This window comes from Macaca mulatta, chromosome 12, assembly GCF_049350105.2.
Source record: "Macaca mulatta isolate MMU2019108-1 chromosome 12, T2T-MMU8v2.0, whole genome shotgun sequence".
Taxonomy (NCBI): domain Eukaryota; kingdom Metazoa; phylum Chordata; class Mammalia; order Primates; family Cercopithecidae; genus Macaca; species Macaca mulatta.
In genome coordinates this window covers 107,448,328-107,519,721 of record NC_133417.1, presented here as the reverse complement: position 1 = coordinate 107,519,721, position 71,394 = coordinate 107,448,328, and the positions used below count along the sequence as shown (strand labels likewise).

General features: G+C 43.1%; 1 protein-coding gene, 4 non-coding genes and 1 pseudogene across 14 annotated transcripts; 1 reads left to right on the top strand and 5 right to left on the bottom strand.

Moving 5' to 3' along the window:
- The first annotated feature begins 2,236 nt into the window (after positions 1-2,236).
- Positions 2,237-3,179, top strand: LOC100430874 (protein PIMREG pseudogene; annotated as a pseudogene).
- Positions 3,180-34,945: 31,766 nt separating this feature from the next.
- Positions 34,946-70,965, bottom strand: NOP58 (NOP58 ribonucleoprotein). Of its 10 annotated transcripts, XM_077956423.1 has the most exons (18): positions 70,739-70,965; positions 70,005-70,205; positions 63,470-63,546; positions 61,290-61,342; positions 60,964-61,081; positions 56,502-56,623; positions 54,031-54,167; positions 50,207-50,271; positions 47,214-47,348; positions 46,383-46,528; positions 44,592-44,718; positions 41,940-42,103; positions 40,279-40,413; positions 39,893-39,954; positions 37,407-37,540; positions 36,312-36,404; positions 35,611-35,750; positions 34,946-35,221 (listed from the first exon to the last, which is right to left on the bottom strand). In XM_077956423.1, exons 6-18 carry the CDS (start codon positions 56,607-56,609, stop codon positions 35,171-35,173), a joined length of 1,497 nt encoding a protein of 498 aa, XP_077812549.1. In that variant the 5' UTR covers positions 56,610-56,623; positions 60,964-61,081; positions 61,290-61,342; positions 63,470-63,546; positions 70,005-70,205; positions 70,739-70,965; the 3' UTR covers positions 34,946-35,170. The 10 variants fall into 10 exon arrangements, with proteins under 10 accessions (XP_077812549.1, XP_077812552.1, XP_077812545.1 ...); XM_077956426.1 differs by lacking the exon at positions 36,312-36,404; XM_077956419.1 differs by lacking the exon at positions 60,964-61,081.
- LOC114671627 (small nucleolar RNA SNORD11) lies at positions 44,361-44,444 on the bottom strand. Its single transcript, XR_003721661.1, has one exon. It is a non-coding gene; the product is annotated as a small nucleolar RNA SNORD11 (small nucleolar RNA).
- On the bottom strand, positions 46,234-46,321 carry LOC114671628 (small nucleolar RNA SNORD11B). Its single transcript, XR_003721662.1, has one exon. It is a non-coding gene; the product is annotated as a small nucleolar RNA SNORD11B (small nucleolar RNA).
- On the bottom strand, positions 61,101-61,185 carry LOC114671623 (small nucleolar RNA SNORD70). Its single transcript, XR_003721658.1, has one exon. It is a non-coding gene; the product is annotated as a small nucleolar RNA SNORD70 (small nucleolar RNA).
- On the bottom strand, positions 62,123-62,210 carry LOC114671622 (small nucleolar RNA SNORD70). The gene has a single exon (XR_003721657.1). It is a non-coding gene; the product is annotated as a small nucleolar RNA SNORD70 (small nucleolar RNA).
- Positions 70,966-71,394: the final 429 nt, after the last annotated feature.

Sequence of the window (71,394 nt, the reverse complement as noted above, 5' to 3'; positions counted from 1 at the left end):
TTTTTTGAGACAGAGTCTCGCTCTGTTGCCCAGGCTGGAGTGCAGTGGCGTGATTTCGGCTCACTGCAAGCTCTGCCTCCCGGGTTCACGCCATTCTCCTGCCTCAGCCTCCCAAGTAGCTGGGACTACAGGCACCGGCCACTATGCCCAGCTAATTTTTTTTTGTTTTTGTATTTTTAGTAGAGATGGGGTTTCACTGTGTTAGCCAGGATAGTCTCAATCTCCTGACCTCGTGATCCGCCCGCCTCAGCCTCCCAAAGTGCTGGGATTACAGGCGTGAGCCACCACGCCCGGCCTATTGATTTGTCTTGAGTTGAGTGTTTACCCATTATCTAGTCCAATTAGCCACAGCCAAGGCAGACAGTTCACATAGTGTAAATTTAACTATAGGGCTGTACTCAGGGTTAGCCAAACTGTGAGGTTGGAGGGAACAGTCCCCACAAGATTACCCCTACTTCTGACACCAGCTGCAAGTTCAGGGGTTTCCTCAAAACACCCCAGGTTTGACAATTCTCTAGAAAGACTCACAGAAGTCACTGAAAACGGTTATACTCCCAGTTACTGTTTATTATAGAGAAAGGATGGAAATTAAAATCAGCCAAAGGAAGAGACACATAGCACAGAGTCCAGGAGAGGTTCACGTGTAGTACTTTGGTCATCTTCTGCCTGTGGAGTCATGGACAGTGTTATCTCCTCCTGGTCACGATGTGTGACAATACACACATGCATTACCAACCAAGGAAGTTCACTGGAGCCTGAGTCTGAGGTCTGCAGAGTTTTTACTGGGGCTCGATCACACACTGCTTTTGTGGCTGCCCTTGAGTATACTCCTCTCCCAGAGTCATGTTAGTACCTTTAGCCTCCAGTTCCTCCAGAGGTTAGAACTGAAACAGCATGACCCAGAGCCTAAATCCCATTGTTAGACTGCCCACTAGCCAGAACGCCAAGCAAACAGACACTCCTATCACAAAGGACATTTCTGGGGCCTGGAGGTCACCTCCCCTCTAGCTGAGGGCAAAGGCCAGGCCTCTCTTTGGGTGGTTTTGTGCTAGAGTCTTGCTCTGTCGCCCAGGCTGGAGTGCAGTGGTGTGATCTTGGGTCGCTGCAACCTCTGCCTCCTTGGTTCAAATGATTCTCCTGCCTCAGCCTCCCAAGTAGCTGGGATTACAGGGGTGCACCACCACACCCAGCAAATTTGTTTGTATTTTTAGTAAAGACGGGGTTCTCCATGTTTGCCAAGCTGGTCTCGAACTCCTGACCTCAAGTGATCCACCTGCCTTGGTCTCCCAGAGTGCTGGGATTATAGGCATGAGCCATATTGCACCTGGCCAGGGTTAAGTTAATTCTTCATTATACAGACCCACTTCCATTTTTGAAGAAGGGGAAATGTTCTCAAGAAGAAGGGCATTTCAGGTAAATAAACCCCCCATAGGTCTATTCCATTGTATGTTAGATAGGTTAAATAATTCCAGCTTCTGTAATAAATAAACCCTGCGATTCCAGTAGTTTAACATAATAAAAGTGTATTTCTCTTGTTCACAGTCCAATGTGGGTTGCTGGAAGGGTATGGGGAGTGGAAGGAAGAGAGAGGGAAAGAAGTAAGAAGGGAGAGAGAGGGGATGGTGGGAGAAGGAGGTAGCATAAGGGAAGGGGTCTTGCTCCATATGATTACTCAAGGACAAAGGCTTTTTCCATCTTGTGGTTCCACCCTTTTCTTTGTCCCTTTCTTTGTCATCTCCATTCAGCAAGAGAAGGGATGGCCAAAGAGTGAGGATTGTGCTTGAGAGGTTTTTATGGACCTAGAAGTGGTGCCCACCACTCTTGCTCACATTCCACGGGCCAGCACAGTCACATGGTCCCACCTAACTGCACTGGAGGCTGGAAGAGGGACTCTGGTTGTAGGCCAGGAAGAAGAAAAGAATACAATCACTGGTGAGCACCAACAGTCTTTGCCACATATAAACTGATTATGTGACACCAACATTAGCTAAGTCAGAATTTATTTTTCTTTCTTTGGAATTCCTTCAGCAATTACATACCCTCTATATCATAATTTTGTCATATTAAATTATATATTGCCTTAGATTTATGTCTTCTGCCTCCATTTTTACATCATAAGCAGGAATCATTCTTCAGCTGCTTTGGTTTTTACCATGATGCAGGCTATAAGGTCGGCACTGTAAGTGCATTTAAAAATCATGCTGAATTATTTCAGTAAAGACTTAGGAAGCTGGAATTTGCAGTCTGGAAACAAGCTTGGTTTAGTTGCTATGGCACAAAGTAATGATTTAAATATATACAAGGATGTTTATAATCACAAAAAAACAGTAGAAAGGGAGTTAAATATCCATTAAATGTATATAGTGGGCAGTGGTTGAGGAGCAGCTGTGCTTGGGTTGTGACTGGCATTGGTCGTGTTGGGGTCTAGTGGGCAGAGAACACTCTTGGCCAGGCAGATGGCTTCTCGGTGGCAGAGAATGGGGACCTCTATGCACTGGAGATCTCTCCAGCACCAGGAGCAGCTGGAGGACAGCAAGGAGCTGCAGCCTGTGGCCAGCCAGCCATCAGGATAACTCCACGTGGGCCCTGGGGTCTCTGTGCAGACAGTTCCAAAGGAGGCTGACCCTGAGAGCCATCAACCTCAACTTCTGCGCAGGCCTTTCCTGGAAATGCCTGGAAACCCCAGAGCCAGGGTAGCAGGGCTTCCAGGCTATAGCTCACTCAGCTAAGAGTGCCTTGGGTGCCATGTCCCAGAGAATCCAGGAGTCCTGCCAAAGTGGCACCAAGTGGCTGGTGGCGATCCAAGTGAAGCCCAGGAGGAGGAAGAGAGGGGCACAGAAGGGCAGTGGATCCCCAACTCACAGCCTGAGCCAGAAGAGCACCCGGCTGTCTGGAGACGCCCCTGCCCACGAGCCACAGACCTCTGGGAAAAGGAGCATCATGACCTCTCTGCCCAGATAGGCTCCCATGCCTACCCATTATGGCGGTCGACGTGGGAGGCTGCCTTCTGGAGCCCCTACTCCTCAGCATAGCCCCTTTGCTCTCCCAGCCAGTCTGACAGTGACCTAGAGCCTATGGGGGCAGGAATTCAGCATTTCTAGAAGCTGTCCCAAAAGCTAGATGAAGCCATTATGGCGGAAGAGAGTGGTGCTGACATCCTCTCTCTCATTCATAGCTGAGGAAGTGGCCTGCAGGAAACAAGCCCTGTCTGATCGCCAAGGCTTCATACCCAAGGTGTCTGTGCTTCCCCATGAGCTTCCTGGAGGAAGCCCCCAGGAGTCGTCAGTACCCCTGGGCCACTGCTAACAAGGACCTGACTAACAAGGGGTCCAGAGCCTCCCCTGCTCCGGCCACATCTGGATACATCAGTGACTGCCTGCCACAGCCTTAAGAGTGTCTTGGGAAGACCTTGCAGAGGTGGGGAGAATTTCTCAGGGGACTCTTGAGCTTAGAAACTCATCATACACTTGACCTTGAGCCTTGTATTTGACTCATCTATAACGTGAAGTGCTAGCATCAGATGTTACAGAGCTCTTAGCTGTGTACCCAGGTGCCTGGTTTTGGGGGAGTCATCTGCAGAGTCACTCACCCGCTGTGTTTCCAGTGCCAAGGCTCTTGGGGGTCCCACTCTCATCCCTGCTTTCCCTACCAGGGACTCGGAGGAAGGCATAGGAGATATTTCCAGGCTTAAGACCCTGGACTCACTGGTACCTCTGTATATGTTCAATGCAGAGCACTGTGGGTGTGCCGGGAGGGGTAGCCCTATTCAAGAGCAATTTCTGCTCTCTATAAATTATTTAAGAAACCTGCTTTGTCATTGTATTAGAAAGAAACTGGTGTGTGACTTTTCTAGATAACACTGCTTTCTCATAATAAAGACTGTTTGCATTTGAAAAAAAAATGTATATAGTGACATGGGAAAGATCTAACAATATATTGGTAAGTGGGCCGGGCGCAGTGGCTCACGCCTGCAATCCCAGCACTTTGGGAGGCCAAGTCGGGTGGATCATGAGGTCAGGAGTTCGAGATCAGCCTGGCCAACATGGTGAAACCCCATCTCTACTAAAAATACAAAAATTAGCGAGGCGTGGTGGCGGGTGCCTGTAATCCCAACTACTTGGGAGGCTGAGGCAGAGAATTGCTGGAATCTGGGAGGCGGAGGTTGCAGTGAGTGGAGATCGAGCCACTGCACTCCAGCCTGGGTGACAGAGCAAGAATCCATCCAAAAAATATATATATATATCTATATATACATATATGTGTGTGTGTATATGCATATATATGTATGTGTGCATGTGTGTGTGTATATATGTGTATATGTGTGTGTGTGTGTGTATATATATATATGGCCGGGCGCGGTGGCTCATGCCTATAATCCCAGCAGTTTGGGAGGTCAAGGTGGATAGGTCACCTGAGGTCGGGAGTTCGAGACCAGGCTGATCAACATGGAGAAATCCCGTCTCTACTAAAAATACAAAATTAACCGGGTGCTGGGATTACCCAAAGTGCTGGGATTACAAGCATGAGACACTGAGTGCATCCCCATGTATGTAACATTAAAAATAAAGTGCCTCCAAAGATAAGTGATTATCTTTCATTTCTATATTTTTAATATTTTATAATAAGGTGTGCATGTCAAAGAGATGTGCACGTCAAAGGACCAACTTGGAAGAGCTCCTGATGGTTAAAATTGGAACAATATGAATAACAAAATAAACAACATAGTATTGGATTATAAACCAAAGTATAAAATAAGTATAGTTGTCCCTTGGTATTCATTGGGGATTGGTTCTGGGACCCCCAGGAATACCAAATCTAAGGATGCTAAAGTCCCTGAAATGAAATAGTGTAGTATTTGCATATAACCTATGCACATGCTCCTTTATACCTTAAATCATCTATATATTAATTACAATACCGAATACAATGTGAATGCTATGTAAATAGTATTTATACTGTGTTGTTTTTAAAATGCATATTCGTTTTTATTTATTTATTTATTTATTTTTGAGATGGAGTTTCACTCTTGTTGCCCAGGCTGGAGTGCAATGGCACGATCTTGGTGCACTGCACCCTCCGCCTCCCGGGTTCAAGCAATTATCCTGCCTCAGCCTCACATAGCTTGGATTAGAGGCATGCGCCACCACGCCCAGCTAATTTTGTATTTTTAGTAGAGATGGGGTTTCTCCATGTTGGTCAGGCTTGTCTTGAACTCCCAACCTCAGGTGATCCGCCTGCCTTGACCTTCCAAAGTACTGGGATTACCGGCGTGAGCTACCGCGCCCGGCAAAAATGCATATTAGTTTTAAATGTCACATTGTTATTTTTCATTTTCTGTTTTTTTTTTTTAATGTTTTTTTGATTCATGGTTGGTTGAATCTATGGTACAGAACCCATCCATGGATACCACAGGCCTACTGTAAATATGAGTTCAGGCTGATATAAATACATTAATGAATAAAAATTATTATTCTATTTTATTTTATTTTTTGAGACAGGGTCTTACTCTGTCACCCAGGTGGCACACTCTCAGCTCACTGCAACCTCAGCCTCCTGGGCTCAAGGGATTCTCCAGCCTCCTGTGTAGCTGGGACTACAGGTGCAAGCCACCAATGCCTGGCTAATTTTTGTACTTTTTAAAATAGAGGCAGGGGTCTCACCATGTTGCCCAGGCTGGTCTCAAACTCCTGAGTTAAAAGCCATCCACCTGCCTTGGCCTCCCAAAGTGCTGGCATTACAGGTGTGAGCCACTGCACCCGGCCATTAATGAATAAAAATTAGTCGAGAAGAATAAACTAATTTTTCAGACAGAATAATCCCATTTAATATATGTAGGTCTGGCTGGGTACAGTGGTTCATGCCTGTAATCCCAGCACTTTGGGAGGCCGAGGTGGGCAGATCACCTGAGGTCAGGAGTTCGAGACCAGTCTGGTCAACATGGGGAAACCCCATCTCTACTAAAAATACAAAAATTAGCCAGGCCTGGTGGTGCATGCCTGTAGTTCCAGCTACTCGGGAGGCTGAGACAGAAGAATCACTTGAACCCGGGAGGTGGAGGTTGCAGTGAGCCACGATCGCACCATTGCATTCCAGCCTAGGTAACAGAGCGAGACTCCGTTTAAAAAAAAAAAAAAAGTAGATACTCCCGCTGAGCACGGTGGCTCATGCCTGTAATCCTGGCACTTTGGAAGGCTGAGGTAGGAGGATCGCTTGAGCTCAGGAGTTGGAGATCAGCCTGGACAACATGGTGAAACCCCTTCTCTACTTAAAACAAAAAAATAGCCAGGGTGATGCATGCCTGCAGTCCCAGCTACTTGGGAGGCTGAGGCAGGAGGACTGTTTGAGCCTGGGAGGTGGAGGTTGCAGTTGGTGCCACTGCACTCCAGCCTGGGTGACAGAATGAGACCTTGTCTGAATTTTAAAATAATAACAGTAATAACATCTGTAAATACTCCCTTTTCCAGGAAATGAGCTTAATTCCCTCCCAATTCCCTTTCTACCTTTTTGAAGGTAGGCTAGACTTAGTGGGAGTTGCTTCCAAAGAATAGATTACAGAAAGGGAGAAACAGGAACTTCACAATGCAGAAAGCTGGCAAACTCTGCCTTAACTAAGCAGTGAAGGTTAACTTTACCATTGATGCCATGTGTATGTCATCTGCCCTGACACGATGAAAAGGGTGCTTCAGCTCTCAGGTATTCTTTCTGAAAACCCATAATCCCAATCTACATGTGAGGAAAACACCAGACAAACCAAATTTGAGGGACATTTTACACAGTATCTGACCAGACATGATGAATAAATGTAATGTGGTATCCTGGATGGAATCTGGAACAGAAAAAGGGTCATTAGGGAAAAACTATCTGAGCAAAGTGCCAAGTTTAGTTAATAGTAACAAACAATGTCAGTTCTTAAATGGAATCAAATGTACCATAGTAATGTGTTAACAAGAGAAAATGAACAAGGGGTATATGGAACTTTCTGTACTATCTTTGCATCGTTTCTGTAAATCTAGTATTCCAAAATAAAAAGGTTATTTAAATAATTCTTATAGAAAATGGGAGAAAAGGTAATTATTTGGAGGGAACCACAGGATAAAATGCTTTTTTTTTTTTTTTTTTTTGAGATCGTCTCACTCTGTCGCCCAGGCTGGTGTGCAGTGGCATGATCTCAGCTCAGTGCAACCTCTGCCTCCTGGGTTCAAGTGATTGTCCTGCCTCAGCCTCCTGAGTAGCTGGGACTGCTGGCATCCACCACCACATCCAGCTAATTTTTTTAAATTTTATTTTTATTTTTTATTTTTTTATTTTTTTGAGATGGAGTCTCACTCTGTCGCCCAGGCTGGAGTGCAGTGGCGCGATCTCAGCTCACTGCAAGCTCCGCCTCCTGGGTTCACGCCATTCTCCTGCCTCAGCCTCCCAAGTAGCTGGACTACAGGCGCCCGCCACCACACCCGGCTAATTTTTGTATTTTTAGTAGAGACGGGGTTTCACCGTGTTAGCCAGGATGGTCTCGATCTCCTGACGTTGTGATCTGCCTGCCTCATCCTCCCAAAGTGCTGGTATTACAGGCATGAGCAACCGTGCCCGGCCTGGTTTTCTTTTTTTTTAAATAGAGATGGGGTTTTTCCGTGTTGGTCAGGCTAGTCTCGAACTCCTGACCTCAGGTGATCTGCCTGCCTCAGCCTCCCAAAGTACTGGGATTACAGGCATGAGCCATCATGCCCAGCCTAAAATGCACTTTTGAGTAAATTATTCCTCCTTGAAAGTGGTCCTAGGCCGGGCGCGGTGGCTCAAGCCTGTAATCCCAACACTTTGGGAGGCCAAGATGGGTGGATCACGAGGTCAGGAGATCGAGACCATCCTGGGTAACACGGTGAAACCCCGTCTCTACTAAAAAATACAGAAAACTAGCTGGGCGAGGTGGCGGGCGCCTGTAGTCCCAGCTACTCAGGAGGCTGAGGCAGGAGAATGGCATAAACCCGGGAGGCGGAGCTTGCAGTGAGCTGAGATCCGGCCACTGCACTCCAGCCTGGGCGACAGAGCGAGACTCTGTCTCAAAAAAAAAAGAAAGTGGTCCTAACAAGAGATACAGAGGCCATGAGGCTGAGGTCCCCTGGAAAAGGATCTCTTAATTTTATAAACTGTGTTTTAGGGCAAAACATATTAGCATTTGGTCTACCAAATCTAGGCTAAGCATTGATAAAGAGATTTTTAGAATGCTCGCATAAGCAACCTAAGGGCCTGCCTGTCCTTGCCTACGGCTTTATTTATCTGTCCTTTTCTGAGAGAAGGTGGATTTGACATCTGAAGGAACATTTTCCCACTGATTTCTCAAGCTAGCCTAGGGCTCCCAGAGCCAGGAGGGTGAGCCTTCATGTGGCTCTGGATTTGGGGAGGGCCAGCAAGCACATGATTATGCAGACAGAGCTTTCTGCACTTTCCCTTCCTCCGCTTGGCAGCACAAGCACAAAGTGCTGAAGATAAAAGGCTTCCATTAACACCAAACCACTGGAAGTCAAAGAGATTTTTTTGGCTATGGTTAGGTCATAGCTACAATTTCTCTTTTCCTTCCTTCCTTCCTTTCTCTTTTCTTTCAAGCATGCTTGTGAATCAAAGTCAGGATTTTGACACCTCTGGGCTATTTTCCAGTCCATACTCTAGGAGTGCAGCAAAGATTCAGATGCAGTTTTAATGGTTTCCAAGGATGAGGAGAAGCAAAGGCGTTCATCCCTGGCAGCTTCTTTTCCAGCTTCCAAAGAAGGGAGGGACATAAGGGGGCAGGAGAAACTATTTTTCTCCAATGCACCATCATTGTTCCATACTTCATAGACGTTTACTTTCTTCATTCACCATTTTATTTTTATTTTTTTGGGGGGATGGAGTTTCACTCTTGTTGCCCAGGCTGGAGTGCAATAGCGCAATCTCAGCTCACTGCAACCTCCACCTCCTGTGTTCCAGAAATTCTCCTGCCTCAGCCTCCCGAGTAGCTAGGATTACAGGCACCCGCCACCATGCCAGGCTAATTTTTGTATTTTCAGTAGAGACAGGGTTTTACCATGTTGACCAGGCCAGTCTCGAACTCCTGGCCTGGTGATCCACCCACTTCGGCCTCCCAAAGTGCTGCGATTACAGGCGTGAGCCACCGTGCCCCGCCCATTCATCATTTAAGGAGCTGCCTCCACTGCGCATCAGGGACTTTCCCACTCTTTTTTTTTTTGAGACGGAGTCTGACTCTGTTGCCTAGGCTGGAGTTCAGTGGCTTTGATCTCTGCTCACTGCAACCTCTGCCTCCCAAGTTCAAGCAATTCTCCCACCTCAGCCTCCTGAGTAGCTGGGATTACAGGCACACACCACCATGCCCAGTTAAGTTTTGTATTTTTAGTAGAGATGGGGTTTCAACATGTTGGCCAGGCCAGTCTCGAACTCCTGACCTCAGGTGATCCGCCTGCCTCCACCTCCCAAAGTGTTGGGATTACAGGCACGAGCCACCGCGCCCGACCCTCGAATCACCCACTCTTAACACATGGAGCTCATTAGCACTGGTCCACTTCCTTCACTAATATACTCTGTTCACAGTCTCCTTCCTTGTTTGTTTATGACTTCAGAAATGATTTATTGAGCATGTCTTTTTTTTTTTTTTTTTTGAGATAGTTTTACTTGTTGCCCAGGCTGGAGTGCGGTGGTGCAATCTCAGCTCACTGCTGCAACCTCTGCCCCCTGGGTTCAAGCGATTCTCATGCCTCAGCCTCCAGAGTAGCTGGGACTATAGGTGCCTGCCATCACGCCAGGCTAGTTTTATATTTTTTAGTAGAAACGGGGTTTTACCATGTTGGCCAGACTGGTCTTCAACTCCTGACCTTGGGGAAATCCTACTGCGTTGGCCTCCCAAAGTGCTGGGATTACAGGCATGAGCCACTGTGCTCAGCCCTGAGCATGTCCTGTTATACTGAATGAGGTGCAGGAGATAGGGTGATACAGAAGAGGAAATAGGTCCTGCTCTTGATTGAGGGTGATGCATAAGACCACACAGATCCTGCTTTTGGACGTTTACAGTCTACTGGAGGAGGCAGACATAGGTAAATAATTGGTATGCTGAAAACTTTTGGGGAGAGAGATGGGGCAACGTTAGAACGGTAGCTGGGGAGGGCTCCTTTGAGGAAGTAATACAAGTACTCCAACCTGAATGATAAGGAATGAACCCTGTGAATTGGAGGAAGAGTATTTCAGACAGAGGGAGACAGAAGTCCTAAGGCCTGGAGGCAAGAATGAGCTTAAGTGCTCCAGAATCAGAAACAAAATCTGTGTGGCTGGAAGGCTGTGATCAAAGAACAGAATGAAAGGAGATGAGGCCAAAGAGATAAACAAGCAGGCTGCATATTTCAGGGATGGTGTAGGCCCTAATGAGGAGTTTTCATTTTACTGTCACGGGAAGACATTGATGGGTTGCAACCAGGGAACTAACATGACTGATTACTTTTTTTTGGAGGGTTAACTTTTCCCATATACCCTTTACTCAAATTCACCAACTGTTTACGTTTTACCTTCATTCCTTTCATAATTCTCTCTTTCTCACATGCACACACACCACACACATTTTATGTACACACAGTTTTTTCTCAATCATTTAAGAGTAAATTGCAGATGATCATGTCCTTTCACTCCTAAATACACTTCACGTATGTCCTAAAAACAAGGAAATTCTCTTAGGTCACTTTAATTGTCAAAATTGGAAAATTTAACATGGGAACAGCAGTACTATTAATCTTATCTGCAGGTCATGTTCACATTTTAATTATCCTAGTAATGTTCCTTAGAGCTACTTGTGTCCTAGTCCAGATCCACTTCAGGACAAAGCACTGTATTCTTTCTTTTTTTTTTCTTTTGAGACGGAGTCTCGCTCTGTCGCCCAGGCTGGAGTGCAGTGTCACAATCTTGGCTCACTGCAACCTCTGCCTCCCAGGTTCAAGCGATTCTTTTGCCTCAGGCTCCCGAGTAGCTGGGACTACAGGTGCATGCCAGGCTAATTTTTGTATTTTTACAAAATCGGGGTTTCATCATGTTGGCCAGGATGGTCTCGATCTCCTGACCTCATGATCCGCCCTCCTTGGCCTCCCAAAGTGCTGGGATTATAGGCGTGAGCCACCGTGCCAGGCCACTGTATTTCATTATTATCTCTTTAGTCACCTTTAATCTAGACCAGTTCCTCTGTCTTTCTTTGTCTTCCCAACTTTGACATTTCCCCCCACCCCTTTTTGAGACAGGGTCTCTCTCTGTTGCCCAGGCTAGAGTGCAGTGGGATGATCATGGCTCACTGCAACCTCAACCTCTTGGGCTCAATTGATCCTCCTGCCTCAGCCTCCTGAGTAGCTGGAATCACAGGCATGTGCTACCACACCTTGCTGATGTTTAAATTTTTCTGTAGAGATTAGGTCTCACTGTCTTGCTCAGGCTGCTCTCAAACTCCTGGCCTCAAGTGATCTTCCCACCTGAGCCTCCTAAAGTGCTTGAATTCCAGAGGTGAGCCACCACCCCCTGCCAACCTTGACTTTTTTTTTTTTTTTTTTTTGAGATGGAATTTCGCTCTTGTTGCCCAGGCTGGAGTGCAATGGCACAATCTCTGCTCACCGCAACCTCCACCTCCCGGGTTTAAGCAATTTTCCTGTCTCAGCCTCCCGAGTAGCTGGGATTACAGGCATACGCCACCACGCCCAGCTAATTTTGTATTTTTAATGGAGATGGGGTTTCTCCTTGTTGGTCAGGCTGGTCTTGAACTCCCAACCTCAGGTGATCCACCCACCTCGGCCTCCTAAAGTGCTGGGATTACAGGCATGAGTCACCGCATCCGGCAACCTTGACATTTTTAAAGAGTGCAGTCATTCTGTAGAATGGTCTTCCATTTTGGTTTGTCTGATGTTTCCTCGTGATTCTAATCAGATATGCATTTTTGTCAGGAAAACCACAAAACTGATGTTGTGTTTTCTTCAGTGCATCATGAGGAGGCACATGATGTTGGCTGGCACCAGAGACTTATACATAAAAAGATAATTTGAGGCTGGGCAGTGGCTTACGCCTGTAATCCCAGTACTTTGGGAGGCTGAGGCAGGTGGATCACCTGAGGTCAGAAGTTTGAGATCAGCCTGGCCAACATGGTGAACCCACCCCCCCATCTCTACTAAAAATACAAAAATTAGCCAGGTGTGGTAGTGAGCGCCTGTAGCCCCAGCTACTTGGGAGACTGAGGCAGGAGAATCTCTTGACCCTGGGAGGCAGAGGTTGCAGTGAGCCGAGATTGCACCACTGCACTTCAGCCTGGGCGACAGAGCAAGACTCCATCTCAAAAGAAAAAACAAAAAACAATTTTAATGTAAATGAGAAATGGATTGCAGGGTAATAAGAATTGAAGCAGAGGGATCAAGAAGGAAGAAGCCATTTCAGTGGTCAGGAGACAGATGATCATAGTTTATAACAGGTTGGTAGCAGCGGAGATGGTAGAAGGTGATCAGATTCAGTGTATGTTTAGAGTAGAGCTGCTCAGTTATTCCCACTTCCCTAGTTCTCTGCTCTCTAGTCCATGGACCCATCTGTGTTCTCTCTCTTTGGCCCTCTCTTGTCTTTTCCCCCTCTGCACAAACTTATATTCCATAGCCCCTGACTTCACCCACTTTCTTGCCGATGTCCTATACTCCTTTGCCCCTTTGTCTTCATTGCATCTGCCTGGCAAGCCCTGGGCCTGGATGACTCCAACTTTTAGCTTTCTAGCTACCCACGCTTGGGCTGTTGAATGCTGCTGGATAAAAACCCACACCGCCGGGCGCGGTGGCTCACGCCTGTAATCCCAGCACTTTGGGAGGCCGAGGCGGGCGGATCACAAGGTCAGGAGATCGAGACCACGGTGAAACCCCGTCTCTACTAAAAATACAAAAAATTAGCCGGGCGCGGTTGTGGGCGCCTGTAGTCCCAGCTACTCGGGAGGCTGAGGCAGGAGAATGGCGTGAACCCGGGAGGCGGAGCTTGCAGTGAGCCGAGATCGCGCCACTGCACTCCAGCCTGGGCGACAGAGCGAGACTCCGTCTCAAAAAAAAAAAAAAAAAAAAAACAAAACCCACACCTGGGCAGACCAGTGCCCCTCTAAATTCACAGACACAACCCTTCACAGTGACTATTTCCAAGCCTCCTCAAGTCCCCAGTGCCTTACGTACCCCCTTACTTTCAGCAGATGATCTCACTCCTTTCCGGAAAAGACAGAATCCAACTCCCACTACCAAATGGCAAAACCGTCCAAATCCGTAACCCTCATTTTCTTCAGGTGTGTTATAAAAGAGTTTCCTTCTCCTTCCTAAATCTAAATGCTGCTCCTGAGCCCTAGATTGGCTTCTCTCATATCTTCTTAGGGACCTCACACTATGCATAAGATTCTACTATGGATAAGACTGTCTCAGTCTCACCTTCTCAACTGGCTCCTTCCCATTAGACACGAGCATGCTCAAACCTCTCCCATTTTGTAAAACAAAATCATCGACAAAAACCTTTGTCTAGGGGGCACCTATGGTCCCAGCTACATGGGAGGCTGAGGCAGGAGGATCCCTTGAGCCAGGAGTTCGAGGCTGTAGTGAGCTATGATAGCACCACTGTTCTCCTGTCTGGGTGACAGAGCAAGACCCCAACTCAAAGCAAAACAAACAAACAAACAAAACAAAAAAACCTCTGCCTGAATCCCATTTTCCTTTCCAACTGCTGATCTCACTCCTCTCCTCTGGCAGTTTCTCTACCTCCAAGGCTACTTTCCTTCCATCTAGATTGCTCACCCTTTTTCTTTTCTTTCTTTCTTTTTTTTTTTTTGGTCGAGACAGGATCTCATTCTGTCACCCAGGGGGGAGTGCAGTGGCATGATCTTGGCTTACTGTAGCCTTGACCTCCTGGGTTTAAGGGATCCTCCCACTTCAGTCTCCTGAGTAGCTGAGACCACAGGTACACACCACCCTGCCCAGCTAATTTCTTAAAAACTCTTTTGTAGCAATGGGTGTTTCACCGTGTTGCCCAGGCTGGTCTCAGACTCCTGAGCCCACACCATCTGTGCGCCCTGGCCTCCCAAAGTGCTGAGATTACAGGCATGAGCCACCGTGCCCAGCTGATTCTTCACCTTCGATTAATATTACCTACCCTATCAATAGGCAAAGGCCTATTTTCTTCAAGTCTAAACTTAAAAGTAATTTCCTCAAGGAGACATTCCCTGACCTCTGAGTTGGAAAGTCTCTTTGCTATGTATTTGTGTAGACTCATGTACTTTCCCACCATGTCATTCCTTACACTTTGTAAATTACTCAAATACCATCTGCTTTCTCCCCTTTATGCCATGAAAACAAGGACTCTGGTTTTCCCATTCACCACTACATCTCCAGCATCTGACACAGTGTCTGGGAGACAGAATCAGTAAATAACTGCTGAGTGAGTGTATAACTAATCTTCAGTCATTTGAAAACTTGCAAGGGTAATAGGTTGTTGAAGTGAATACTATATAATAACAGTGTCTTTTTGGAATCCAAAGGTTCTGTTAACTGTGCATATGGATGGCTAAATTAGGAGATGAGCAGCAGGTGAAGAACTTGCCCTGACTGTAGTGGACACTCGGAAATTGGGTAATTGGCAAATTTCTGGCCTTATTCTTCAGGGTAGCTAACTCCCTACTCAGAGCCTCTTCAACAGTCTAAACTGGCTCATTCTATTGTAGATGTCTGTTTCAGGCCTTCGTTCAAATGCAGAAGCTTTGGGGGCACAGTTTGGACTAGGAGTTTTCCTCCCTTTGGAGTGGGTTTATTCCCAGGCCCCTACCTTCCACAAGACTATGATGGATCATCCTCTTGGGTCACCTCCTCTTCTCTCTGACCCTGGTTCTTACTGTGGAATCATGGTTATAGGCAGCAAAGGCTGAATGCCTTAAGAACTAGGACTCTGAAGTTGCATGGTCATGGTTCCAATCCCAGCTCTTGCACTTTCTAGCTATGTGACCTTAGACAAAGTAGCTAACCTCGCTAAGCCTCTCTGTCCTCTTGTTTTGCACGTGCCTCAATTTACAGTGGTGGTGTGAAGAAAAGAAAGAAAGAGCGCTGTTAGCACTATGCCTAGTACACACCCAGTGCTCAATAAATGTTACCTATTATCATTTGTATAGCAGAGTGAAAGTGGATCTGTCATCTGGGTACCTTCTCCCTCCACAGTTTCCTCAGGCTATAAGGAGAAGTGGCACCAATGTTAGTTGAGACTAATTACCCACTTCCAAATAACCCTTCCTTAGATTCTAAATTACAAGGTATATTCACCATTATTATATTTGGACACCTCTGCAACCAACTCATTTCGGAGCTAGTCTGTACCCCTTTTATTTCTGGAGGCCTCTAGAATTCAACTCTCGAACATAGACATCTGACTTCAAAATGACTAAACATGACTTCACACCCGTTTTTATTGGTTTCCCTGAAAATGGCAACTTTCATTTTCCAGCGGGTAGTACAATATTAGCTGACAGAGACACTGGGCACCCTGCATTGGGGAGCCCAGTTTTTAGTTATGCAAATGTAGACTCTTGAAATAAACATGTTTCATATTTTCTTTTTTTTTTTTTTGAGACGGAGTCTCGCTCTGTCGCCCAGGCTGGAGTGCAGTGGCGCGATCTCGGCTCACTGCAAGCTCCGCCTCCCGGGTTCACGCCATTCTCCTGCCTCAGCCTCCTGAGTAGCTGGGACTACAGGTGCCCACCACCGTGCCCGGCTAATTTTTTGTATTTTTAGTAGAGATGGGGTTTCACTGTGGTCTCGATCTCCTGACCTTGTGATCCGCCCACCTCGGCCTCCCAAAGTGCTGGGATTACAGGCGTGAGCCACCGCGCCTGGCTTTCGTTTTTTTTTTTTTTTTTGAGACAGGGTCTCAATCTATTGCCCAGGTTGGAGTGCAGTGGCACAATCATGGCTCTCTGCAGCCTCAGTCCCCTGGGCTCAATTGATCCTCCTGCCTCAGCCTCCTAGGTAGCTGGGTACACAGGCACACACCACCATGCCCTGCTGATTTTTTAATTTTTTGTAGACATGGAGTCTTGCTATGTTGTTCAGGCTAGTCTTTAATTCCTGGGCTCAAGCAATCCTCCCACCTTGGCCTCCCAAAGTACTGGGATTATAGGCATGAGCCACTGCACACAGCCTATTTTATATTTTCTTAAGTGCTAGACTTCAGTCTTAGAAAGAATGGGTCAGAGTGTTACTAGGATGACTTCTGGAAGAGAAGAGCTAACAAGGAGAGTTGGTGATCCGTGGGATGGTGAGGGAGATGGAGGGTCATGAACTCCTAGGTTTGGAAGTGAACAGTAGGTGACAGTGAAACAGGTTTAGGGAAGATGGAGAATTTTATTTTTTGGGGGGCACATAGTGTGTTTGAGTTGTCCATGGGACATAAAAGTGACAATATTGTGTATACAAATGTTTTATATATGAGCCGGGCATGGTAGCTCATTCCTGTAATCTCAGCACTTTGGGGGGCCAAGGTGGGTGGATCACCTGAGGTCAGGAGTTCCAGACCAGCCTGGCCAACATGGTGAAACCCGGTCTCTACTAAAAATACAAAAATTAGCTGGCTGTGGTGGTGCATGCCTGTAATCCCAGCTACTCGGGAGGCTGAGGCAGGAGAATCCCTGGAACCTGGGAGGCGGAGCCTGCAGTGAGCCAAGATCGCACCATTGCACTCCAGCCTGGGCGACAGAGTGATACTCCATCTCAAATAATAATAATAATAACAAAATTTTAAAATTACCAAATTTTGTAATAGTGATTGTCTCTGAGTGGTAGAATTTTGGGTGATTTTAATTATCTTTTAATATAAATATTTGCTATGACTCACTAAAATGTATTGGCTGGGCATGGTGGTTCAAGCCCGTACTCTCAGTGCTTTAGGAGACTGAGGCAGGAGGATTGCTTGAGGCCAGGAGTTTGAGACCAACCTGAGTAACACAGCACTGTATCTTGGGCAATACAACAAGACCCCTGCCTCAAAAACAAAAAACAAACATACAGGCTGGGTGTGGTGGCTCACACCTGTAAATCACAGCACTTTGGGAGGTCAAGGTGGGTGGATTGCTTGGGCCCAGGAGTTCAAGACCAGCCTTGGCAACATGGTGAAAACCCGTCTCTATTAAAAATACAAAAAATTAGCTGGGCATGGTGGCAAGTGCCTGTAGTCCCAGCTACTCGGGAGGCTGAGGCGGGAGGATCAATTGAGCCTGGGAAGTCACGGTTGCAGTAAGCCATGATCATACCACTGCACTCCAGCCTGGGTGACAAAGTAAAATCCTGTCTCAAAAACAAACAGACAAAAAAAAACACCAAAAAGCCTGTGTGAGGTGGCTCACGTCTGCAAATCCCAGCACTTTGGGAGGCTGAGGCAGGTGGATCACTTGAGGTCAGGAGTTCGAGACCAGACTGGCCAACACAGTGAAATCTCGTTTCTACTAAAAATACAAAAAAATTATCCAGGTGTGGTGCTGTGCACCTGTAATCCCAGGTACTTTGGAGGCTGAGGCAGGAGAATCGCTTGAACCCAGAAGGTGGAGGTTGCAGTGAGCCAAGATCGCACCACTGAACTCCAGCCTGGGCAACAGAGCGAGATTTTCCTGGATTCTGACCTCAGGACTTTTTTATTTTCCCACTTAGTGACTCTCTTAGTCCTCTCATCAAACTTGGCCTTGCCTCTTGCCTCTCTTCTAGCACTATCTGGACACTCCCTCTGGCCATGGTGCTGCTGGTGACCCCGAATAATAAGGGAAAGATGCTGGGATACATAGAAAGGTACTCTTCCATCTGGAGTATTATTTCACTGTGTGCAAATTTGTATGATTTTGGAGAGAAGGGTCATAAATACAAATTAAAGGATTGGAAAAATATGACAGACTTATGAAGTATATGAAAGGATAAGGCTTAAGATTGAGCTTTCAATTATTTAATGACTTCCTTGAGAGGCCTATAAAATGAGTTAAATAGCCAGGGCGCAGGGGTTCACACCTGTAATCCCAGCACTTTGGGAGGCTGAGGCAGGCTGATCATGAAGTCAGGAGTTCGAGACCAGCCTGACCAACATGGTGAAACCCCATCTCTACTAGAAATACAAAAAGTTAGCCGGGTGTGGTGGCAGGTGCCTGTAATCCCAGCTACTCAGAAGGTTGAGGCAGAAGAACTGCTTGAACCCAGGAGGTGGAGATTGCAGTGAGCCGAGATCATGCCACTGCACTCCAGCCTGGGCAACAGAGTATGACTCCATCTCAAAAAAAAAAAAAAAAAAAAAGTCAAATAACCAGCTCTTCTCCACCTGCACTGAGAAGACCAAAAGTAAATGGGCTAAAGTTGCAAAAGAAGGGATTCTGCTTAGGTTAGTGATTTTTAAAGTTTTGGTTATAGAACCCTTGAAATAAAATTTGAAAGGACAATATATAAAACAGAAAAAAAGGGTACTGGAAGACGGATTCCCTAGCCCAGCGAGCTCTCTCCTCAGAGGGCTTGCCAAAACACAGTTTGAAAACCAGTTGTTGGCTAGGCATGGTGGCTCATGCCTGTAATCCCAGCATTTTGGGAGGCTGAGGTGGGCGGATCACCTGAGTTCAGGATTTCTCGATGAGCCTGGCCAACATGGCGAAACCCAATCTCTACTAAAAATACAAAAAAATTTGGTCAGGTGTGATGGTGCACGCCTGTAGTCCCAGCTACTCGGGAAGATGAGGCAGGATAATTACTTGAACCTGGGAAGCCGTGGTTGCAGTGAGCTGAGATCGTGCCACTGCACTCCAGCCTTGGTGACAGAGCAAGACTCCGTTTCAAAAAAACAAAAAAGGAAAACCAGTTGTTAAGATCAGAGGCAGGTCAAGTGCGATGGCTCATTCCTGTAATCCCAGCACTTTGGTTGGCTGAGGCGGGCGGATCATGAGGTTAGGAGATTGAGACCATCCTGGCTAACACAGTGAAACCTCGTCTCTACTAGAAATACAAAAAAAAAAAAAAAAAAAAAAAAAAAAAAAAGGCCGGGCACGGTGGCTCAAGCCTGTAATCCCAGCACTTTGGGAGGCCGAGACGGGCGGATCACGAGGTCAGAAGATCGAGACCATCCTGGCTAACACAGTGAAACCCCGTCTCTACTAAAAATACAAAAACTTAGCCGGGCGAGGTGGCGGGCGCCTGTAGTCCCAGCTACTCGGGAGGCTGAGGCAGGAGAATGGCGTGAACCCGGGAGGCGGAGCTTGCAGTGAGCTGAGATCCGGCCACTGCACTCCAGCCTGGGCGGCAGAGCGAGACTCCATCTCAAAAAAAAAAAAAAAAAAAAAAAAAATTAGCCGGGCATGGTGGCGGGCGCCTGTAGTCCCAGCTACTCTGGAGGCTGAGGCAGGAGAATGGCGTGAACCTGGGAGGTGGAGTTTGCAGTGAGCCGAGACCGCGTCACTGCACTCCAGCCTGGGAGACAGCAAGACTCCGTCTCAAAATAAAATAAAATAAAATAAAATAAAATAAAATAAAATAAAAAGATCAGGGGCCAACAAACTATATACAGCCTGCTACCTGTTTTTATACTGCCTATGAACTAAGAATGGTTCTCCCATTTATATAGGGATGGGGAAAAAATAATAATATTGCATGACATGGGAAAATAAAATCAAATTCAATTTTCAGTGTCCATGAAGACAGTTTTATTGGAAGACAGCACACGCGTTTGTTTTGGTATTCTCTGTGGCTGCTTTTGCACCACAATGGAAGAGTTAAGCAGTCACGACAGAGATCATATAGTCAGTGAAAACTAAAATATTAACTGGTCTTTTGGGAAAACGTTTGCCAACCTCTGGTGTAGATGAAAGAAAAAATTTTATGATAGTGGTTTTTAACACTGAGATTCGTGATCAACAAAGTTTAGATGAGTTCTCCTTTTGGAAGGCACTAACAAAGGCTAGGTTGTCGTTTAAATGAGGTCCTGTCTGTATGGAGGATAAGTGATTGGCCTTAACCTTCAGGATCCCTGAAAGTTGCTCCCTCCCAATCCTGGAGGCTGTGGTTTTACCCCTGGGCTCCAGCTAGTCGCCTGCAGACAACTAAAGGGAAAAGGAAGAAGGCAATTACCTGGCAGTGCACCAAATTTTTTTCCCCAGTTTGGAGCCAGAAATTCCTGGCAGATAAAGAAAGGATTTCCTCCAGAAGAACACAATTGCGGTAACACTCCGGCCAGCCAGTCCCTGGATTTTACAGGGTGGGAAAACATCTGTGATTTGGGAAGAAGTAAGAAAACCTAATTCCAAGAACTGACAAGCGATTGAGGAAAGTTCTAAGGAAGACTATAAAAAAGAGAAAAACAATCTAGAACAAGGAGAGAAGGAATAGCAACATCTTAAGATTTGTACTTTCTTTCAAATCATTACAGTTCATTTAAGATCAAACCAGATCACTGGCATTAACTTAAGCTTATTATAATACAACACTGTGGTCCCCAGTCTACCATTTCACAACATTACCTTTCTCTACTAGAGAATAAACAGGTGGAAGCTGGAATTCTAATTCTGTCCCTATAACTCTCCTGTGATTCTAGTTCTTCTGCTATAAAATGATACCTTAATACTTTCAAAACCATGGGGTGATTTCTTAGCCTGAAGTAGAAAGAATAGTAATTGGGGCTAAGGGAGAGCTATGTGCAGGGAACTGATGAATCTCAAATAATCTGTTCATTTATACTTTACACTTTCTACTTTGTTCCTTACTGGAAAAGCCTTGGGGATTACAGTGGTGAAGCCACAAAACTGTATATATACCTCATGATTTCTTTTTTTTTTTTTTTTTTTGAGACGGAGTCCAAAAAAAGGCTGGAGTGCACTGGCCGGATCTCAGCTCACTGCAAGCTCCGCCTCCCGGGTTTACGCAATTCTCCTGCCTCAGCCTCCCGAGTAGCTGGGACTACAGGCGCCCGCCACCTCGCCTGGCTAGTTTTTTGTATTTTTTTAGTAGAGACGGGGTTTCACCGTGTTAGCCAGGATGGTCTCGATCTCCTGACCTCGTGATCCGCCCGTCTCGGCCTCCCAAAGTGCTGGGATTACAGGCTTGAGCCACCGCACCCGGCCTATACCTCATGATTTCTTAGAGGAAAAAAACAAACAACAAAATAACCGGTATCCTAGCTTTAGATAAAATATATTATGGTAGTTTTTCCCTATAGCTTCACTTATTTTACATTTTTACATTTGTAAAGCACGAAAATAATACATGTGAAAATAACACAGGCGCTTTTTTTTTTTTTTTTTGAGACGGAGTTTGGCTCTTGTGCTCACGCTGGAGCACAGTGGCGCAATCTTGGCTCACCGCAACTTCCACCTCCCCGCTTCAAGCGATTCTCCTGCTTCAGCCTCCCAAGTAGCTGGAACTACAGGTATGCGCCACCATGCCCAGCACTTTGGGAGGCCAAGACAGGTGTATTGCTTGAGCTCAGGAGTTCTAGACCAGCCTAGGCAACATGGTGAAACCACCTCTACGAAAAATAGAAAAATTAGTCATGCGTGGTGGTGCCTGCATGTAGTCCCAGCTACCAAGGAGTCTGAGGTAGGAGACTCACTTGAGCTCACTTGAGCCTGGGAAGGAGAGGTGAGCTCGTGCCACTGCACTCCAGCCTGGGTAACAGAGCCAGACCCTGTCTCAAAAAGAAAAAAGTAAATAAAAATGAAACAATACAGAAAGAAATGAAAAACAAACATTTTCATATCTTCCTCCCCATTCTCTGATCCCCAAATCTCTAATCCCTTTACCCAAAGGTGGGAACTGTTAATAGCTTTTGTTTGTTTTGTTTTGTTTGAGACAGGGTCTCACTCCTGTTGCCCAGGCTGGAGTGCAGTGGTACGATCATGGCTCACTGCAGCCTCGACTTCTGAAGCTCAAGTGATCCCACCCCAACCTCCCGAGTAGCTGGGACTACAGGAGTAAGCCATCATACCCAGCTATTTTTTTTTTTTTTTTTTTTTTGAGACAGAGTTTTGCTCTTATTGCACAGGCTGGAGTGCAATGGTGCGATCTCGGTTCACCGCAACCTCCATCTCCTGGGTTCAAGTGATTCTCCTGCCTCAGCCTCCTGAGTAGCTGGGATTACAGGCATGCACCACCGTGCCCCGCTAATTTTTTGTATTTTTAGTAGAGACGGAGTTTGTCCACGTTGGTCAGGCTCGTCTTGAACTCCCGACCTCAGGTGATCCACCCGCCTTGGCTTCCCAAAGTGCTGGGATTACAGGCGTGAGCCACCGCATCCGGCCAATTTTTTTGTATTTTTAGTAGGGACAGTGTTTCACCATTCTGGCCAGGCTGGTCTTGAACTCCTGGGCTAAAGCACTCTGCCCGCCTCGGCCTCCCAAAGTCCTGAGAGTATAGGTGTGAGCCAGCCTGATAGCTTCTTGTATATGGAACAAGAAGGGGAAGGAAAAAAGAAAAACATACATATCCTTTCAAAAATTCTACACAGATGGTTTCACACTGTCCTGCACTTTGCTTTTCCCACTAAATAGTCTATCCAGGAAATACTTTTGCATTTTAATTGCTGAATTTTTTGGAAATAGGATTATTTACTAGCCCCATTTATGAGATTTATATATACATACATATATATAAATAATGTTATAAAGAACATTCTTGTACCTATATCTTAGTGACTTTTATGACTACATTCATATATTAAATTAGCAGTATAATTGCCTGGTTAGCATTTTTACTCTAGCTATTAGCAAAATATCCTTCCAAAAGCTTCCACAAATTTATACTCTCCCCTACAATGGATGTCTGTTTCCCTACACTCTGGCCAACACTGGTATTATTATTACTTACTTTTGGTAATTTGATAAAGTTGTTCTTATGTTTATTGATGATCTGTATACCTTTTTTCCTTTCTATTTCAGAGAAGAGTTGCTCTGTCATCCAAACTGGAGTACAGTGGCGCTATCATAGCTCACTGTAGCCTCAAAATCCTAGGCTCAAGTGGTCCTCCTGCCTTAGCCTCCCAAGTAGCTGGGACTACAGGCATGTGACACCATACCTGGCCTGTATACCTTTTCTTCTTATTTTGTTTTGTTTTTGTTTTTGTTTGAGATGGAGTTTTGCTCTTGTTGCCCAGACTAGAGTTCAGTGGCTCAATCTCGGCTTACTGTAACCTCCACTTCCTGGGTTCAAGCAATTCTCCTGCCTCAGCCTCCCACGTAGCTGGGATTACAGGCATCTGCCACTACACCCAGCTAATTTTTTGTGTTTTTTGTAGAGACAGGGGTTTCACCATGGTGGCCAGGCTGGTCTTGAACTCCTGACTCAGGTGATCCGCCCACCTCAGCCTCCCAAAGTGCTGGGATTACAGGCATGAGCCACTGCGCCCGGCCTTACCTTTTCTTCTTGACCTGCCTGCTATTCGTAATTTTCATTTTTTCTTATTACCTTGTTTAATCTCTTTACATATTAAAGAAAGTATCTGTTATATTTTGACTATTTTACAGTATTTTTGCCATACAAGAGTAATGTGGTCAATTTTATGAATTTATTTTTGTTTTCTGAATTTCATGTTATATTTTAGAAAGAACTTACTCATCCCACAATTATACATTGATCTCTCTCTTTTAAGGCCTAAACAGTTTAATTCTTTGTTTATTAAAGGAGCTTTGTTCTTTTTGCTTTGTTTAGTTTGGTTTTAGGTTTTTATTTTGCTATGTTAATTCCAAAGGTCAAAAAAACAATGAAAAAGAAAAATATTTTTGACTGTATCACAGGAAGATATATTTGATTCAGCAATGAATTCAATTGTTTAAAACTATGTGGGCCAACATTTTGTGGAGCAAATAAAATATTTTTACACCCAAATGTGGACCAAAGGCAGACAGTTTACAATCTCTGATCTATGAGCTCAAGAATACTAATTTCCCTTCTCACTTTTGAAAATATGGCTGTTAAAAAGATTTCCTCAGGCCGGGCACAGTGGCTCACGCCTGTAATCCCCACCCTTTGGGAGGGTTGCTTGAACACAGGAGTTTGAGACTAGCTTGGGCCACATAGGGAGATCCCATCTCTACAGAAAAATATAAAAATTAGCCAGGCATGGTGCCGCATACCTGTGGTCCCAGCTGCTGGGGAGGCTGAGGTGGGAGGATCACTTGAGACTAGGAAGTTGAGACTAAAGTGAGTTGAGATCATGCCACTGCACTCCAGCCTGGGCAACAGAAGGAGACCCTGTCTAAAAAAAAAAAAAAAAAGGCCAGGCACAGTGGCTCACACATACTTGTAATCCCAGCACTTTGGAGGCCAAGGTGGATGAATTGCTTGAGCTCAGAAGTTTGAGACCAGCCTGGGCAACAGGGCAAAACCCCATCTCAACAAAATATAAGAAAATTAGCTGGGCATGGTGGCATGCACATGTAGTCCCAGCAATTAGGGAGTCTGACGTCGGAGGATCACTTAAGCCAGGGGAAATTGAGGCTGCAGTGAGCCATGATTGTGCCACTGCATTCCAGCAAAACAAACAAACAAAACAAAACAAAGAAAAAAAAATTTTTTTTTTTTCTCTAAGATTTTCATTTTGGAGGAAACAAAGCAAAATGTCTATTAGGTTGTACCACATGGAATGATTTTTATAGGTCAAAACCAGTCAAATATTGGCAGTTTCATGTGGTTCAACCTAATATAATTGCCTAAACATTACAAAAGTGTATTATTTGTCTATGAAGTCCAAAACAGATGTCCTTCATCAGTCGGTAGCTGTCCTTGACACCACTGGTGATTCAGTGTCCCAGGTTTCTTCTATCTTGTAACTTTTCTGTCTTTAACAAATGACGTCCAAGGTCATCATATCTGCCACATTGAGACAGAATGGGGGGATAAGGCACTGAGGAGTGTACTGGGGGATGTTTATGGAACAGGCCTCAGAGTGATGTAATCACTGCCACCCACTACCATTTCATTGGATAGAGCTCATCCCATGGCCATACCTAACTGCAAGAAAGGCTGAGGAATATTCTAGCTAGCTGTGCCCAAAAATAAGAGAAAATAAGGCTGGTACATTCTTGCATCTTATTTTTTTATGTAAATAAATTTCCAGTAATAATAATACAATAGGCGGGGCTGGTGGTTCATGCCTGTAATCCTAGCACTTTGGGAGGCTGAGGCAGGTGGATCATTTGAGGTCAGGAGTTCAAAACCAGCTTGGCCATCATGGTAAAACCCCATCTCTACTAAAAATACAAAAAATTAGCTGGGTGTGGTGGTGTGCACCTGTAATCCCTGCTACTCGGGAGGCTGAGGCAGGAGAATTGCTTGAACCTGGGAGCCGAGTTTGCTGTGAGCCGAGATCGTGCCACCGCACTCCAGCCTGGGTGACAAAGCGAGACTCCAGCTCAAAAAAAAACAAAAAACAATATATTTGTTCAGTTTACAAGGAATTTGTGCTTTTTTTTGGAGTCAAGAGTCTCACTCTGTTGCCCAGGCTGGAGTGCAGTGACGCCATCTTGGTTCACTGCAACCTCTGCCTCACTGCAACCTCTGCCTCACAGGTTCAAGTGATTCTCCTGCCTCAGCCTTCTGAGTAGCTGGGATTATAGGGCTGTGCCACCACACCTGGCTAATTTTTGTATTTTTAGTAGAGACAAGAGTTTTGCCATGTTGGCCAGGCTGGTTTCAAACTCCTAACCTCAAATGATATACTCACCTCAGCCTCCTAGAGTGCTGGGATTATAGATATGAGCCACCGTGTTTGGCCTGTGCATTTTTTAAATCTGAGGTTTTATTTTTTGGAGACAGAGTCTCGCTGTCTCCCAGGCTGGAGTGCAGTGGCGCAATCTCGGCACACTACAAGCTCTGCCTCCTGGGTTCATGCCATTCTCCTGCCTCAGCCTCCCAAGTAGCTGGACTACAGGCACCCACCACTATGCCTGGCTAATTTTTTGTATTTTTAGTAGAGACGGGATTTCACCATGTTAGCCAGGATGATCTCGATCTCCTGACCTCGTGATCCGCCCGTCTCGGCCTCCCAAAGTGCTGGGATTACAGGCGTGAGCCACCGTGCCCGGCCTAATCTGAGTTTCTAAGAGCTCTACAAGATAAACAAAAAATTATTACCATTTTATAGCTGAAGAAACTGAGCCTGAAAGGGCAAGGTTGACTTGTCTAAGGACATGAACTAGTAAGCAGTGAAATCAGATTATAACAGCAAGGATATTTTAAATAGTGCCATGTGGCTTATGCAGCACTTTCATGTATATTTTCTCTGACCAGTAGTGCAGGGCTCTTCCCATCCTGACAGTTAGCTTGTGGCCTCTCCATCATGCCCAGCTGGTTATTAGCATGTTGCTGGCCCAGCAGATTTTAGGCTATAAATAGATGTATTTGTTGTCTGACTGATTCTTTTCCTGGAGTCAGGCACATTTACCCTTGCTAGAAACCAAGCCCTCCCTGCTTCTTGGCTCAGGTTAAGAGGCAGTTTTATGAGGCCCTGAGAAGGCACATGACTGCCTCCTTATACTTCTGTGGCACAGAAGAGCTCTCCAGGTGAGTACTAAATTGCCAAAGCTTAAAGGATGTGGAAGGCCAGTTTTGGGGTGGGGAGATCCCAACTCTATTATCTGCCAAGGGGTGGGCTTTGCTGCTTTTTTTTGTTTTCCAGAGACAGGGTTTTGCTATGTTGCCCAGGCTAGACGCGAACTCCTGGGCACAAATGACCCTCCGGCCTCACCCTCCTGAGTAGCTGAAACTATAGGCAAGTGTCACCCCATTCAGCTCTTTCTGCTGTTTTCTACTTTCTTCAGATGTGTAGTATTTGGTGGTTAGTAGAGAAAGGGAGAGGAATGATTTCTGTTTCATAAACTCAAATTCGACTTCACAGCTTCTGTCTTCCTAATTTCCATAATTCTAATCTTCTATGGCGATCTCTAACTGCTGCTTCCCCACATTCCCCCTTCCTCAGTTATTTATTTCAGTGAGAACATGCCTTCCTCATCAGGAGTGTTTGAGGTCTGAGGTTCACTTTGTGAATTCTCTGAGGTCAGCAACTCCTGCATCTTTCTCCTTGAGTTCTCCCTGCTCGCAAGTGCCTGGCCCATAGTGGGTGTCCCAAATACTTGCTGGCAAGAACTTTGCAAGGATCTTGGAAGTTTTCAGAGAGAAAGAACTCAGAATTAAAGCAAAATAAATAGCATGTTTCTGCTTTAAAAAATAAGACTTTATGATCATTTCAAGCATTCAGGAATAAAAAGGGAGAAAATAGTATGATGATCATTCATATACCCACACCACATATTTCAACAACTGTGAACATTTTGCTGTATTTGCTTCATCTATTTATATTCATAATCTCTGCTGAAGCACTGCAAAACAAATTATAGACATCAGGATACTTCTTCCCAACAGCTTGCATCTTTAAAAACTAAGGACAGGCCGGGCGCAGTGGCTCATGCCTGTAATCCCAGCACTCTGGGAGGCCACGGTGGGTGGATTACCTGAGGCCGGGAGTTCGAGACCAGCCTGACCAACATGGAGAAACCCTGTGTCTACTAAAAAAATACAAAATTAGCTGGGTGTTGTGGGGGGCACCTGTAGTCCCAGCTACTCGGGAGGCTGAGGCAGGAGAATTGCTTGAACCCGGGAAACGAAGGTTGCGGAGAGCTGAGATGGCGTCATTGCACTCCAGCCTGGGCAACAAAAGTGAAACTGCATCTCAAAAAAAAAAAAAAAAAAAAAAAAAACCTAAGGACGGCCAGCACAGTGGCTCACGGATGTAATCCCAGCACTTTCGGAGGCTGAGGAGGGCGGATCACGAGGTCAGGAGTTTGAGACCAGCCTGACCAACATGGTGAAACCCTGTCACTAGTAAAAATACAAAAATTAGGGCATGGTGGCGCACGCCTGTAATCCTGGCTACTCAGGAGGCTGAGGTTGTAGTGAGCCAAGGTCGTACCACTGCACTCTAGCCTGGGCGACAGAGTGAGACTCCATCTCAAAAAAAAACCAAAAGAAAACTAAGGACATTATCCTACATAACCCCAGTAGCCTAATCACATCTAAAAGTAATTATAACTCCCTAAAGTCATGTAATATCCAGTTTATATTAGAACTTCCCTAACTGTTCCCAGAATATCTTTTATACCTTTCATGTTTTGAAATCAGGATAAATCAAGGTTTACACATTGCATTTGACCCTTTAAGTGCCTTTTAATCCAAAACAGTGGTCAGAAAATTTTTCCAGTAAAGGATTAGACAGTAAATATTTCAGGTTTTGCAGGCCATAGTCCTTTTTAATACCTAATTGTGCTGTTGGAGCATATAGCCATGAACAGTACAGACACAGACAGCTTAAAGGAATGGGCACGGCTGTGTTCCAATAAAACTTTACTTGCAAAAACAGGCCGTGGGCTGGATCTGAACCTCAGGCTGTCCTTTGCCCACCTCTGATCTAAACAGCCCCTCTTCCTCATACCCATGTTTAAGAATAATTTTTTAAAAACAGTTTTCAAATCTAAGCAATCCATACACATCGTTTAGAGACTGAGACAACTGCTACTAAGATATAATGAAACCAGTAGTCCCTTATCCCCCATCCCACCCTCAATTCTCAGAATGTAATTCCTAACAAGCAATCACAATGAAATCCCTGCACCTTTTTTAAAAAAATTTATTATTATTATTTTTTTAAGACAGGGTCTTGCCTTTTCACCCAGGATGGAGTGCAGTGGCGCAATCTCGGCTCACCGCAGCCTTGAACTTCCTGGTCTCAGGTGATCCTCCCACCTCAGCCTTCCAAGTAGCTGGGACTACAGACGCACACTACAATGGCTGGTTAACTTTTGTATTTTTTTTTGTATAGAAGGGGTTTCGCCATGTTGCCCAGGCTGGTCTGGAGCTCCTGGTCTCAAGTGATCTGCCCACCTTGGCCTCCCAAAGTAGTGCTGGGATTACAGGCGTGAGCCACTAGGCCTGCCCTTCTCCCACACTTTTTTTTTTTTTTGAGATGGAGTCTCACTGTGTCACCCAGGCTGGAGTGCAGTGGTGTGATCTCGGCTCACTGCAACCTTCGCTTCCCGGGTTCAAGCAATTCTTCTGCCTTAGCCTCCCAAGTAGCTGGGATTACAGGCGTGTGCCACAATGCCTGGCTAATTTTTGTATTTTTAGTAGAGATGGGGTTTTGCCATGTTGGCCAGGCTGGTCTTGAACTCCGACCCCAAGTGATCCGCCCGCCTCAGCCTCCCAAAGTGTTGGAATTACAGGCGTGGGTCACCTCGGCTGGCTCTCTTCCCTGTGTTCTTAATTATTTGACTTTAACGTTGCACATTTTGGATCTGATTGTTTCCTATGATGCTTTTTCTGTAAACTGAAACCTAAAAGACCAACCTAAAAGCTGAATTAAATGTGTAAACTTTCAATAAAAGAAATTGCTTTTGGCTAGGCGCGGTGGCTCATGCCTGTAATCCCAGAACTTTGGGAGGCTGAGGTGGGCGGATCACCAGAGGTCGGGAGTTTGAGACCAGCCTGACCAACACGGAGAAACCCCTTCTCTACTAAAAATACAAAATTAGCCGGGCGTGGTGGCACATGCCTGTAATACCAGCTACTAGGGAGGCTGAGGCTGGAGAATCGCTTGAACCTGGGAGGCGGAGGTTGTGGTGAGCCGAGATCGCACCATTGCACTCCAGCCTGGGCAATAAGAGTGAAACTCCTTCTCAAAAAAAACAAAAACAAACAAATAAACAAACAAAAAAAAAAAAACAAAAGAAAAAGAAAAAGAAATTGTTTTCTAAGAGAAAAGACAGGCCTAATGTCTTTGGAATACACCAGCACGCTGGGTGCATGTATAAAGGTCTCTCTGGGTCTGAGTCTTCATTGTATATAGGCGATTTCCTGGATTCCTTTTAACTCTAAAACCTTCTATTCCCCTGACAACAGATCAAATTTTTGACGAATGTGATGTCATGCTCCATGTTGTCTCATTTACAGCCATTAGCTCTCAAGTATTGTGACACCTTGAGTAATCAAGGGCTGTAGTTTTTATGAGTTTGTTCAGCTTTGGTTCCTTTTATACAGGATACATTCACAGCTATCCTAGTAACAGTTTACCTTCCAACTTTGAAGGCTGCATTTGCTGCTGTGACATAGGAGTTGGTATGCAAATGGATGTCATGACCAGCTGAGTACTAGGGGCCCTTTGTCTCAACACTGTAGGCCAGGAATTTCCAGGCAGCCACTTCCAAAGCTAGCTACTGCTTGGTGGCTTGCCAGGTTTGGGGGCTTGGTTTAAATCAAAGTAGCAAGTACCAGCCTTGGGTCCCCAGGCTTCGTGAGAAACCTCCAGTGAGCTGCTACTCCAATCTGTCTCCACAGGGGTAGCAAGCACAACTCACTGCTAGACTCAAACTATTTATTTTTTCCAATGACAAGATTCCAGTTATCTTCAGGCTACTAAAATGCTCCAACAGCTGGGTGCAGTGGCTTGTGCATGTAGTCCCAGCTACTCCAGAGGCTGAGGTAGAAGGATCACTTGAGGCCAGGATTTCAAGATCAGGGCAACATAGTGAGACCCCCATCTTTAAAAAAAATAAATATTTCTCTATTTACACAAATACCCTTTGGGTTAGCAGCACAAGGCTAGGTGGGAGTATATAATCTTGAAGATGATTTCAATGCTGTACTGATAAATGGAATCTTCTTGTACATCATGGACCACAGAATTGTGAGAGGAAAATTATCCAGGTTTAAAGCCACTAAGTTCAAATTAATATTTTAAAACATTGTTTACTACTATATGAAAAATCGCTAGTGAGCAGGGGACTGGAATAGATGCTAATAAAAAGATGATTATGAGACGGTTCCTGACATATGAGCTTTCTTTTAATGCTATTGGAGTGTAAATTACGACATTCTTTTGGAGGCAAACTGACATAATTTTACTTATATCCCCTTTGACATAGTAATTCTACATCTAAAAATTATCCTATGGAAATGCAAATACATGAAGATAGATAAATGTTCAAAGGCATTCACTGCAGCCTACAAAAAAAAATTTGGAAGCACTCAAAAATACTAAATAGAAGACACTTGGATATGAAGATATCGTGAGTCTAGTATAAATAAAAATTTGATGCTAAATTGATAATTTTCTTTCAACTAGTCATATCAGACTCCTTAGAATTTTAGCTAATTAAAGCAAGACTAAGCAATGCTCAGCCACATGCACAATGTCAGGAATAGGGCATGAATTTATCTTCTGACATTTTTCAGATGATTTTGCATTGCATGTACACTTTTTGCTGTATGTTTTGTGGTGCGTTAATTCTGGTATTGTTCTCACAAACTTTAATAAACAACACAATGGGGCCAGGCACGGTGGCTCACAGCTGTAATCCCAGCACTTTGGGAGGCTGAGGCGGGTGGATCACCTGACGTAAGGAGTTTGAGACCAGCCTGACCAACATGGTGAAACCCCATCTGTCCTAAAAATACAAAATTAGCCAGGCCTGGTGGTGCATGCCTGTAATCCCAGCTACTCGGGAGGCTGAGGCAGGAGAATTGCTTGAACCCGGGAGGCAGAGGTTGCAGTGAGCCGAGATTGCGCCATTGCACTCCAGCCTGGGCAACAAAAGCAAAACTCGGTTTCAAAAAAAGAAACAAAAAGACTAAGTTTTTTCCCTTTTATTTAATACTAAATATACATAGAACACTTGCAGTATCAGCAATTAAGTTTGTTCCTTCAAGAGCAAATTCTTATGGCCAGGAAACAATGCTAGTGATTATTTCTTGTACCCATTCAAGCTTGCGTTTTCTATGTAGGAAGAGCATTGATCTGACTGTCTAGCCCTCTAGGGTGCTCAATTACCTACAGTGCAACAGCACAACTCAGGCCTGACGCTGGTTTTCTGGTGCTTTTCATGTGGACAAAATGGGCAGGCCTGATTTCTTGACCATCAAGTTAGGTTTTAGTTTGGAGAAGTATAGGGCTAGGCAAGGTAAAAGGGAGTCCTTGTAGTACAGTGGTCCAGGTACTGTCCCCCAACTATCAACTGGAATCTGTAACAAATGGAAATTCTTGGGCTCTACCCTATACCCACTAAATCAGACACTTACTCTTTCAACCTCCAGGTGTTTTAAGGAACCACCATTCTAATTTACAGTTGATCCTTGACACATAACAGATTTTCTTCCGCCTCTGCCACCCGAGATAGCATGACTAACACCTCTTCTTCTTAGCCCACTCAACATGAAAACAAGTATGAAGATCTTTATGATCACCCACTTCCACTTAATAACAACACTTTTTTCTCTAGCTTACTGTAAGAATACAGTAAATAATACATAACACACATAATGTGTTTTGGCTTTGTTATTGGTGAGGCTTCTGGTCAATAGTAGGCTGTTAGCAGTTAAGTTTTGGGGGAATCATAAGTCATATGCAAAATTTTCAGCTGTGCAGGGGTCAGGCCCCCTAGTCCTTTATTGTTCAAGAATCAACTGCACTTCTTTAAAATTTTTTTTTTTTTTTTTTTTTGAGACTGAGTTTCGCTCTGTCACCCAGGCTGGAGTGCAGTGGCACCATCTCGGCTCACTGCAAGCTCCACCTCCCGGATTCACGCCATTCTCCTGCCTCAACCTCCCGAGTAGCTGGGACTACGGGCGCACGCCACCTCGCCCGGCTAATTTTTTTTTGTATTTTTAGTAGAGACGGGGTTTCACCGTGTTAGCCAGGATGTCTTGATCTCCTGACCTCGTGATCAGCCCACCTCAGCCTCCCGAAGTGCTGGGATTACAGGCATGAGACACCGCGCCTGGCTAAATTTTTTTTAAGAGACAGAGTCTGGCTCTGTCACCCAGACTGGAGTGCTGTGGTGTGACCATGGCTCACTGCAGCCCCAACCTCCTGGACTCAAGCAATCCTCCTGCTTCAGCCTCCCAAGTAGCTAAGGGTTAAGTCTTGACTACCACATAAACTTGTTCACAAGCATTATCTCACATAATTCTCAGAGAAATCCAGTTTCAGATAAGCAAACAGGTTCTGAGAGTTTAAGTAATTTATCCTAGTACTTTGCTACCATGCACATGGACCCTCATCTAGCACCACCTGAGCTTGTGAAAAATGAGGACATCTTGGGCTCCAACCCAGACCTGCATTTTTTTTTTCTGCTGTGGCGGCACTAATAGAGCATCAGATTTACATTTTATCAAGCAAGGTCTCTAGATACTTCCTATGCACACTAGTTAGGGTTTGAGACATTTGGCCCTACTCCATGTTATTCTAAGGGGTACAGCTGGGATAAAGGATGAGCCTGAGCCAAGTCTGAAAATGGTCACAGAGAAGCAACAGATGGATCAGAGAACCCATCAAGGGCAGCAAACAAATCTTTTTCTAAAAGAGCCCTGGGACAGCACTGAAGTTGGAGGAGAGAGGACAGCTCACTCAAGGGCCGTGTAATCTTGCTGAGGAGCCAGAAGGCAATGGACAGACACAGGAGCTCAAACTGGAAAATAGAAATTTCCATTTTTGAAGGGAAATGGAGAATCAGTAGGTTTTCAGCAGAGTTTTGTGGTGCAGCCACAGAAATTCTTCAAATTTACTAATCAAAACTAGGTATATAAAACTCACCCGAGTTTCCGATTTCAAACTAAGTTCACAAGGCTCTTCATCAGAAGTGCTTCAATAGTACCAAGAAGAATAAGAACCTACCTTTTGGTTAGTGTTTTAAACAGTTAAGCCTTCAGCCCTTATGACAGGTGGTTGCTGCAGGATTTAACTATGCTTTCTCTGGGCCTGCAGAAGATTATTCAAATAACTAGAAGTTTATTATTTAGGTTTCTCAAAAACCTATCTTGTTTCGCATGTAAACCTTTTGACTGTACATCTGGGTAGGTGGTTAGGCCATTTTCATCAAAAGTCAGTCATAAACTAAGTCCGTTTTGTCCTAAATTAGGAATGTATCTGCGGTACAAGTGGGTGATGCAAAAATGACAATGCTCTCCTGGGAACAAGATAACCAGCTTTATTATGTAATTTTGTCTAGGGATGGCTGCATGTATTTTATCAATATTTATTTCAAGCAAATTAAATTTGAAGCCTAGTAACATCTCTGAAAGTTTATGTCATTTCATTTTCTACAAATCAATTGGGAGAGATAAAATTGACCATTATCTGTGATTTAGAAATGAGAAAACCAAAGAGGGGCTGTTGACTTGAAAAGCAAAGGTGGAACTCAAAAGCCATAGTCATTCTAGTTTCCACCCACCAACAGCGTTTACTGAATTGGGCTTTAGTAAGATGCCTATGACATATACAAACTGGCAATACGTAACAGTGCTATAAAACTCATGACTCTCATGACTATAAGGTCTACCAGGCTTTAAACACTACCACTCAGAAATAAAGATTTCTCTTTGGCATTCTACTGTCCTACTTTTTTATACCTCATTCCCACTGGCACTTTCTTTTTTCTTATTTTTTTTTCCTCTATTCTCCATTCTTTATGATCACTTTGTACAACCTTTAAAAAAGTCACTTCAGGTTGACTACTTTAAAAACAAATCAGGGTATTAAGAATTATTTCGGTGTGCCTTTTACAATTGCAAACAATAAAGGTAGGGATACTATCTCCCACCCTTCTGAACAGATACTAAAATGTTTTGCTCACCTAATTTTAAAATTTGAACAAGAAACAATATTTAAATAAAGAGAGGTAGAAAGACAATAGGTGGAAAATAAAAAGTAGTCCAAAAAGGCAAAAGAAACACATTAGAGTAGGGTTCTTGAATTGGTCCACTTAGTCACTGCCTTCCAAAAGGTCAAATTTCAAAAAAACTCTCACTTTTCAGTTATAATTATCAAAACAATAATCATCACATGGCAAACTATAGAAGGAGCCAAAGATTCTCTACTCAAGATATAAAGAGATCACAAAATTGTCTTAAAATACAAAGAAAATTTTATTTGTATATCAAAGACTCTAAGAAATGATGACATAAGGTTAACAGAGTTGATGTCAAGACACAAATAGGTTTGAAGTTATAGATGATAAATCACTTTGTTTTACTGAACCTTCCCTTGGTTATGTTAGAGAGCATCCCTGGTATGCTCCCAGTTGAATCTTAAGCATGATGTGTCCAGGTGATACACTTGTAATTCCTTTCTGTTAATCCTCGTTATCTCTTTTTTTTTTCTTTTTCTTCTTTTTCTCTGGACTCTGAAAATAGCCAACAAGAATGCTTTGAAAGAGCTGTAATTGTATGGGTGACTAATCACTTTTCTTCATAAAATGCAAAATCAATCTGTTTCCCTTGAAAACAAATTCAGGGAAAAGATTAAAATTGAAAATATAAAAACCCCACCTATAAAAGTAAGTTTCAGCAAATCATACTCTTCCTCTCAATGCAAACTCAATTTTTAGTAATAAATTCTAGATTTGGGAAATGGCCTTTTATAATGTAAATACAACAAAGCCATTTCACTTTTACCTCCCCATCAATGAAAACCATTTTTTAAAATGCCTGCTCATTTCTGATATAGAAAATAGATTGAAATGTGGAGAACTGGCCCCTCCAAGTGAACATCGATAATTAAAAACAAACATACAGCAATTGCTGTGCTGGTACATGGTTCTTCCTCAGAAAGTGGTTCTTCCTTAATGTGTTTCTTTTTACCCTTTTTCTTCTTCTTCTTCACAGATGTTTCTTCTTCTTCTGCCACTTTTTCTTCTTCTTCCTCTTCTTCAACTGAATAGAGTAAGTGTAAAGGCACAACAAATTAACACTATATCAGATCTCACTCTTTCCAAAAACGTTTGAGTCCTAGGTTTTTTTCTGTCATTCTCATCAACTACCCAATGTTTGTTTTGTTTATTTTATAATTGGGAAGGTTCTCCAAGGCCTACGACTAACTTTAACAAATGATACAGATAGAGCTCAGGCAATTTTCTCACGAGCATGAAATCATGTATAAAAATCAGGATTAAAACAACGGTCATCTGATCTCCAATCATTATTGGGAAGAGAGTCAATTATATTAGAAATGGTTAAGAGCTTGCACTCTGAAGTCAGAAGGCCTGGGTTTAGTCTACTCTCTACAACCCTGAAAAATTGTATTTACCCCTGGTAAAACTACATATCCTCATCTATAAAACTTAAGAATGTCTTATCTTACTAGATTGTTACCGAGACTTAAAAAGATGATGCATAGAAAGTACAAAGTATAATGCTTAGCACACATTACAATAAGGACTCAACACGTAGCTATCATTAGACATTCAGTGACCAGCTGGGTGCAGTGGCTCACACCTGTAATCTCAGCACTTTGGGAGGCTGAGGCGGGAGGATCACTTGAGGTCAGGAGATCAAGACCAGCCTGTCCAACGTGGTGAAATCCTGTCTCTAATAAAAATACAAAAAAAGTTAGCCGGGCCTGGTGGCACATGCCTGTAATCCTAGCTATTCAGGAGGATGAGGCAGGAGAATCACTTGAACCCAGGGGGCGGAGGTTGCAGTCAGCTGAGATCACGCCACTGCACTCCAGCCTGGGTGACAGAGCAAGACTCTGTCTTGTGGGGGGCAAAAAAAAAAAGAGGGAGGAAATTGTGGGATGAAAAATTGACAGATAAATCGGAAAAGCTTATTGGATACACAATTGAGGATACAAAAGACAGAGTTTGGTGCCTCAAATGCTACTAATGGGTTTAGGGATCTCCTTACTTTTCAATAAAAAGAAGCATAAAAGTTAAATAAATTACTTCTCTATCAAGTATACTATCCACATTTGTAGAACATACACTTTTGACCACTAAGCTACTTAGAAACCAAGTTAAAGCAATCATTGTGTTAATGCTTTACTCTTTTGCTAGACTTGCTAGTAGGTGTTCAAGAAACCCAGGTTTAACTAATAATGGGGCCCCTGCTTATCAGCTTCACAAGACAGCCTAGTTAACTGGTGAGCACCTACTGGATATTGTAACTATGACGGCAGGCTACCAGTATGTGTTCCTTCTAGTCCACTCCAGATAACAGAAACAATGAAGAAAATCACTGTACCATCAATTCCATATAACTATAAAACAAAAAATTTTCAACAACCAATTTAGAAAACACATTCCTTTTTTCTCTTAATTCTCAAAATAGTTCATGTAGTAGAAACTCAAGTTTTGGTACTCTTAGTAAAATACCTAATTTGACTAAACTTCTCACATTTCCTCTGTGAAGTCTGATAAATTTAACAATATCATAACTATTCCCAGAGAACATCATGGCATTATTAAAACACCATTAGCGTTCAACGAGCAGTTTTATAATAAAGTGCAATGGCATGTACTTGTAAGACTCACAAAATCCACAGTTCTAAAGAAATGAGTATAAGTTGTGTTAAAAAAAATTCAAACTAACCTTTAACTTTAATCTTGGCTTTTTTTGCTTTCTTTTCAGTAATTTCATCCTCTTTATCTACCTGTTCTATTTTGCGTTTTTTAGAACAGGTTGGAAGTGTGGAGTCACCAGAAGGATCGTACGTCTTCACTTCACTGAAAGACCCAAAAAGTTTTAGAAAATCTCTACAAGTATCTGTAATTGAAATAATTCTCAAGAGATAAAGAAAATGCCATTAGATAATACTTACATAAGCACACAATGTTGTTTCATTTTAGTGGCTTTGGGGTAGTTTATGAAGACTAATAGTTTCCAAAAGTTAAAGGTATTAATATTTTTCAAGTAGGTCAATCACATTCAAGAGAAGTGGTGAGCTAAATGAATTCTGATTTAGTAATCAATGTAGTTACTATGGTACAGGAAAACACTCAATCAGCATGGGGGAAATGAAAGAAGAAAATGTCTTCACACCTAACTAGAAAGTGAAAAATGAACCAATCCAACTTTCAGAACACTGCGCAATTAAATGGAAAAAAAAAAAAAAAAAGCAAAACAAAAAATCTAAACCAAGCTTAGTATAGAAGTCTTCATCACAAGATCACAAGCAGAACAAGAAAGGATACAAATACATACACATGGAAAAGATTCCTTAGAACCCAACATTTGCTTTTGTTCTAATGTAAGCAGGAAGAAAATACTGAAATGAGTGCCTAAAATGTGAACTGATGCTTTAACTGCATATGTTTAAAGTAAAAAGCATTAATTGCACAGGAACATTAAAAAAATTGGTTCAAAACAAGTTAAAAAACGTTCTGTTTCTTAAGCAGATTTGTAAACTGCATGACTAATTTTTATAGGTTAAAGACATTTACAATTTAAGAAACAAAGACCCATGTTTGTTGTCAACTAGAGATAATAAGTTACAGACTGTAAATATTGCAGAATGTATGGCTATTGTAGAAAGCTTGGAAAATTCACAAAAAAGAAAATGTGAATGCCCACAGAAACACATTTGATTTCCTTCCAGAACACACTAATTATACTTAAATATGTATTTATAATTGCTAATGTTACTATATAGTGCTCTCTTCATCCACTTATAGTGTAAGATTTTACTATTAAAATTCTTGAAGGAGGCCAGGCGCTGTGGCTCACGCCTGTAATCCTAGCACTTTGGGAGGCCGAGGCAGGTGGATCATGAGGTCAGGAGATCGAGACCATCCCGGCCAACATGGTGTAATTCCGGCTCTACTAAAAATACAAAAATTAGCTGGATGTGGTGGTATATGCCTGTAATCCTAGCTACTTGGGAGGCTGAGGCAGGAGAATCTCTTGAACCGGGGAGTCAGAGGTTGCAGTGAGCCAGGATCACGCCACTGCACTCCAGCCTGGCAACAGAGAGAGACTCCATCTCAAAAAAATAAATAAATAAATAAAATTTAAAAACCAAATAAATAAATTCTTGAAGGTTTATGAGCCCTGAAAGTATAATTTATTGGGTAATGACTGGGAACATTTTGAAGAATCTTGATACATACTGTGAAATGGCTTCCTAGAATAGCTATACCACATTCTGCCTCCACCATGACAACCTCACCAGCATTGAGCATTACCTCAAATAATAAGCCAAATACCCCTCCACATACAAATCTTTTGTTAATCTGATAGTTAAGTTTGAATGCTTTATCGTGCCTCAGCCATTTTTAGACTTGTTTTCTGTCTTTATACTTTTTACAAAATAGTTTTCTGTAGGGACTAACTCTGAATGAACTTTTTTTTGAGACGGAGTTTTGCTCTTGTTGCCCAGCCTGGAGTGGAATGGCGCAATCTCAGCTCACTGCACCCCTCCGCCTCCCGGGTTTCAAGCGATTCTCCTGCCTCAGCCTCCGAAGTGGCTGGGATTACAGGCGCCCGCCAGCACGCCCAGATAATTTTTTGTATTTTTAGTGGAGACGGGGTTTCACCACGTTGGCTAGGCTGGTGTTGAACTCCTGACCTCAGGTGATCTGCCCGCCTCGGCCTCGCAAAGTGCTGGGATTACAGGCAGGAGCCACTATGCCCGGCTGAATGAGCTTTTTGATAAAGAACATATTATAGAGAAACTTTAGATTTAAAAATTTACTATCAATGTCTGGAAATGAATAAATACGTATATGAATGAAAAGTAGAAGTTAATGTGGAAAACTAAATGGCACGGAAAAAAATTAGGGGTGCACAACATGGTTAACTACAGTTAACAATGTGTTATATTCTTAAAAATTGCTAAGTAGATTTTAAGATGTCCTCACTACAAAAAAAAGTATGTAAGACAATGCATGTTAATGAGCTTGACTTAATCATTCCTCAATGTGCACATTTTCCAAAGTAACATGTACACAATAAACAATTTTTGTCAATTAAATAAATTTGAAAAACTATGGGCACATCAAAGTGAAATTTACAAAATCGCTGTCAATAATTAACATTTAAAAAAACTATTCACCCCATTGTCACTTAAATGTACTCACCTTTTGTGTTCATATTTTTCTGTTTTTGCTAATGCCTTTCCTGTTCCACTTATTTTTCTTATCTAAGACGAAAAGGAAAAATTACAAATACAATTCTAAGTCACTTTATAATACACTAAACAGTCTAGTGAATCAGTGGGCCAGCAAACAATTTCTGCTATTTTTTGTTATTTTGAATAGCATATCCTAATGGCAAATGCTATTGTATACATCAATTATTGGTAAATAATAGCAATTGTTAATAGTAGGCACAAAAAGAATACTTTAGACATACTAACAAGGATCATAAAACTGTTTAGCAGATAAAGTAACTTCATAAATTTACTCAATTTATTAACTTTTGACAGTTTAATACTTCTGGAATAAGCATGATGTGGTATTCTTACCCCTCTATCTTCCAAAGTTCTCAACCTGGCCTCTAATTTGGCTCTGTTCTCAACTCCCATTGCAGAACTTGAATCCTCACCAAAAGCATCATAACGGATAGCCAAAACAGTTTTCGCTGCCAGCATTCGAGAAATCTAATAGAAAAACATGAAGAACTATATTCCATGTTCAGATGTAAAATCCTCAATAACTGGCTCATGAGACAGTTCCAGCAAATTATCACATTTATTCCAGGATGTTATGAAACTATTATGAATCATACAATTCAAATCATCCATCGTATTTCAATCTTTGCCACAATCTAATGGCCATACATTACCACCAATTCTGTGGCTGAAAAGATTTTATAGCAGTTCCTGTCAAAAATTAGCTCAAACTGGATTTTGTAAAATTACTTTACTTTCTACCCACTGACATTAGTTCTGTGCCTTGAGGTCATTCACAACAAGTGCATCTTTTTCCCCATAACTTAAATATGTGTGGGTTCTGACTGGGCACAGTGGCTCAGCCTGTAACCCCAGCACTTTGGGAGGCCGAGGCGGGTGGATCACGAGGTCAGGAGATCGAGACCATCCTGGCCAACATGGTGAAAACCCGTCTCTACTAAAAACACAAAAAATTGGCTGGAAGTGGTGGCGGGCACCTGTAGTCCCAGCTACTCGGGAGGCTGAGGCAGGAAAATGGTGTGAACTCAGGAGGTGGAGGTTGCAGTGAGCCGAGATCGCACTACTGCACTCCAGCCTGGGCGACAGAAAGAGACTCCGTCTCAAAAAATAAATAAATAAATAAATAATAAAAAGTGTGGGTTCTTTTTCAACCTAATTAACATTTTATTTTATTGCACCCTTTATTTCCCTCCACCACTCTGCTCTAAATTTTATCAAATTTCAGTTTAGTTCTGTTAAACAACACATCTTTCAAAAACATTGGAAGTACTTAACTTGTCTAAGCCTCAGTTTCATCATCTGTAAAACAGATACCTACATCTCATAAGGCTACTAAAGATTTAGGATGGGCACGGGTGCTCACACCTGTAATCTCAGCACTCTGGGAAGCCAAAGTGGGTGGATCACGAGGTCAGGAATTCGAGACCAGCCTGGCCAACATGGTGAAACCCGTCTCCACTAAAAATACAAAAATTAGCCAGGTGTGCACATGCCTATAGTCCCAGCTACTCAGGAGGGTGAGACAGGAGAATTGCTTGAACCCAGGAGGTGGAGGTTGTAGTGAGCCGAGATCAAGCCACTTGCACTCCAGCCTGGCAACAGAGCAGGACGCCGTCTCAAAAAAAAAAAAAAAAAAAGGTTTAGTGAATTCTGTCAAAGTGTTTTAGCATAATGCATATACTATTGTTTATGATTCATAAATGTTAGATTTTTTTTTCCTGCCAGAGATAATATTTTCAGTGTGCCAACCACAGGGAGATCCTAGGGGAAAAAAAAATACTAACACAATGAAGAAACTGGCTTTAAATCAACAGATAACAATTTCTTCTAACTTTATCCTTCAGTGTACACAAAGTGCTTTTTATTTAAATAACTCACCATTCTCTAACGAGAAAGAGACAATAGAAAGATTTAATGTGTACTACAGAAGAAAAAAGGGTTGTAAAAAATGAAGAAGTCCAACCTCAAAAACAAAACAAAACCCTGTAACACACCTTTCCTTTGTGTTTGGGACTTGTCTGGCCTACGAGTGAAGCATGATAAATGAGACCGTACTTAGGGGTATCCCGTCTAGATTTGAGGGCTCTGAAGAGTGCCTTTTCTGCTCCAAGAATCTGAACGGTAGAAGCTGCATGCTTGGCCAAATTCAAAAGAGAACCTATAAAAGAAAAAAGTTACCAAGAATGCACCTTCAAATATATGAATGTTCCATGTACTAAAACAAAAGACCTATACAATATTATAGCCACCACAATAAATAAAAATCACATATAATATAGAATTCTATAATCCAGAATTCCCTAAAAACCTTGATGTTTCATTTGTAATTCCTTCATTAGCACAAGCAGGTTTGCAATGAATGCCTAGGACAAACTGAAGGTTAAGCTTATTAAGTCCAATGTCTCTATTCACCTGAGAGATGGTAGTACCATTCTATATTTCATTAGTGTACTACAGGAGTGACATAAATGTCACACACAGGAACACTAGGTTTTAAGTCTCTTGCCACCCCACTCAGCTCCCCCGCCATCCCTATCTACCCATTAGTCACTTTTGTAGCCCTCTCCGTGGTGCAGTAGTACTGCAGTGCTTATATTCAAGTAAACAATGCACAAAAATAGTTATGCTGGCATATTTTTTTTTTTTGAGATGGAGTTTTGCTGTCGCACAGGCTGGAGTGCAGTGGCACGACCCTGGTTCACTGTATCCTCTGCCTCTCAGGTTTAAGCAATTATCTGCCTCGCCCTCCTGAGTAGCTGGGATTACAGGCGCCCACCACCACGCCCAGCTAATTTTTTTCGTATTTTTAGTAGAGACAGGGTTTCACCATCTTGGCCAGGCTGATCTTGAACTCCTGACCTTGTGAGCCACCCTACTCGGCCTTCCAGAGTGCTGGGATTACAGGTGTGACCCACTGCCCCTGGCTGCTGGAATATTGTTATAACTGTTCTATTATTACTGTTGTTCATATCCCACTGTACCTAATTTATAAATTAAGCTTTATTGTAGATATGTATGTTTAGGAAAAAACAGTATATACAGTATAGGGTTCAGTACTATCCTCTGTTTCAAACATCCTTGGGAGAGCTTAGAATATATCCCCATAAATAGCTGGGGACTATTGTTATCAACATGCTGCTTAGTTGGATATGCTGAATAGAATATTTATTGTCAGAAAACAGACTCAATATTAATGCTATGAATTTAAGCACTAGACATAGTTTAAAAAGTGTAATAAATACATAGTTCCTTTTTTTTGAGATGGAGTTTCGCTCTTGTCGCCCAGGCTGGAGTGCAATGTCACAATCTCGGTTCACTGCAACCTCTACCTGCTGGGTTCAAGTGATTCTCCTGCCTCAGCCTCCCAAGTAGCTGGGATTACAGGCTCACGCCACCAAGGCCAGCTAATTTTTGTGTTATTAGTAGAGATGGAATTTTACGATGTTGGCCAGGATGGCCTCGAACTCCTGACCTCAGGTGATTCACCCACCTCAGCCTCTCAAAGTGTTGGGATTATAGGTGTAAGCCACCACGCCTGGCCAACAAACACATACTTCTATTAACCCCTGCCATTGCTTACTGCTACAAGTTTAGCTGTACCTATGAAAATGGGTGGAGGCAATGAAATCATCTGATCTTATAGCTGAGGGCACTTGAATGAAATCTTTGATTAATGATGCAGCTAAAGGATATGCCAGGTCAGGCGCAGTGGCTCATGCCTGTAATCCCAACACTTTGGGAGGCCGAGGTGGGCAGATCACCTGAGGTCAGGTGTTTGAGACCAGCCTGGCCAACATGGCAAAAACCCTGTCTCAACTAAAAATGTAACAATTAGCCAGGCATGGTGGCAGCGCACGCCTGTAATTCCAGCAACTTAGGAGGCTGAGGCAGGACAATTGCTTGAACCCGGGAGGCGGAGGTTGCAGTGAGCCACTGCACTCCAGCCAGTGTAACAGACTGAAACTCCGTCTCAAACCAACAAACAAAAAAGGAGTTATGCTGTTTTAAACACTCTGATGCAGATGATATGGGATCTTTTTTGATGGATTATAACAATGTCTCCAAGTAACATAAAAATGATGAATCAGCACTTCATTGTATTTGTAGGTATTCAATTACATAGCATTTTAATTATAGCATATCATCCTTATAATACTGCCATACACATATACAAAGTTTTATTATAAATCAGTTGTTGAAAATATTTTTCAAAGTCAAACATATTACATCCGCACACTCAATAGTGAAACTAAGATAATCAATCGAGGGCATAAATCCTCTACAGTGATTTCTTAAAACTGTATTTAAATCTAGGTCTAGTGAGTTTTTATTATGAAAATGTTAACTGTTTTATCCTTCTGCATGCATCTGATTATTCTAATTAACCATAACAAACTTCTAACAATGGACTACAAGTGTCTCAGAAGAGGTAGTGACTAAAGATGCCTTCATTATCCAAAAGGAAATCAGGCAAACAAATAGAAATCATCATTGAACACCTGGCCCTTAGTGATCTCCTACATACCATCTACTTTTGTGTTATTAGCTAAAATTTCTTTAATAGCTGTGGTTTAAAGATGTAAACAAAATCCTAACCAGAAAATACTTCAAACACTCATATTTACAAACTACATTAAAACCATCACCTGCATGAGCAATAAGCCGTGCTCCAACTAATTCCCCAACCATGACTGTAACATTGGGTGCAATGGCCATCATTCGATTTTGCAGATATTCATAGAGCTGGGTTCGATATTCAGAGATTTCAATCACCTAGTATAAGGAATAAAGTGAGTCACAAATATCATGAGTAAAAACAGTATAAAATTCCTGTCTAAAACACTGGAGCCCTCAATCATGAAAGAGCAGCTACACAACCCTGGGTACATCAACTATGCCTAACATCAGTTTTCTTTTTGTTTTTTGAGACAGAGTCTTGCTCTGTCACCAGGCTGGAGTGCAGTGGTGCAATCTCGTGACGTCGTGATCCTAATATCAGTTTTCTATAAAATGGCTGTAGTGAGGACTTTCTTATGTAATGTATGTAAACTACCTAGTCCACTGCCTGAAAATGTAACTGTACTTTTAGAAGATTCTAGGCCAGGCACGGTGGCTCATGCCTGTAATCCCAGCACTTTGGGAGGCCGAGGCGAGCGGATCATGAGGTTAGGAGATTGAGACCATCCTGGCTAACACGGTGAAACCCCGTCTCTACTAAAAAATCAAAAAAACAAAAACAAAAACAAAACAAACAAAAAAAATCTAGCCAGGCCTGGTGACAGGCGCCTGTAGTCCCAGCTACTCGGGAGGCTGAGGCAAGAGACTGGCATGAAACCGGGAGGCGGAGCTTGCAGTGAGCTGAGATCGTGCCACTGCACTCCAGCCTGGGAGACAGGCGAGACTCTGTCTCAAAAAAAAAAAAAAAAAAAATTTAAGCGCTAAGCAGCTCCTAGGCCCAATGGCTCTCGCCTGTAGTTCCAGCACTTTGGGAGGTCGAGGCAGGTGGATCACAAGGTCAGGAGTTCAAGACCAGCCTGGCCAACATGTGAAACCCCATCTCTACTAAAAATAAAAAAATTAGCTGGGCATGGTGGCACGTGCCTGTAATCCCAGCTACTCGGGAGACTGAGGCAGGAGAATCGCTTAAACTGGGACCTGGGAGGTAGAGGTAGCAATGAGCCTGAGAATGTGCCACTGCACTCCAGCCTGGGCTATAGAGCGAGACTCTGTCTCCCAAAAAAAAAAAAGTTTCTAAGCAATAAACATTTGTGTCATGCTCTCTTTAATTCCCATATGACTATCTTCAAATCTGAAAGAAAAAAAAAAAAATCACAAGATATAGACATAAAACTCAGAATTAAAAAGCTCAATCCATAATTCTCTGCCATCCTTTTTGTTTTTTTTTTTTGAGATGGAGTTTTGCTCTTTTTGCCCAGGTTGGATGCAATGGTGCCATCTCGGCTCACTGCAACCTCTACCTCCCTAGTTCAAGCGATTCTGTCTCAGCCTCCTGAGTAGCTGGGATTACAGGTGCATGCCACCACGCACAGCTAATTTTTGTATTTTTAGCAGAGATGGGGTTTCATTATATTGGTCAGGCTGGTCTCAAACTCCTGACCTCAGGTGATTCACTTTGGCCTCCCAAAGTGCAGGGATTACAGGCGTGAGCCAACACGCCCAGCGTCTTCTCTGCTGTCTTAATTGATTTTTGGTTAATTCATTATTCAGACGATGATTGTAAATTACTTCCTTTTAATATGTATTTCCCCCTTTTAAGTATACAAATCATGATGGCATCAGATGAGGTAGTGACTGAACACCCTCATATTTATGTTATCAGGTGAACAACAGTAAGTGTAAATCATCATTGCCATCAGAAAAATTAGCATTATAGAGCTGGTAACACCACAACTAGATTCTCCAGAAGTAAAATTTACCTGGGTGCAAAGATGCAGAATATTGCAAATATCTTCTTCTGAAACCTCTGTTCCCATTGATATCTCTGCAGCTGCTTTCACTTCTGCTTCAACTTCTTCCGGCAGCAACTCAGAAAGTTTGGCAGAGGCATAGTTCTTCCTATCGCCTATGGAATGTTTGCAGAGGATGAGGGAGAATCACTCTTCAACAAATTATATAAAATCCAGCAAACAGTCAAAAGAAAAAGTAGAAAGCCAATGAAAAGGATGCCTAAACAAAACAAAAAAATGAAGAAGTTTGACCTAGTATAATAGTTTTCCTCATTTAAGGGTTTAAGTTTAGACATGAAATGTCTCCTCAACACCTTCCTCCAAAAAATAATCAGAGTAAAAACAAGACAAAATATGCCACAAAACTTATTACAGAAAATAAGTAGCAAAAATTTAAAAAGACAGGACTAATAATAATGTCACAGACAATTTTATACTAAAGCTGGGGCCAGTAATTTGTAAGTCAAGTAAACCATGAATCAATCAAGTTCCTTTGCACATTAACAAAAATCAACCAATCAAGTTCCTCTGTATATTAACAGTAGAGACAGCAATCCTGTCTGTAACACTAAATACAGCTATTTAGTATTAAGTACTAATGTCATGTCACAGGCCATCAAAATCTAAGTTAAAATTCATTTTGTTTCTTAAATTTAAGACACTAAATTGCTACATTTCCCAAATACATAGAAATTGCAAAAACCCTGGGAATCTTGCTTAACAAAATGCTATACGTTACGTTTTAGGATGCAATCAAATTCATTTACTTTCAATGCCTTAAAGGATGAACAAATTACTCACCAACTTTCTGTAAACACTTGCAGTATGTCAAATTATCTGAAATAATTTTTCCTAATTCAGGGAAATGCCAGCCGTACCATTCTCTACATCGCATAATGTAGTTGTTTAGTTCTTTATCCAAGTCATCTAACAAAGCTGTAGTAGATTAAAAACAAACAAAAACAAAAACAAAAGAAAACCAGGAACTTAAAGGGATTTATTGTGGTAAAATATACACAATATAAAATTTAACACTTCAGGCCGGGTGCAGTGGCTCATGTCTGTAATCCCAGCACTTTGGAAGGCCGAGACAGGCAGATCATGAGGTCAGAAGTTTGAGACCTGCCTGGCCAACATGGTGAAACTCCGTCTCTACTAACAATACAAAAATTAGCCAGGCATGGTGGCTCATGTCTGTAACCCCAGGTACTCTAGAGGGCTGAGGCAGAAGAATCACTTGAACCCAGAAGGTGGAGGCTGCAGTGAGCCGAGATAATGCCACTGCATTCCAGCCTGGGTGACAGAGCAAGACTGTGTCATAAAAAATAAAAAAACAATAATAACATTTCAACCATTTTCAAGTGTACCATTCAGTAGCATTAAGTACATTTATGATGTTATGCAACCATTACCACTATCTATTTCCAGAGCAATTTTATCATCAGAAACTGAAAAATTCTGTACCCATTAAATAGTAACTCATTCCCACCTTCTCCCCAACCTCTAGTTATCTCTATACTTCGGTCTCTGAGTTCACCTATTTTAGGTACTTCATATAAGCAGAATCATGCAGTACTTTGTGACTATTTCACTCAGCGTAAGAAATGAAATGTGTGTCAGAATTTCCTTTCTTTTTAAGGCTGGCTGACATTCCACTGTGTGTAGAGGCTGGGTGTACGTTATCCAAATTGCTTGGGACCAGAGGTATTTCAGAGTATTTGCAAACACATGTGAGGTTATTTTGAGGATGGGACTCTTTTGAGATGGAGTCTCGCTCTGTCGCCCAGGCTGGAGTGCAGTGGTGCAGTCTCGGCTCACTGCAAGCTCTGCCTCCCGGGTTCATGCCATTTTCCTGCCTCAGCCTCCCAAGTAGCTGGGACTACAGGCGCCCGCCATCACGCCTGGCTAATTTCTTGTATTTTTAGCAGAGACGGGGTATCACCGTGTTAGCCAGGATGGTCTCGATCTCCTGACCTTGTGATCCGCCCGCCTCGGCCTCCCAAAGTGCTGGGATTACAGGCATGAGCCACTGCGCCTGGCCGTTTTACGTAATATTTTAAAGAATTTTGTGCATAAAACAAAGTTTTGACTGTGGCCTATCACATGTGGTCAGGTGTAGAGTTTTCCACTTGTGGATTCGTGTGGTAGCACAAAAAGGTTTAGATTTTAGAGCATTTTGAATTTCAGATTAGAGACATTCAAGCTGCATCCACAAGGCAGTTTATCCATTCATCTGTTAAAAGGTATCTGGGTTGTTTCCACTGTTTGGTTTTGTAAATAACTGTTATGAACATTGGTGTGCAAGGAACTCTGAGTTCTTGTTTTTAATTCTTTGGGGTATAAATCTAGGAAAGGACTTGCTGCTTGAACACATTTCTTTTTTTCTCTTTTTGGAGATAGAGTCTAACTCCATCACCCAGGATGGAGTGCAGTGGCGCAATCTCAGCTCACTGCAACCTCTGCTTTCTGGGTTCAAGTGATTCTCCTTCCTCAGCCTCTTAAGTGGCTGGGACTATAGGCGCACACCACCTCAACTGGCTACTATTTTGCATTTTTAGTGAAGACAGGGTTTCACCATGTTAGCCAGGCTGCTCTTGAACTCCTGAGTGCAGGCAGTTCACCTGCCTTGGCCTCCCAAAGTGCTAGGATTACAGGTGTGAGCCACTGCGCCCAGCCGAATACTTTTTTGTTTTTTTGAGACGGAGTGCTGCTCATGGTGTCCAGGCTAGAGTGAAATTGTGTGATCTCAGCCGACTGCAACTGCCAACTCTCGGGTTCAAGTGATTCTCCTCCCTCAGCCTCCTGAGTAGCTGGAATTACAGGTGCCTACCATCATGCTCAGCTAATTTTTGTATTTTTTTACTAAAGATTGGGTTTCACCATGTTGGCCAGGTCTCAAACTCCCGACCTCAGGTGATCCACCAGCCTTGGCCTCCCAAAGTGTTGCGATTATAGGCGTGAGCCAAGGCCAAATGCATTTCTAAAATAGAAATATGATTAAGATTTTGAGTTTTGTGGGGTTTTTTTTTTGTGAGATGGAGATTTGCTCTTGTTGCCCAGGCTGGAGTGCAATGGCGCTGTCTCGACTCACTACAACCTCTGCCTCCAGGGTTCAAGTGATTCTCCTGCCTCAGTCTCCCAAATAGCTGGGACTACAGGCATGCACCACCAAGTCTGGTTAATTTTGTACTTTTAGTAAAGACGGGACTTCTCCATGTTGGTCAGGCTGGTCTCGAACTCCCGACCTCAGGTGATCCTCCCGCCTCAGCCTCCCAAAGTGCTGGGATTACAGGCATGAGCCACTGTGCCTGGCAGCTTTTCAGCTTTCTAAAAATCATTTAATGACACAGCAGAACATACAACTACAAAGATTCCACTTATGTTTTTAACATTTTCATGGAAAAACAGAAATGAATTAATTAATGTAATGTTAACTCTGTGATTCATATAATCTCCAAATAGTCAACCTCTGCCTCCTGGGTTCAAGCGATTATCCTGCCTCAGCCTCCTGAGTAGCTGGGATTACAGGTGCACACCACCATGCACATTTAATTTTTTTGTATTTTTAGTAGAGACAGGGTTTTGCCATGTCGGGCAGACTGGTCTTGAACTCCTGACTTCAGGTGATTTGCCCACGTCGGCTTTCCAAAGTGCTGGGATTAAAGGCGTGAGCCACCACACCTGGCCTCCTTTCTCTTTCTCAACAGATAGAATCATAAAAGATACAGTTTCAACAGTATGAAAACGCATGAAGGACAGAGCAACAAATCAGACTTTGCATGTACTATACTTACAAATTGCCTGAACAATCATTGTGTCTACTTTATCAGCGCTAAATTTCAATCTATATCGAGACAGGCTGGGAAAAAAGGGGAAAATAAATTAGTAAGATAGCATCTAGGGAAAGCATTTAAATTAACACCTTAAAGTTTTGTTTTTTTTTTTTTTAACTCAAATCAGCCTGTAGTCAGAGCTATAATTGGTTTTTCTAAGAAGAAAAATCAGCTAAGTAGAAATGCACCATGCAAGATCAGAAAATACACACTAAAAAAACCACAAAAAACTATGTATACTGCTACCACCTGTATTTCTGTAACATGAATGAGTTTATGTATGAGTGACAAATCGAATAAGCTGTGTAATACAAAAGTCATATTGGACTGGACATGGTGGCTCACGCCTGTAATCCCAGCACTTTGGGAGGCCAAGGTGGGCAGACCACCTGTTAGCAGTTCGAGACCAACCTGGCCAACATGGCGAAACCATGTCTCTACTAAAAATACAAAAATTAGCCAGGTATGATGGGGCATGCCTGAATCTCAGCTACTGTGGAGGCTGAGGCAGGAGAATCGCTTGAACCGGGGAGGCAGAGGTGGCAGTGAGCTGAGATTGCGTGCTACTGTACTCCAGCCTGGGCAACATAGCCAAGACTCCGTCTCAAAAACAAGCCATATTGGTTCATGCAATCTTTTATAGCACGTATTAAGCTTTATACTACCAGTTAAGAACTTTGCTGGGCACGGTGGCTCACACCTATAATCCCAGCACTTTGGAAGGCAGAGGCGGGTGGATCACGAGCTCAGGAGATTGAGACCATCCTGGCTAACACGGTGAAACCCCGTCTCTACTAAAAATACAAAAAAATTAGCCGGGCATGGTGGCGAGCGCCTGTAGTCCCAGCTACTTGGGAGACTAAGGCAGGAGAATGGCGTGAACCCGGGAGGAGGAGTTTGCAGTGAGCCGAGATTGCACCACTGCACTCCAGCCTGGGCAACAGAGGGAGACTCCGTCTCAAAAAAAAAAAAAAAAAGAATTTTGCAGCACTCTTAACATCTGAAAACAGGCCGGGCGCGGTGGCTCAAGCCTGTAATCCCAGCACTTTGGGAGGCCAAGGCGGGCGGATCACAAGGTCAGGAGATCGAGACCACAGTGAAACCCCGTCTCTACTAAAAATACAAAAAATTAGCGGGGCGCGGTGGCGGGCGCCTGTAGTCCCAGCTACTCAGGAGGCTGAGGCAGGAGAATGGCGGGAACCCGGGAGGCGGAGCTTGCAGTGAGCCGAGATCGCGCCACTGCACTCCAGCCTGGGCAACAGCGTGAGACTCCGTCTCAAAAAAAAAAAAAAAAAAAAAAAAAAAATCTGAAAACAGAAAGCTGTGGAGTAACAATATTGTTTGTATATAAATGTTTTTCATCTCAGCACAATTAACATTTTGGGCCTAATTCCTTGTTGTAGGGGCTGCTGTGTGCATTATAGGACCTTTAGCAGTATCCCTAACTTTTATCCACTAGATGTTCGTGGCAGACCCCACCCCACCTCCAATTTTGACAACCAAAAATGTCTATGGACATTGGCAAACGCCCACTGAGGGGACATCTGATTGCCCTCGATAGAGAACCACTGCTATACACAATGCAGATTTACCCAAGTTTGGATTTGTGACTCAGTTTCACCATTTGTTCTCTCTTAGAAATGCTTATTACAAAGCTCTCCCTGACCTTTGTGCATTTTCGCTCTTAACTCTAACTTAGCAGCTTCAACCCTTTCAATCTATGCCCACCTTTTAATTTTTAAATAGACCTTTTTTTCTTTTTTTTTAAATAGACCTTTTTTAATTGTATTTTTTTTTTTTAAAAGATGGAGTCTTGCTCTGTCACCCAGGCTGGAGTGCAGTGGCGCGATCTTGGCTCACCGCAAGCTCCACCTCCTGGGTTCATGCCATTCTCCTGCCTTGGCCTCCTGAGTAGCTGGGACTATAGGCACCCGCCACCGCGCCCAGTTAATTATTCATATTTTTAGTAGAGACGGGGTTTCACCATGGTCTCGATCTCCTAACCTCGTGATCCGCCCACCTCGGCCTCCCAAAGTGCTGGGATTACAGGCGTGAGCCACTGCACCCGGCCTGCAGTATTTCTTTAATATGAACTTAAGATGTCTTTTGAACTGTGGTAATAATTTTATTAGGATTACTATTTGATAGTACTGATTACAAAATTGCATAGGTTTTGAGCAACTACCTTCCATTACTTTCTTCACAACCCTGTTAACTGTAGTGCAATTCCAGAGTATTATGCTTTTCATGAACAGATATATCACAACATAGCAATAATGCCTATTCTAAGGGACTTCTAATTAAATATGATAGGGTTAAGATGCAATTAAAAATAGGGACATGGCTGGGCATGGTGGCTCACACCTGTAGCAGCGGCACTTTGGGAGGCTGAGGCAGGTGGATCACTTGAGCCTAGCAGTTCCAGCCTGGGCAGCACGGCAAAACCCCGTCTACAAAAAGTTAAAAAACCAGCGACGGATGGTGGCACGCACCTGTAGTCCCAGCTACTTGGGAGGCTGAGGTGGCACGGTTTGATCCCAGGATATCAAGGCTGCAGCTGCCTTGGCAAGTTCGCACCGCTGCACCCTAGCCTGAACAACACAGTGAGACCCTGTCTCCAAAAAAAAAAGAGCCCAGTCGTGGTGGCTGAAGCCTATAATCCCAGTGCTTTGGAGGTTGAGGCGGGTGGATCATTTGAGGTCAGGAGTTCAAGATCAGCCAGGCCAACAAGGTGAAAGCCCGTCTCTACTGAAAATACAAAAATTAGCTGGGCGGTAGTGTTGCACGCTTGTAATCCTAGCTACTCGGAAGCTGAGGCAAGAAAATCACTTGAGCAGGCCGGGCGTGGTGGCTCAAGCCTGTAATCCCAGCACTTTGGGAGGCCGAGACGGGCGGATCACGAGGTCAGGAGATCAAGACCATCCTGGCTAACACGGTGAAACCCCGTCTCTACTAAAAATACCAAAAATTAGCCGGGCGTGGTGGTGGGCGCCTGTAGTCCCAGCTACTCGGAGGCTGAGGCGGGAGAATGGCGTGAACCCGGGAGGCGGAGCTTGCAGTGAGCCGAGATCGCGCCATTGCACTCCAGCCTGGGAGACAGAGCGAGACTTCGTCTCAAAAAAAAAAAAAAAAAAAAGAAAATCACTTGAGCCTGGGAGGCAGGGGCTGCAGTAAGCTGAGATCACGCCACTACACTCCAATCTGGGTGACAGAATAAGACTCTGTCTCAAACAAAACAAAACAAAACAAAAAGAGACACATGAGGTCTTACTATGTTGTCCCAGGCTAGTCTCAAACTCCTGGTCTCCCAGAGTTGGGATTACAGGGGTGAGCCACTGCACCTAGTCCTCTTTGCCTCATTAAATATCAGAGTAAAACAATCAAAACACAATACACACCTACCCCATAAGACCAGCAGATGACAGAATTTGGGGAAATATTAAGTAGATGGAGGAGTGGCATGACTTAGCAGAGATAAAAGAAGGAAAGCCCAAGAAATAGGGGATCCAAGATCAGAGGAGTAGAGAATTCCTTTGATGAGGTTTTGAGGTTTTAAGAATCCAGACAATGGAGCCAGACTGCCTGGGTTCAAACCCTGGCTTTACCACTTACTAGCTGTACTGACCTTGGGCATCAGTTTCATCTATAAATGAGGATATTACTATAATCGTCTTCATAAGGTTCTGATGAGGTTCAAATGAACATTTGTAATATTCTTAGAACAATGCTATGTTAAGTGCTTATCAAATAATAGTAAGTTGACTTTATTTTCCAGTAATTCTCACCTGTGAGCCAATCCAAGACACATAGCTGCCATTTCACGTGGTTCTACCCCAGGGATTAATCCATCCATTTGTGAACGAATTCCTCTCATAAGTTCATTAACAACAGGACTATGGATACAACTGAGATTCAGCTTTTCCTACGAGAACAAGAACATCTATATTAAATAAAGAAAAAGAAGACTTACCTGTAGTTATTATTATTATTTTTTGAGACAGTGTATCGCTCTGTCACCCAGGCTGGAGTGCAGTGGCACAATCTTGGCTCACCACAACCTCCACCTTCTGGGTTCAAGTGATTCTGCTATGTCAGCTTCCCGAGTAGCTGGGATTATTACAAGAAGGAACCACCATGCCCAGCTAATTTTGTATTTTTAGTAGAGACGGGGTTTCACCATGTTGGCCAGGCTGGTCCTGACCTCAAGTGATCCGCCTGCTTCAGCTTCCCAAAGTGCTGGGATTACAGTAATGAGCCACCGTGCCCAGCCTGAAATTATTTCTTAAATATTAAAGTGGCACTGACTTAAATATATGCATTTCTCAGCTGGACAAGAAGTATAATTTCTAGTGTGTTTGTAGATTACTTGAGTGTATCATTGGTGGAAGTTAAAACTGATACAAGCTTCCAGAAGGCAGCTTGGTTATGTAAGATAAAAGCTATAAAAAGATTAATATAATTTGACCAAGTAGTTGGTTTAAGGGGATCTTTTACTACCTGTTACTTAACTTTCTTTTTAAATTACAGGTTATGCTGGGCACAGTGGCTCACGCCTGTAATCCCAGCACTTTGGGAGGCCGAGGTAGGCGGATCACAAGGTCAACAGATCAAGACCATCTTTGGGCCGGGCGCGGTGGCTCAAGCCTGTAATCCCAGCACTTTGGGAGGCTGAGGCGGGCGGATCACAAGGTCAGGAGATCGAGACCACAGTGAAACCCCGTCTCTACTAAAAATACAAAAAATTAGCCGGGCGCAGTGGCGGGCGCCTGTAGTCCCAGCTACTCAGGAGGCTGAGGCAGGAGAATGGCGTGAACCCGGGAGGCGGAGCTTGCAGTGAGCCGAGATCGCGCCACTGCACTCCAGCCTGGGCAACAGCGTGAGACTCCGTCTCAAAAAAAAAAAAAAAAAAAAAAAAAAGACCATCTTGGCCAACATGGTGAAACCCTGTCTCTACTAAAAATACAAAAATTAGCCGGGCATGGTGGCAGGTGCCTATAGTCCCAGCTACTTGGGAGGCTGAGGCAGGAGAATCTCTTGAACCCAGGAGGCGGAGGTTGCAGTGAGCCAAGATTGTGCCACTGCACTTCAGCCTGGCAACAGAGTGAGACTCTGCCTTAAAAAAAAAAAATTACAGGTTGGACATGGTGGCTCATACCTGTAATCCTAGCAATTTGGGAGGCCAGGGCATAGTGGCGGGTATCTGTAATCCCAGCTACTGGGAAGGCTAAGGCAGGGGAATCCCCTGAACCCAGGAGGCAGAGGTTGCAGTGAGCTGAGATTGTGCCACTGCATTCCAGCTAGGGCGACAGAGCGAGACTCTGTCTCAAATAAATAAAATAATAAAATAAAACAATTAGCTGGCATGGTGGCACGTGCCTGTAGTCCCAGCTACTGAAGAGGGAGGACTGCTTGAGAACGGGAGGTCAAGTCTGCGGTGAGCTGTGAGACTGTGCCACTGCCTGAGCTCCAGCCCTGACTTTCGAACTGTTCTTTTTCTTTTTCTTTTTTTTTTTTTTGAGATGGAGTCTTGCTGTTGCCCAGGCTGGAGTGCAGCAGCGTGATCTCGGCTGACTGCAAGCTCTGCCTCCTGGGTTCATGCCATTCTCCTGCCTCAGCCTCCCAAGTAGCTGGGACTACAGGCGCCTGCCACCATGTCCAGCTACTTTTTTGTATTTTTAGTAGAGATGGGGTTTCACCGTGTTAGCCAGGATGGTCTCGATCTCCTAATTTCGTGATCCTCCTACCTCGGCCTCCCAAAGTGCTGGGATTACAGGTGTGAGCCAATGCAACCGGCCCAAATTGTTCTGCTTTCTGCATTTGGGAGGCTATTTTCCTAGTCTTTCTATCCACTCTCACATTTTATTTCATCTTCAGCAATACACCCCTACTAAAGTTTTCTAATAAACACATTTCTAAAAAATATAAGGACCCCATTTTTGTTGAAAAAAGAAAAATGTGGCTAGACAAAAATATAGCATAATATACATAGAATGTTAACATTATATATAGGTAGCAGATTTGTTAAAGACAATTTTTATCATTTTTTGTTTTTCTATATCTTCTACAACAAATAGGAATTGCTTATTTGCTTGGTTCAGCAGATGTTAGGGGAAATCCATTATCATGCAGCTTAGAGAAAAGAGAGAAAAAAGTATTAAGAACTTATGATAAGCAACTTATTACAAAGGCTAGGCTTTGTAGTTGGTATGCTGTGAGATCTGACTAGCAGGCATGACCAAAAAAATCATGACTTTACCTTTATGACCCCTCCTAGTTTAGCATCAGCTACTGCCAGCGGTTCATGGGCTTCTTTTACTATTTTCTTCAGAACTTTCTTCAGCTGCTTATTGATTTTGCCCTCCATCAGAGCTGTGAATGCTTTTCAGGAAAAAGAAAAACAAAAGCATTAACTCTCAAATTTTTAACTTTGAGACCTTGTCCTATTTGACATTTAAAAAAAAAAAAATAGACCTTTCAAAGGGCTTGAATTTAATGTTACTTCTGAAATGAAACGATATATGTTTTATAAGTTACAAATTTCACAATTTCATTTGATCTTCCCACCCTCATTTTTGCTAGAGTCAGGGGTAAAATCAGGTACAGAGTTTCTTCCCTCTCACAAGAATCTTCTCATGAACTCAAGAGAGAATCATGAAATCTTAGAAACAATCTTTTTGGGAAGACAAAATAGATTCACTTTCCTTTGTCATTTCAAATAGACCGTCCTGAAATACCCTAAAATCACATCAAAACTAGTAAAAATGAGTGTAATCATTTTCAAAATTCTGCCACAACATAAGCGTGTTTGAGTGAAAGCCTTACCTTTGCTGTACCTCTGCTTGTACACCTCCAGCAATGTAAAACTTTGTAGCAAAGGCTACCTATTCTATTTTGAGACCACTGGTATTTCTGGGAAGTTCTAAATCAGCTACTTTATAATACTCATCCTTCCTTAGACCTTTATTCCCATTTTCTGGACCCACATGAACTAATACCTCTTCGGATATTTATTTGACATTTGACTGACGTAAAAGTATGCTTGGGTTACCCAGGCATGGTAGCATGTACCACCAGCCTGGCCAACATGACGAAACCCTCTCTTTACTAAAAATACAAAAATTAGCTGGCCCTGGTGGCTCATGCCTGTAATCCTAGTTATTTGGGAGGCTGAGGTAGAAGAATCACTTGAACCCAGGAGGTGGAGGTTGCAGTGATATCGTGACATTGCACTCCAGCCTGGGAGACAAGAGCAAAACTCCATCTCAAAAAAAGAAAAAAAAAAAAGAAAAATGCTTGGAAGGAAGGAAGGAAGTCAACAATTTCCAAGGTAAGGCAGTTTGCACTTAATGAGTAAGGTCTTGCTCTTCCCTCCAGATTGTATATCCATTTGAATTATGATCAAATGGATAATCCCAGCACTTTGGGAGGCTAAGGTGAGCAGATCACGACGTCAGGAGATGAGACCATCCTAGGCAACATGGTGAAACCCCGTCTCTACTACTAAAAATACAAAAATTAGGTGGGCATGGTGGCATTCACCTGTAATCCCAGCTACACGGGAGGCAGAGATTGCAGTGAGCTGGGATTGCGCCACTGCACTCCAGCCGAGGATCAGTCTCAAAAAAAAAAAAAGACTTGCAAGTTGAAAACACAATCAAGAATAAAAATAAACCATTTCATGTAAATAGCATATATGAATGTCTGAAACCAATACAACTTCAATGTCATACCCCAACAGACCCAATTTCTTTCTTTTTTTTTTTTTTAGATGGAGTCTCGCTCTGCCGCCCAGGCTGGAGTACAGTGGTGCAATCTCAGCTCACTGCAAACTCCACCTCCCGGGTTCATGCCATTCTGCCTCAGCCTCCCGAGTAGCTGGGACTACAGGTACCCACCACCACGCCCGGCTACGTTTTTGTGTTTTTTTTTTTTAGTAGAGACGGGGTTTCACTGTTAGCCAGGACGGTCTCGATCTCCTGACCTCGTGATCCACCCGCCTCGGCCTCCCAAAGTGCTGGGATTACAGGAGTGAGCCACCGCGCCCAGCCCAGACCCTATTTCTTTATTTAAAAAAAAAAAAAAAAAAACACTGATGGCTAGGAACACTTGTTCGTGCTTGTAATCCTAGCACTTTGGGAGGCCAAGGCAGGTGGATCACCTGAGGTCAGGAGTTCGAGACCAGCCTGGCCAACAGGCAAAACCCCGTCTCTACTAAAAAATATAAAAATTAGCTGGATATGGTGGTACCACCTGTAATCCCTGCTACTTAGGAGGCTGAACTCAGCCTCCTGGGAGAATTGCTTGATCTTAGGAGGTGGAGACTGCAGTAAGCCAAGATCGTGCTACTGCACTCCAGCCTGGGTGACATAAAGAACAAGACTCTGTCTCCAAAAAGAAAAATTTGAGAGGGGGTCTCACTATACTGCCAAGGCTGATCTCAAATTCCTGCCCATCTTAGCCCCTCAAAATGTTGGGATTACAGGCGTTAGCCACTGCGCCTGGTCTCATCAAACTCTAAGGCTATGAGGTTTAAAATGTACATTGTGACATTAACAGTCATTTAGTTGTAGTTCTGTCATGTCAAAACTGCCTCGTAACAGGCAGTGAGAAGTGAATTCTCAAAAAAGGATTCTGCTCTCTTAATTAGCTGATGTTCATTTAACTTTCTGGTGAAAACAGATAGGAAAAGGCACTGTAAATGTTTCTATGACAGTACTCCTGACAAAATTCACTATTTTCATTCATTTTCCCCAAAGTATTTATTTATAAACCTTATATAGGAATTTGACAGTACAGAACAGTCTCTGCCCTCATGGAGCTTAGACTGGGAGGGGAGGGGGGAGTCTGACTTTAAATTCTCAACTACTATGGCATTTTGTCCATTTACTGTACATTACTTAATTTTACGTTATTTTTCAGACAGAGTCTCGCTCTGTTGCCCAGGCTGGAGGGCAGTGGTGCAATCTTGGCTCACTGCTACCTCCGCCTCCTGGGTTCAAGTGATTCTCCTGCCTCAGCATCCCGAGTAGCTGAGACTATAGGTGTCTGCCACCACACCTAGCTAATTTTTGTAATTTTAGTAGAGACGAGGTTTCACCATGTTGGCCAGGCTGATCTCGAACTCCTGACCTCAGGTGATCCACCTGTCTCGGCCTCCCAAAGTGCTGGGATTACAGGCGTGAGCCACTGTGCCTAGCCTTATTGTACATTACTTTAAATAATACAAAGAAGCTAGGTAAAGGAATCTAGAAGGCTGGGCGCGGTGGCTCAAGCCTGTAATCCCAGCACTTTGGGAGGCCGAGGCGGGTGGATCACAAGGTCAGGAGATCGAGACCATCCTGGCTAACATGGTGAAACCCCGTCTCTACTAAAAATACAAAAAACTAGCCGGGTGTGGTGGCGGGTGCCTGTAGTCCCAGCTACTCGGAGGCTGAGGCAGGAGAATGGTGTGAACCTGGGAGGCGGAGCTTGCAGTGAGCCGAGATCGCGCCACTGCACTCCAGCCTGGGTGACACAGCCAGACTCCGTCTCAAAAAAAAAAAAAAAAAAAAAAGGAATCTAGAAATACTGCTCAAATTTCAAGTTTTATCATCTGTAACATAGAGATGATGGTTATCTTCCTCACAGGATTCAAGAATTAAATAACAATTATGAAATCATAAATATAAATTTGACAATCAGTATGTGCTCAATATATTAGGTATTAATAGTAAAAACCTGCTTGTTTGGGCAAAAGCTTGGCTTGTCCATTTAATACAATTTAATAAGGACTGGCCAGAAATATCCTAAGCAGATTAAAGATCATATGCAAAAAAGAATTCAGAAGACACTCCTTGACATCAGGACTGCAGCACACTACATCTCCACTAGGAACTGTTCATATCCCAGTGTGTGTCAACAACACCCCCTAGAGTTGGAATACAGGTAACACAATCTTGCTTGGAATTTTACCAAATTTTTACCCATACTTACAAGCTGTGATGAACAGGCTATCTTTTAAAAAATTCTCCCAGTTAATATTGCCACAGTTGTTCTTTATGGCTGTATATAACTCTAATTACTGAAGGGTTGGTGAAGCTGGAGAACTATGTTTATAAAACAAAGAAACTGGCCCTATGGGTCTTCCTTCAGTTTACCCCTCTGCCAAGGTTAGGGTGGTCTGTTATGTTCCAGAATGTTTAGTTGGATTCCCAATTTTCGAACAAAAACTGTACCTTTCTCCTGTGGTTATTTAACACAATTTTTTGCATCTGTCATATTCTTGCCCAGCTTTAAGCCATATTCTTCCTCACAGTCCTTCATTTTCAAACTACACTGCCAAAGAGTTGGCTGATTTGTGATAGAGAATTTAGGCAGTTGAAAATTCAATGATTTGGGCTTTATATCTGCTCTTCCTGTTTTCCCCAACACTTAAAAAAACAAAACTGTAAGACCTACCGCAGTCAATTATAGTAAATAAACCCTACCACTCTGTTGTCCCATGATGAAATCTAGTTGAAGAGTGTGAGTCATCCATTCTTCTAAATCTTTTAAAAATAACACCTCTGTCAGTTTCTGGATAAATCTGAATATTGATATGCTTTTTTTGAACTAAAAATCTATAAGCCAAGAAGAGCTTTTTAAATTATTTTTTCAACTGTGAATCCTGGCTGCTCTCAAGATTACAACTCTACCCTTGGATTAAAATGAGGAGAGAGCTGTGTACTTGACCACATTACCTTGGTCCCTTGTAGAACACCTTTTACTGAATTGTGCTTCAGCATTATGTTGCTGGTTTCCACAGGGAGATCAACTTAACCACTTCTCACCTCTCCTCACACATGGGGAAAATCAGCCCTACGGTGAAAAAAGCTAACTCAATGTTGTCTCAGTGGTAGTGACGAATGAGTCAGATCACTTAAATTCAGTTCCAGTAAGAATGCATCATTGACAACATTGAATAAGGTTAACACAGGCAACTGAAGCAAACAACCTTTTAACAAGAAAAGCAAGCGGCTAAGACTTAATTTTTTCAAAAAAGCAACCTTCTAGTTTTTTACTTTACCTGCTAATGCTTCTGCTGTATCCTGAAATTTCTCAAAATGTTTTAGCTTTACTCTAGAATTAAAAAAAAAGAGAGAGAAGCATGTTATTGGGGGTGGGGGACAGTGCATTGATTCAAAAGCCACATAACTTGGAAAGAAGTGCTTGACTGTTTCCAAAGCACACACCAATAAAACATGCCTATCATTGTGTGTCAGGGTGTGAAGTTAAATATTCTTCATAAAATTACTAGTTTTTCTAAATGTTAGACTAGTAATGCTTGGATTATTAAAAGAAAGTTGTAGGCTTTGAAGGAAACTTTGGCCAACTGTAAAGATGTTGAAGCTTTAATACAAACTCCTGTTGTATAAAGCCGTACAGAGATGACTTTATTATACAGCATAGAACTGACTCAAGAAAAAGTATGTGGGTCCCTTTTAAGAATCTCATGATATTCATTTGTCTATCCTGTACAAATGCCATTAAAAAAATAACTTATTGTCAGATCTCATTCTTGTTACATCCTACCCTTTATGTTTTTGAGACAGGGTCTCCCTTCACTGTCACCCAGGCTGGAACACAATGGTGCAATCAGAGCTCACCGCAGCCCTGACTTCCCGGGCTCAAAGGATCTTCCAGCCTCAGTCTCCCAAGTAGCTAGGACTATAGTGTGCACCACCACGCCCGGTTAATTTTTGTTTTTGGTAGAGTTCCCTATGTTGCCCAGGCTGGTCTTGAACTCCTGGGCTCAACTGATTCACCTGCCTTGGCCTCCCAAAATGCTGGGATTACAGGAGTGAGCCATCACGCCCGGCCTCAGGGCAGTATTTTATGCAGAAAGAAACATATAGTTGATTCATTGTTGTCTCAGTGGTAGTGACGAATATTGAGTCAGATCACTTAGATTCAGTTCCAACAAGAATACATCATTGACAACAACGAATCAGATTAACCCAACAAAGCATATAACCCTTTAAGAAGGAAAACTAGTCTTCTATTTGCCTAAAACACAGTATCATCTTTTTTTTTTTTTTTTTTTTTTGAGACAGGGTCTCACTCTGCCGCCCAGACTGGAGTGCAGTGGCGCAATTTTGGCTCACTGCAACTTCCACCTCCCAGGCTCAAGGGATTTTCCTGCCTCAGCTTCCTCCGAGTAGCTGGGATTACAGGCATGCGCCACCACGCCTGGCTAATTTTGTATTTTTAGGAGAGATGGGATTTCACCATGTTGGCCAGGCTGGTCTCGAGCTCCTGACCTCAAATGATCCACCCACCTTGGCCTCCCAAAGTACTAGGATTACAGATGTGAGCTACCGCGCCCAGCAACAGTGTCATCTTAAGCAAGGTTTTCTTACCTCGTAAAGGAACATGCTAGTGTGGTCCCTTAAATACACATAAAAATACGAAGATTTAGGCCGGATGCGGTGGCTCATGCCTGTAATCCCAGCACTTTGGGAGACTAAGGCTGGCGGATCACCTGAGGTCAGGAGTTTGAGACCTGCCTGACCAACATGGCAAAACTCTGTCTCTACTAAAAACACAAAAATTAGCTGGGCGTGGTGGTGAGCACCTGTAATCCCAACTACCTGGGGGGCTGAGGCAGAAGAATAGCTTGAACCCAGGAGGCAGAGGTTGCCGCGAGCAGAGATCGCGCCACTGCTCTCCAGCCTGGGAGACAGAGCAAGACTGTCTCAAAAAACAAACAAACAAACAAAAAACAAAGATTTAAGATCTACACCAAGAATGAATCTTCCATGAAATTGTGATGAAGGAAAAAGAAGTTCATGCTAGTTTTGCTGTTGCACCTCAAAAAGCAGGTTACAACCCCTGTGTGTGGTAAGTGTTTAGTTAAGATAAAAAAGGTATTACATTTGTGTGTGGAAGACATGAAGACAAATGTGTTCCTGACAGCAATCACATTTGGTACTATCCGAGGTTTAAAGTAACCACTGGGTTTTCTGGAACATAATCCTTGGGGTAAGGGAGGGACTACTGCCTCTAAATTGAGATGGCCTATACTCCAAATAAAATATTTGCAATAATTAGGTTCATACCAAAATTATTCCTGAAACAGATTTCAAAACAGAAAACTACGAACGTTAACATTATCAGGAAAAAATGTAAAATTATCAGGAAAAAATGTAAAAAATAAAACAAGCTCTAAATGTTAACTGCTAAATTACTGATTTCAAGATTACTTACATTTTGTTTGCTTTCTCTGGAGTTTCAAATTCTTTCCATAAACTATCAACCTCTTGAAGTTTCTTCTCATTTAGAACCTATAATAAAATGTTTAGTTTTCTTTAAATGGTACAGGTTAGGCATACACAGCTGCATTCTTCAAGTACAATTTTACATGTAAAATGAGGGTGGTAGAAGCTATTTCTTTCACTAAGATAATGAACTAGTTTTCCTACCATGTATATATTTTTGGTCAAATTACTAGTTCGAATTGCCCATTTAACAGCTGAATGGAATTCAGATCTAGTCCAGTCAGATGTAGTACAGTGGCTATTCACAGTCTAGGATCTACCTGGCCTCAAGTGATATCCCTGCCCCAGCCTTGGACCATAGCTGGAGCTACAGGTCCTGGGGGGTAGGGCAGGGAACCTACCTTTCTTTTTATTTTTTTGAGATGGAGTCTCACTCTGTAGCCCAGACTGGAGTGCAGTGGAGCAATCCTGGCTCACTGCAACCTTCACCTCCTGGGTTCATGAGATTTTAGGGCCTCAGCCTCCTGAGTAGCTGGGATTATAGCCATGCACCACTGCACCTGGTTGAGAACCTTTCTTTTAAAAGAGCCATTAATCCCTTTACAATAAAGTACTGTAATAATTAAAAACTTTTATTTGTGCCAGGTGCGGTGGCTCACACCCGTAACCCCAGCACTTTGGGAGGCGGAGGCAGGCAGATCACCTGAGGTCAGGAGTCCGAGACCAGCCTGACGAACATGGAGAAACCCCGTCTCTACAAAAAAAGAAAATACAAAATTAGCTGGGCGTGCTGGCACATGCCTGTAATCCCAGCTACTCGGGAGGCTGAGGGAGGGGAACTGCTTGAACCCAGAGGCGGAGGTTGCAGTGAGCCGAGATTGTGTGACTGCACTCCAGCCTGGACAACAAGAGCAAAAAACTCCATCTCAAACAAACAAACAAAAAAACCTTTTATTGCCTACTTTCAATAGATATTCATAATTTACTGCTATGATCATCCTAAATGAAAGTATTATGGATTTCTCTAAAACTATCACCAATTGTGAGACACATCTAGATGTGTGAAATTTTTTTAAATGTAGGGTAATCAACAAAATACTCATCAACATTCAGGTATATATTCTCCAAGACTTTGAACGTCTGTGCAACGCATGTTCATGCATACTTTTAGGAATCACATTAAATGTTGTTTTTTTTTTTGAGATGGGGTCTAGCTCTGCCACCCAGACTGGAGTGTAGTGGTGCAATCTTGGGTCACTGCAACCCTGCCTCCTGGGATCAAGCGATTCTCCTGCCTCAGCCTCCCGAATAGCTGGGATTACAGGCGTGCACCACAACACCCAACTAGTTTTTGTATTTTTAGTAGAGACTGTGTTTCGCCAAGTTGGCCAGGCTGGTCTTGAGTTACCGACATCAGACGATCCACCTACCTCAGCTTCCCAAAGAGCTGGGATTACAGGCGTGAGCCACCACACCCAGCCCCCTCGTATTGTTCTGAAGCAAGACCTAGACATTTAATTTTACCTGTTAATATTTCAGTTTGTATCTATAAAATATAAAGACTTGTTTTAAAGCTACTATTATTGTAACAACAATGCTAAAGATTGCGATGGTAATAGTTGCATACTATTTCTACTTAGAAATGGGAATTATTCTATCTTAAAATGATAAAACTTAAAATGGATTTTTGTATACAAATATTTATCATTACCCTGGCTGAAAAGAAATGATTAAAAATTTGAGACAAATAAAAAAATTTTGAGACAAATGTAAAACAGAAAATGTAGCAATATCTCTGAGTTTCTTATTTAGATTGTCTTTATTAGCAATGTTTTCTTCAAGATGTTGTTGCACAGTTGGGAACACAGTGGTTTTGTCATAGTAATGGTTTTGGCTGTCATAACATAGTCTTTGAAAACCTTTGTGTGCTCATGAATTGCCCTGATTTTATTACATCTCCTTTGTTATTTTAACTTCAGTTTAAGAATGGTGATGGTATCTTTTATTTTATTTATTTATTTATTGAGACAGAGTCTCCCTCTGTCGCCCAAGCTGGAGTGCAGTGGCACGATCTCAGCTCACTGCAAGGTCTGCCTCCCGGGTTCACGTCATTCTCCTGCCTCAGCCTCCCGAGTAGCTGGGACTACAGGCGCCTGCACCATGCCTGGCTAATTTTTTGTATTTTTAGTAGAGACGGGGTTTCACCGTGTTAGCCAGGATGGTCTCTATCTCCTGACCTCGTGATCCACCCGCCTTGGCCTCCCAAAGTGCTGGGATTACAGGCATGAGCCACCTCACCAGGCCGGCAGTATCTTTTAAATATGGCAATTTTGTTACCCAAATGTTATCTTCAAATATACTTGCTTTTCAGCTAGAAAAAATGTGAATTTTACTCATGAGTCATATCCCCTAGTTGATACATATCCTCTTAAAAATAGTGAACTTCAGTTACGGTTAGCTGCATTCTCTGAACAATTTCAAAAAATTTTAATCAATGTTTTCAGTATAGTCATGAGGCTTGGCGAGATGTCTTTGGATTCTAAAGCTTCATGATATATAAAGGTAGAACTATTAGTTTATTAATTGTTAATACCAACTCTAGGCTTTGTCGTTGTTTACTGCTTTGTGTGACTAAGTTTTTCTAGTTTGGGTTATTTTTACCAACATATCTAATTCAACCATGTGTGATTAAATTTATACATCAGAACAAATCCCTAAAATCATCTTGTCACGCTCATCTAAGTTTTATACAACTTGCAATTTTGTTTCTTTTACTGAAAATACATAAGCAGACTAGAACTGCGTGTTAATGTGTAAATGTGCTATATTATGGACTTGATAAATAATGCTTATTAGCAAGGTATAGTTTTATATTTACTAGCTGTGTTGTTTTTCCAGAGACAGGGTCTCGCTTTGTTGTCCAGGCTGCAGTGCAGTGGTGTGGTCCTATGTCACTGCAGCCTCAAACTCCTGGCCTCAAGCGATTCTTCTGCCTCGGCCTCCCAAGTAGCTAGGACTAAAGGCGCACACTGCCACACCTAGCTATTTTAAAAATATTTTTGTAGAGACAGGGGCTTGCTTTATTGCCCAGGCTGATCTCTAACTTCTGGACTCAAGTGATCCTCTTGCCTTGGTTTTTCAAAGTGCTTCGAGTACAGGCAGGAACCATGGTGCCTGACCCAGCTGGTTTTTAAATAAAAATATATGCATAATATCTATGCATACTATATTTCACCAAATTTAATATGCTATTTTTTTTTTGAGACAGAGTCTTGCTCTGTTGGCTAGGCTGGAGCACAGTGGCATGATCTCGGCTCACGACAACCTCCACTTCCCTGGTTCAAGCAATTCTCCTGCCTCAGCCTCCCAAGTAGCTGGGATTACAGGCACACGCTGCCATGCCTGGCTAATTTATTTATTTATTTATTTTGTATTTGAGTAGAGACAGGGTTTCACCCTGTTGCCCAGGCTGGTCTCCAACTCCTGAGGTCTGGCAATCTTCCCGCCTCAGCCTCCCAAAGTGCTGGGATTACAGGCGTGAGCCACCACACCCGGCTTATGCTATTCTTTTACACTCCCAATTGACCTGTCATCAATTTTAAGACATCCCAATTTTAGGGATGTTAAATATGGGGGTTGTGCATTTTAGGATTAATCCCATCCTATCCAATACTTTGGCAGTTGACACAGAATATTGGTGAGGCTGTATGGAATTAATAATTTTAATCACTTTTTTTTTTTTTGAGATAGTGCCTCGCCCTGTCACCCAGGCTGGAGTGCAGAGGCGCAGTCTTCTCACCGCAACCTCCACCTCCCTGGTTCAAGCGATTCTCCCGCCTCAGCTGGGACTACAGATGCATGCCACCATGCCTGGCTAATTTTTGTATTTTTAGTAGAGACGGGGTTTCACTATGTTGGCCAGGCTGGTCTCAAACTCCTGATCTCATGATCTGCCCACCTCAGCCTTCCAAAGTATTGGGATTACAGGTATGAGCCACCATGCACAGCCTCCTAATTTTCATTTTTAATTGATTGCTTGAGACTTTGTGTGGTTTTCGTTTTGTTTCGTTTTTTTTTTGAGATGAGGTCTCACTCTATTGCCCAGGCTAAAGTGCAGAGGCCCAATCGCGGCTCACTGCAGCCATGATCTCAGCCTCTTGCAGTAGCTGGCACTACAGGCAAGCACCACTGTGCCCAGCTAATTTTTTTCCCACCATGTTGTCCAGGCTGGTCTGCAACTCCTGGGCTCAAACAATCCTCTTGCCTCACCTCCCAAAGTGTTAGGGTGACAGGCATGAGCCACTGCACCCAACCTCTGTATTTGTAAATACGTGATGCTAACTTTTACTTCCCCAGACAATATGAGCAAGTAATGTTTTATGAAACTTGTTTGAATACAGGATAAAACTGATAATTAGTTTAAAATGTGCACGGCTCAAAAAGAAACAAATCCATACACGCAACAAGAGTGAAAAAGCTCTTGGGTTAGCTTCAGAAGCACTAGGCTAAGTGAAAAAAGCCAAACACAAAAGACTAAAATACTACTCCATTTACATGAAACTTCTAGAAAAAATTATGCAAAGAAAGCTGATCAGTGGTTGTCTAGAGCAGGACTAACTTGAAAATGGGCAAAACTTTTTGCAACAAAGTGTACTAGAAAACTGGACTGCAACTAAAACCTACAGGCGAGTTATACAGTATGTAAAGTACCCCTAATAAAGTTAGAAAAAATATATTGCTCAGTGCCTAGGTTTTATACAGACATTTGGTATATAAACCAAAAATCTTTCTCCAAACCTTGAGAAAACGAAGTGACACAAAATGCTATGCTACACAGCTACACTGTACAATATAACCATTAAAATTCAAATAAGTTAAAATGCACTTCCTCAGTCCTATCAGTTATATCTCATGTGAAATAGTTATACGTACTAATGGCTACCACATGAGGAGCAGCCGAAGAAAGTCTGGTATGAGCAAGACTAAAATCTTATGCTGTGTGCCACGTGACACAAGGACACAGGTGTAAATTTTTTTTTTTTTTTTGAGATGGAGTCTTGCCTTGTCACCCAGGCTGCAGTGCAGTGGTGCGACCTCAGCTCACTACAACCTCTGCCTCCCAGGTTCAACTGATTCTCCTGCCTCACCCTTCTGAGTAGCTGGGATTACAGGTGTGAGCCACTGCACTCGGCCACAGGTTGAATTTTTATAATATCTTAGAATTAATCACAAAAGTTGCTTTACACAATGTCTTTATATTAATATATATACATATATATAACCCTGTTAATGAACAATAAAGTTTTGAAGTGTTTTCCTTTCGAATCGCTCTAAATACGGAAGTGGGCAGAACACTGTACCTCATGCCTGTAATCCCAGCACTTTGAGGCCAGGAGTTTGAGACCAGCCTAGGCAACATAGGGAGACTCAGTTACTTAAAAAAAAAAAAAAAAAAATTGTAGGCAGACCATTGATAAGCCAATTCCTTCCTACCATGGGAGACAACCAGTGCACTGTGCACAGTTGCTCCTCTTAACATCCGGTTCAGGACAGCATATTGTATCAATTAACGGTGAAATTCGTCGACAGACACTGACAGACCACATTGGCTAAGAGAATTTGGAGCTATGCAGAACTCTACATGAGATTTTAGATAAGATTCCAAAAAGCTGGAGAAAAGTAAAATTGACATGTTTCGTAGCTCTAAAGGGGACTAAGTAACTTAAAATCCTTAAAACTACTAACACTGCAATTACAGATAACTCCAATTAAGGTAAAAACAAGCAAAACTGCCTTTTCGGTTTTAATGATTTTATTGGTTTTCTTAAAAATAAGTATTTGACGTATCAAATGCAAACTGCATATTTTCAAATGTCAGAAGTGAAACATGGAGAACTCCGCACCCATCTAGACCTTCTGCATCCACACCACAAATGGTTTTTTTTGGTTCACAGCTAAAATTGTATTGCATTTATTTTTATCTAGCGTTTTTTGCTTTCTACCAACATATATATACGTAGAATATACATAAAACTTTATTTTTCATTGCTATATTCGCAGAGCTCAGAAAAGTGCACGGCACAAAAGGCACTCAATCTCACTCATTCTTACTGACATCTCAACAGCATCTTGCGATACGAATGTCTTACCGTTCAACCATTTCAGTGCTGACGAACTTGTCAAACTCTCCCCATGAAAACAATCAAATCTCAAATTGACATCACCAGCCCAGATTGTTTCCCCTAAGCTTCGAATTTGAAATACTGAACTGCCCGATCTACACAACTGCATTATCAGGTCTAATAAACATTGCAAGCTTTGCACAGCCCAAACCGGAAATCTTTCGTCCTTCCCCCGCAAGAAACTTTCTTAACATCTTATTTAAACCAAAACTCCAAATTCAATCTATCAGCCAATCCTTTCTGTTCTACCTTCAAAATTTCTATCGATATTTGTTTATCTCCATACCAGGCAATTTCATCTTGTCTAAATGAATGCAAAAGTATTCTTGCTGCCTTTCTTACCTCCTCGAGTCTAATCTCCACATAGCAGAGTAACCGTATTAAGACCAATTAGCAGGTCATTCCTTTGCTTAAATCCTTTCGATCGGCAGAGCACGGTGGCTCACGCCTGTAATCCCAGCACTTTGGAGGACGAGGCAGTTGGATCACTTGAGATCAGGAGTTCAAGACCAGCCTGGCCAACATGGTGAAACCCTGTCTCTACTAAAAGACAAACAAACAAACAAACAAAGCAACTAGCCAGGCGTGGTGGTGGATGCCTGTAATCCCAGCTACTCGGGAGGCTAAGGCAGGAGAATGGCTTGAACCCGGGAGACGGAGGTTGCTGTGAGCCAAGATTGCGCCACTGCACTCCAGCATGGGCAACAAGAGCGAAACTCCATCTCAAAAAACAAAACAAAACAACAACAACAAAAAAACCTTTCGATCATTCCTTAAAACATCTAGAAGAAAATCCGAATTTCCTATAACTATACTGTTAAATTCTAACACGCCTCCTGCCCACCTCTTCAACGGAGGAAATAAAATCCTTTAACGCAGAACTGGTCTCCCCAAACGGCGGGGCCACGTGTTACCCGTAACAAGGCTCTCAGATGTAAAGGCCTTCTCCCTCCTCTCAGAGCCCGGGCCATAACAGGCACCCACGCTACCCTGAGTAGTTCTGTGCTTAAGTCTTTCCCTCTCCTTGTCTGTCCAGCACCCGCCTTCCCCCTTTAACGGCTCGCTCTCCCACCTACCTTAAAGATGGCGTAGCCCACAGACGTTTCAAACAGCACCAACATGGTGAGGCCGGGTCAGGGCGCCGCACGGCCCACCACGAGCTGTGGACTCAGTTCAAAAACACCGACTACGCGGCCCCAAAAAGTCCCCTAAGCCGCGGCGGGCAAAGCACAAACGTGCTAGCCGTCCCGCAGAGAATCAGAACACGTTACCTAAGCTCTCCACGCTGTACTGGGACTAGGACGCAAGAACGCGCTTCTCCTTCTCTAAGGATTCTGGGATAGCGACGTCACTTCCGACAGAAGACTGCCGCAGAGATTGCCGTCACTTCCAGAATGTTCCCGCCACACGGGGCTGGGTCGGGAGGAGAAAGTTTGTATCGTGGGATCTAAGGACTGAACGGAGCCTTTGCGCCTTTTTTTCTTTTTTCTTTTCTTTTTGAGACGGAGTCTCGCTGTGTTACCCAGGCTGGAGTGCAGTGGTGTGATCTCGGCTTACTGCACCCTCCGCCTCCCGGGTTCAAGCAATTTTCCTGCCTCAGCCTCCGGAGTAGCTGCGACTAGAGTCACACACCACCATGCCCAGCTAATTTTTGTATTTTTAGTAGAGACAGGGTTTCAGCATGTTGGCCAGAATAGTCTCGATCTCTTGACCTCGTAATACGCCCACCTCG

Excerpts from the sequence above, each read along its gene's own strand:
- NOP58 (XM_077956418.1), bottom strand. The coding sequence starts at position 70,783 with ATGTTGGTGCTGTTTGAAACGTCTGTGGGCTACGCCATCTTTAAG. Across the intron at positions 46,529-47,213 it reads CAAGTGTTTACAGAAAGTTG|GCGATAGGAAGAACTATGCC; the intron begins GTGAGTAATTTG and ends AACATTCCATAG. Across the intron at positions 44,719-46,382 it reads TTCTGCATCTTTGCACCCAG|GTGATTGAAATCTCTGAATA; the intron begins GTAAATTTTACT and ends TCCTTATACTAG.